Raw genomic sequence first — 67,500 nt, 5'->3', positions numbered from 1 at the left:
CTTTGGGCACTTTGCTCTCTTTCTCCCTCTTCTTTGAGCCAACCCTTCCATGTTGTTGTCAGCTGGACAAGACTGAAAGTGCTTCATTTTTCAGGGCATTGTACGTTAAAGCTCGCTTACCCTCCTCCTGCTGGTCACCCTGGTCTTCTTTGTCTTCTTGTGTGTCCTCTGTCGGTGGGGGGGCACTTATCTCATCATCCTCATCCTCATCTGTAGAACCCACAAGCCTGTCACTCCCAGATCACACCCTCAAGTGTCACTCTCTGTCTGCTTACCAGCTTTTTGTTCCGTGTGAGCTTCAGTGGGGGTCTGGGTTTCTTTGGAGTAAGACACCATTTCTTTAGGGACAATGTCCACTTGAGTCACTTTGGACATGGTGAGCTTCACTGTCCCACGCCTGCATATAGGCATCACAGCGGAAATAAACACCGGGAGGAAGGTTGCAGCACAGGAGAGAAGGTGAGATGAGCGGGAAAACACTGAAAATGGCTTCCAGTACAAAGATAGGACTAAGACTGAAACATGTTTCAGATGAAAGCAGAGAAGCTAAAGGAGGAGCAGTACCCCATCAGCTCAGAGTCGGAGTGGAGTTGCAGAGTGGAGGGGTCAGGGTCCCAGTGCAATGTCCTTAAAGGGGCCAAACCACCAGAGGATGGAGTTAGCAGTTAGAGACAGGACGGGACAAGAAAGGGAGATGGAAGAGAGTTGAAGATGACAGGGAGAGAGCATGTTAATTTGAGTAAACATCAGCATGCTGCTTCATTCAAACAGCTCATGGACACAACATTAGGTACACCACTGGTATTACACCATCATAGAGGTATTACAGTAACATTGTGTATTATTGCACTTTGTTATCTATGGCTACAGGAAATACTACCGTAGTTTTCAGAGTATAAGTCACTCTGGAGTATAAGTCACACCGGACGAAAATGCACAATAAAGAAGGAAAAAAAAACATACATAAGTCGCACTGGAGTATAAGCCGCATTTTTTGGGGAAATGTATTTGATAAAAGCCAACACCAAGAATAGACATTTGAAAGGCAATTTAAAATGTCTAAAGAATAGTGAACAACAGGCTGAATAAGTGTACGTTATATGAGGCATAAATAACCAACTAGTATGTTAACGTAACATATTATGGTAAGAGTCATTCAAATAACTATAACATATAGAACATGCTATACGTTTACCAAACAATCTGTCACTCCTAATCGCTAAATCCCATGAAATCTTCCTCCCTGGTGTCGCCTCTGGTATGTCCTTTCTTTCTGCTGCTCCATCGCCGTTTTCTGCTGCATTTTTCACTACGTCCAGCTTGTGATCTGCAGTACATGATCTCCTCTTCGCTGCCATTTTAGTTCAGTCCTTCTCAGTTTTTATAAGTTACTGCCAATGTTGATGTGATCCATTTTAATAGCTACAGATGTAGCAGCAGTTAGCATCCCATGACCCACAATGCACTTCTGCCATGACCCGCCCCCGCCGAATTCTTATTGGTTGACATGTGTGTGACGATTGTTGACGTGTGTGTGACGATTGCGGATATTTGCTTCGTCTCTTACGCGAATGAGAGAGATATCCATCCATCCATTTTCTACTGCTTATTCCCTTCGGGGTCGTGGGGGGTGCTGGAGCCTATCTCAGCTACAATCGGGCAGAAGGCGGGGTACACCCTGGACAAGTCGCCACCTCATCGCAGGGCCAACACAGATAGACAGACAACATTCACACTCACATTCACACACTAGGGCCAATTTAGTGTTGCCAATCAACCTATCCCCAGGTGCATGTCTTTGGAGGTGGGAGGGGCCTATCCCCAGGTGCATGTTTTGGAGGTGGGAGGGGCCTATCCCCAGGTGCATGTATTTGGAGGTGGGAGGAAGCCGGAGTACCCGGAGTAGAACCCACGCAATCATGGGGAGAACATGCAAACTCCACACAGAAAGATCCCGAGCCTGGGATTGAACTCAGGACTACTCAGGACTTTCGTATTGTGAGACACATGCACTAACCCCTCTTCCACCGTGCTGCCCGCGAATGAGATAAATAATATTATTTGATATTTTACGCTAATGTGTTAATAATTTCACACATAAATGGCTCCGGAGTATAAGTCGCACCCCCGGCAAAACTATGAAAAAAACTGCGATTTATAATCCGAAAAATACGGTACAACAATTCTATACTTTTTGGTAGTGTCAATCAAATCTTAATGTATTTGTAAAGACATTATTTTGATTAGATGTGTACCTAATGAAGTGTGTGTTCACTCCTTCCGTGCAAAGGTGCACATGCAAAAAGCTCATCTCACAAATACAAACACACACCTTGGTCCGGCGTTTCCGTCCCCAGAATCCTGGCTTCCTGCGTCGCTGCCCACTGATTTGTTGGAGGGAGACATGGGGGCGGGGACTAGGTAGTGAAACAGACAGGTATCTTCTGTTACTACCCTGAGGGGCTGAGCTGTGAGCAGCAGGTGTGTGTGCATGCAGCAAAGGGGTGACGATACACACACAGGAGAGAGAAGACAGAATGAGAAGGTAAATGACATGCACATAATAATGGTGAGAAGTGAGAGGGGTGGAAGGAGTTTACAGTTAGAGGGAGACTTTGTTGAAGTTACAGTTAGAGGGAGACTTTGTTGAAGTTACAGTTAGAGGGAGACTTTGTTGAAGTTACAGTTAGAGGGAGACTTTGTTGAAGTTACAGTTAGAGGGAGACTTTGTTCAAGTTACAGTTAGAGGGAGACTTTGTTCAAATTACAGTTAGAGGGACTTTGTTCAAGTTACAGTTAGAGGGAGACTTTGTTCAAGTTACAGTTAGAGGAAAACTGTTCAAGTTACAGTTAGAGGGAGACTTTGTTCAAGTTACAGTTAGAAGGAGACGTTGTTCAAGTTACAGTTAGAAGGAGACGTTGTTCAAGTTACAGTTAGAGGGAGACTTTGTTCAAGTTACAGTTAGAGGGAGACTTTGTTCAAGTTACAGTTAGAGGGAGACTTTGTTCAAGTTACAGTTAGAGGGAGACTTTGTTCAAGTTACAGTTAGAGGGAGACTTTGTTCAAGTTACAGTTAGAGGGAGACATTGTTCAAGTTACAGTTAGAGGGAGACTTTGTTCAAGTTACAGTTAGAGGGAGACTTTGTTCAAGTTACAGTTAGAGGGAGACATTGTTCAAGTTACAGTTAGAGGGAGACTTTGTTCACGTTACAGTTAGAGGGAGACTTTGTTCATGTTACAGTTAGAGGGACACTTTGTTCAAGTTACAGTTAGAGGGAGACTTTGTTCAAGTTACAGTTAGAGGGAGACTTTGTTCACGTTACAGTTAGAGGGAGACTTTGTTCATGTTACAGTTAGAGGGAGACTTTGTTCAAGTTACAGTTAGAGGGAGACTTTGTTCAAGTTACAGTTAGAGGGAGACTTTGTTCAAGTTACAGTTAGAGGGAGACTTTGTTCAAGTTACAGTTAGAGGGAGACTTTGTTCAAGTTACAGTTAGAGGGAGACTTTGTTCAAGTTACAGTTAGAGGGAGACTTTGTTCAAGTTACAGTTAGAGGGAGACTTTGTTCAAGTTACAGTTAGAGGGAGACTTTGTTCAAGTTACAGTTAGAGGGAGACTTTGTTCAAGTTACAGTTAGAGGGAGACTTTGTTCAAGTTACAGTTAGAGGGAGACTTTGTTCAAGTTACAGTTAGAGGGAGACTTTGTTCAAGTTACAGTTAGAGGGAGACTTTGTTCAAGTTACAGTTAGAATGAGACTTTGTTCAAGTTACAGTTAGAGGGAGACTTTGTTCAAGTTACAGTTAGAGGGAGACTTTGTTCAAATTACAGTTAGAAGGAGACTTTGTTCAAGTTACAGTTAGAGGGAGACTTTGTTCAAGTTACAGTTAGAGGGAGACTTTGTTCAAGTTACAGTTAGAGGGAGACTTTGTTCAAGTTACAGTTAGAGGGAGACTTTGTTCAAGTTACAGTTAGAGGGAGACTTTGTTCAAGTTACAGTTAGAGGGAGACTTTGTTCAAGTTACAGTTAGAGGGAGACTTTGTTCAAGTTACAGTTAGAGGGAGACTTTGTTCAAGTTACAGTTAGAGGGAGACTTTGTTCAAGTTACAGTTAGAGGGAGACTTTGTTCAAGTTACAGTTAGAGGGAGACTTTGTTCAAGTTACAGTTAGAGGGAGACTTTGTTCAAGTTACAGTTAGAGGGAGACTTTGTTCAAGGTACAGTTAGAGGGAGACTTTGTTCAAATTACAGTTAGAGGGAGACTGTGTTCAAGTTACAGTTAGAGGGAGACTTTGTTCAAGTTACAGTTAGAGGGAGACTTTGTTCAATTTACAGTTAGAGGGAGACTTTGTTCAAGTTACAGTTAGAGGGAGACTTTGTTCAAGTTACAGTTAGAGGGAGACTTTGTTCAAGTTACAGTTAGAGGGAGACTTTGTTCAATTTACAGTTAGAGGGAGACTTTGTTCAAGTTACAGTTAGAGGGAGACTTTGTTCAAGTTACAGTTAGAGGGAGACTTTGTTCAAGGTAGTTAGAGGGAGACTTTGTTCAATTTACAGTTAGAGGGAGACTTTGTTCAAGTTACAGTTAGAGGGAGACTTTGTTCAATTTACAGTTAGAGGGAGACTTTGTTCAAGTTACAGTTAGAGGGAGACTGTTCAAGTTACAGTTAGAGGGAGACTTTGTTCAAGTTACAGTTAGAGGGAGACTTTGTTCAAGTTACAGTTAGAGGGAGACTTTGTTCAATTTACAGTTAGAGGGAGACTTTGTTCAAGTTACAGTTAGAGGGAGACTGTTCAAGTTACAGTTAGAGGGAGACTTTGTTCAAGTTACAGTTAGAGGGAGACTTTGTTCAAGTTACAGTTAGAGGGAGACTTTGTTCAAGTTACAGTTAGAGGGAGACTTTGTTAAAGGCATCAAAGCAGACCTCATGTGTGTTACAGTGCTGATAAAACAACAGCATGCAGGTGTGTGTGTGTGTGTGTGTGTACCGTGTGTTATGTCTGAGGTGATGCCAACACTACACATGCTGGTGTGTGTGTGTGTGTGTGTACCGTGTGTTATGTCTGAGGTGATGCCAACACTACACATGCTGGTGTGTGTGTGTACCGTGTGTTATGTCTGAGGTGATGCCAACACTACACATGCTGGTGTGTGTGTGTACCGTGTGTTATGTCTGAGGTGATGCCAACACTACACATGCTGGTGTGTGTGTGTGTACCGTGTGTTATGTCTGAGGGGATGCCAACACTACACATGCTGGTGTGTGTGTGTGTGTGTGTGTACCGTGTGTTATGTCTGAGGTGATGCCAACACTCTGCAGCATGGCCTCTGCCTCCTTCCTCTTCCTCTCCAGGTCAGAGTCTTCATGGTCCACACCACGCTTGGAGTCTCCCTGTACACAACAAGGACAAGATGAGTTCCTCTTGTTTGGAGTGTTAGACCTCGGGCCACTCACATCTTTCTTCTTTTTCTCCTCTTCTTTTCTCTTCTTCTCTTCTCGAATCTGGGCGATCCGCTGTTTCTTCCTCTCCAGCTCAGCCTTCAGCTCACTCTTGTCAGACATCCTGCAGGAAGAGATCAATAATGTTGAGAGCAGATATATGTCCAGTTGCACCACTAACCTTCTCAACAACAACAGTCTTCAATGCACTCAAATTGAAACCAAATCTTCTGGAAAAATATGCCTATAAAATATATGCATAAAAGTGCATAATATTTTTTACTAATTATTCTCATAAAAGGGTTGTTTGCGACCTTTACCACACCTGTGTTGTGAGCATTATATCCCACTCTCTTTCAGCAGCTAATGATGTAACACTAGCATGTGCATTAGCTTTGTTGGCTAATAGGAGCGATTTGGCTAGCTAATGTATAATAAATATATATATATATATGTATATGTATATATATATATATATATACTGTATGTATATACAGTAGAGACACACCTTCTCATTTCAATGTGTTTTCTTTATTTTCATGACTATTTACATTGTAGATTGTCACATCAAAACTATGACACCTGTGAAGTGAAAACCATTTCAGGTGACTACCTCTTTAAGCTCATGGAGAGAATGCCAAGAGTGTGCAAAGCATGCAGTAATCAGAGCAAAGGGTGGCTATTTTGAAGAAACTAGAATATAAAACAGTTATTTTGTTGTTAAGTACATAACTCCACATGTGTTCATTCATAGTTTTGATGTGACAATCTACAATGTAAATAGTCATGGAAATAAAGAAAACACATTGAATGAGAAGGTGTGTCCAAACTTTTGGCCTGTGCTGTATATATGTATTATATATCTAATGATATATGTAGACTGTATATATATATATATATATCCCCAAAACATTGATAAGGTTATTTGTTTTCAAATCCAAAGAGTTTGAGGCTTGTGTGGCACATACACGCAGCAGAAGACTCATTTAGGAGAACAAAGTCAGTATTTGTTTCTACAGAGTTTGGTGAATATATGCCTGTTAGTAAAAATACATTTGCTGTTCTATGTCCATTTTTTTCCATTAAATTCGCATTTGATAAACGTTTAAACAAGTGCGCTGTGCTAATTTTCGTTAGCCTGTCTTTGTGCGCTAGTATTAAGCTAGCGCAGGGGTCGGCGAGCCGCATGCGGCTCTTTAGCGCCGCCCTAGTGGCTCTCTGGAGATTTTTCAAAAATATATGAAGAATGGAAAAAGATGAGGGGAAAAAAAAAAATCTATTTTTTTGTTTTAGTATGGTTTCTGTAGGAGGACAAACATGACACAAACCTCCCCAATTGTTATAAATCACACTGTTTATATTAAACATGCTTCACTGATTCGAGTATTTGGCGAGCGCTGTTTTGTCCTACTAATTTTGGTGGTCCATGAACTCACCGTATAGTTTGTTTACATGCATAACTTTCTCCGACTTTCTAGGACGTGTTTTATGCCACTTCTTTTTCTGTCTCATTTTGTCCACCACACTTTTAACGTTGTGCGTGAATGCACAAAGGTGAGTTTTGTTGATGTTATTGACTTGTGTGGAGTGCTAATCAGACATATTTGGTCACTGCAAGACTGCAAGCTAATCGATGCTAACATGCTATTTAGGCTAGCGATATGTACATATTGCATCATTATGCCTCATTTGTAGCTATATTTGAGCTAATTTAGTTTCCTTTAAGTCCTCCTAATTAAATTTATATCTCATGACACATGTAATATGGCTTTTAATTTTTTGCGGCTCCAGACAGATTTGTTTTTGTATTTTTGGTCCAATATGGCTCTTTCAACATTTTGGGTTGCCGACCCCTGAGCTAGCGGCATTAAAACCTACCTTCATCCTGTATAATTGCATTTCTTTTTACCAGTTTAAATAACAAACTGATTTAACAAGTATATGCACTTTATATGTATATCAATGGATTTTCCTTTGTGTGTTTATTGTTCTTAGTTTTACAATAAACGATCTCAAGTTGTTGTTTGCAGCTCTAATTTCAAAGACTGTTTACATATTTGGCAAACTAAATTCCAACATTTCGGGAGGGCAGAATAATATGTGTCATTAAACCAGGGTGCAGCCTGTGTAACATTGTAGTCATAAAATAAGCAGCAACAATTGAAAAATAGAGCAAAACTGTATAAGAACAAAATATACTGTATAATTACTAATAACACAGATTTGTTTTTAAATATATGTACACATTTTTTAAATCCTTTTTAAATGTAAATAAATGTTAGATGTATGCATTATCGCTGATTATGCAAATGATCATATAATGACGGCATGGTATATTGCCAATATGTGGTAAACTCTGATTACTTTTACACAACACTATTACCAAAGGTCTTTAAGCGTTACTAACAACTTAGTTTCTTACCAGATAGCTATTTACACTTTTTGGTCAGAACATTAGCTAATACAGCACATTTGTCCAACACAAAAACAATTTACACAGATCATGACTTGTCAGAGAAGTATTCATTTAACATTAAGCTTCTTCATAATTGTGGTTGTATTGCAGATTACAGCACTTAGATTTGATCGATTATGCATGGAAGGAGACTATTCTTTCTACTGTCACTTTGAAAATTCACAGGCTCAACAATCTATTGCAAATTTGTTTTTTGTAAAGCATATCTTGGACTTGATCTGAGCATTTTCAGACAAAGAAATGTCTAAACTAACTAAAACTATCAATTAGAGGTTAAATAATCGATTTTTAGATGCATCGCAATTCGGACATGGACGATTATAAAATCAATGAGCAAACATCAATAATTGATAATCGATGTATTTATTGTAAATAAAGTCATGCAGTCAGTTATAAAATGTGTCTGACTGCAGCGAGAGATCAGACCAGCTCCTTTATTTTAGGGCACTTATGTTGCAGTTTTGCACACATTTTCATTAATTTAATGAAAATGATGGGAATTAATTAACTGTTTCTTATTACAAATGCACTGTTTTTTTTTTTAAATTTGCAAGTAATAAACACTTATTTAGTGAAACCAAAATAAATGTAAAACTGCATCAATGTAAATAAATTTAAGATGCATCTAATGTGTCTAAGTTTAACAATAATCGATTTTTAATCGATAATTGGCTCCTGAATCGTAATGGAATCGTGAGGTGGCCAAGGATTCCCACTAGGGATGTCCGATAATGGCTTTTTTGCCGATATCCGATATTGTCCAACTCTTAATTACCGATACCGATATCAACCGATACCGATATATACAGTGATGGAATTAACACATTATTATGCCTAATATGGAAAACCAGGTATGGTGAAGATAAGGTCCTTTTTAAAAAAATTAATACAATAAAATAAGATAAATAAATTTAAAAAAAATTCTTGAATAAAAAAGAAAGTAAAACAATTACTTAGAAACTAGTAATTAATGAAAATGAGTCAAATTAAGTGTTAAAGGTTAGTACTATTAGTGGAGCAGCAGCACGCACAATCATGTGTGCTTACGGACTGTATCCCTTGCAGACTGTATTGATATATATTGATATACAATGTAGGAAGCAGAATATTAATAACAGAAAGAAACAACCCTGAATGAGTGTGAATGGGGGAGGTAGGTTTTTTGGGTTGGTGCATTAATTGTAAGTCTATCTTGGGTTTTTTATGTTGATTTAATAAAAAATTAAAATTGAAATAAAAAATTAAAACTGATACCGATAATTTCTGATATTACATTTTAAAGCATTTATCAGCCGATAATATTGGCAGGCCGATATTATCGGACATCTCTAATTCCCACCTCTACTATCAACACTTTAGTAGCATTGTTCACTAAATAACTGCATTCAGTCGAGCATATGTCTTATTTTAAATGATGTACACTACGACGACTGTACTATATTTAAAAAAAAAAATCAACATTTTATTGTCAGTTAAGAGTGGGTTTAGCTGGATTTCTTCAACACATTAGTCATAAAGAAAGTCAGCATGTATGTTTGTATAATCCTCCCAAAGAAATGGCCAAGGGCTTAAGTTGTCACACTGCTAACATCTGATCATTACAATGTTCTCTTTATCTGTGTACAACCTCATGACTTCAGATAGGGCGTAGTCTTAAACCATCTCAATTGAATACATGCAGCACAATTACAAGATATAATTCATCACTGTGTCCAAAATCTGTGTTTTCCATCTCTGACGTCATTGTGAGGGCGTGACCCCGCCCCTCCCGCTGGCAACTGTACATAACAATAGCTAGTGGGACAAATGCAGCATTCATTAAACTGCACTTTATTTGAGTCACTTGTGAATGTCATGCCCGAAGTTTTCCGCCAGCAAGTGATCTTGTCCAACAATCTTATTTGTCTCATTAGCAGCTCGGACGGGCCGCTAGCTAGCTAGGTTAGCATGCTAATCCGTGTCATTAAAAGCGGACGGGCCGCTAGCTAGCTAGGTTAGCATGCTAATCCGGCGGGCCTATGCTGTCACAAGCATCCCAACAAGCCGGCGGGAAAAACGCGTACATGTCAAATGTGCGTGAAGAGATAATCACCTGACGTCAGATTTGAAGCAGCCAGTGACGACAATGTCGTTGTTGTCGTTGTTGGTGAAGAGCAGTAAGTCAGTAAGTGATGGCGGTGATGATGCTGGAAGGAGGCTGGGAGACGCCGCGGCCTTTCTTCCTCGGCACTCGCCACCACAACAGGGAACAACTACCGCCCCACGCAGGCGGAAAATATACTGCATGCAGCAAGTAGTCATACACTACATTGAAATGTTGTTGTCATAAATACTTTACATCCAAATGATGCTTCATTAATGCAACCTCAGTTTGACATTATTTTTGATCAATTTATCCTGGAATAATACTATTATTACAACAATTATTATATATATCAATCAATCAATGTTTACTTATATAGCCCTAAATCATCCATCCATCCATTTTCTACCGCTTATTCCCTTCGGGGTCGCGGGGGGCGCTGGAGCCTATCTCAGCTACAATCGGGCGGAAGGCGGTGTACACCCTGGACAAGTCGCCACCTCATCACAGGGCCCTAAATCATGTGTGTCTCAAAGGGCTGCACAAGCCACAACGACATCCTGGGCTCAGATCCCACATCAGGGCAAGAAAAAACTCAACCCAATGGGATGACAATAAGAAACCTTGGAGGGGACCGCAGATGTGGGGACCCCCGCCCCCTGGGCGACGGGATGCAATTGACGTCGAGTGGATCTAGCATAATATTGTGAGAGTCCAGTCCATAGTGGATCTAACGTAATAGTGTGAGAGTCCAGTCCATAGTGGATCTAACATAATAGTGTGAGAGTCCAGTCCATAGAGGATCTAACATAATAGTGAGAGTCCAGTCCATAGTGGATCTAACATAATAGTGTGAGAGTTCAGTCCATAGTGGATCTAACATAATAGTGAGAGTCCAGTCCATAGTGGATCTAACATAATAGTGTGAGAGTTCAGTCCATAGTGGATCTAACATAATAGTGAGAGTCCAGTCCATAGTGGATCTAACATAATAGTGTGAGAGTCCAGTCCATAGTGGATCTAACATAATAGTGTGAGAGTCCAGTCCATAGAGAATCTAACATAATAGTGAGAGTCCAGTCCATAGTGGATCTAACATAATAGTGTGAGAGTTCAGTCCATAGTGGATCTAACATAATAGTGTGAGAGTTCAGTCCATAGTGGATCTAACATAATAGTGTGAGAGTTCAGTCCATAGTGGATCTAACATAATAGTGTGAGAGTCCAGTCCATAGTGGATCTAACATAATAGTGTGAGAGTCCAGTCCATAGTGGATCTAACATAATAGTGTGAGAGTCCAGTCCATAGTGGATCTAACATAATAGTGAGAGTCCAGTCCATAGTGGATCTAACATAATAGTGTGAGAGTTCACTCCATAGTGGATCTAACATAATAGTGTGAGAGTCCAGTCCATAGTGGATCTAACATAATAGTGTGAGAGTCCAGTCCATAGTGGATCTAACATAATAGTGAGAGTCCAGTCCATAGTGGATCTAACATAATAGTGTGAGAGTCCAGTCCATAGTGGATCTAACATAATAGTGTGAGAGTCCAGTCCATAGTGGATCTAACATAATAGTGTGAGAGTCCAGTCCATAGTGGATCTAACATAATAGTGAGAGTCCAGTCCATAGTGGATCTAACATAATAGTGTGAGAGTCCAGTCCATAGTGGATCTAACATAATAGTGTGAGAGTCCAGTCCATAGTGGATCTAACATAATAGTGTGAGAGTCCAGTCCATAGAGAATCTAACATAATAGTGAGAGTCCAGTCCATAGTGGATCTAACATAATAGTGTGAGAGTTCAGTCCATAGTGGATCTAACATAATAGTGTGAGAGTTCAGTCCATAGTGGATCTAACATAATAGTGTGAGAGTCCAGTCCATAGTGGATCTAACATAATAGTGTGAGAGTCCAGTCCATAGTGGATCTAACATAATAGTGTGAGAGTTCAGCCCCAGCAGGAGATCATCTTGAGTAGAGACAGGTCAGCAGCACAGAGATGTCCCCAACTGATTTACAGATGAGTGGTCCACCCTGGGTCCCGACTTTGGACAGCGAATCTGTGCCCCCCCCCCCCCCCCCCAACACCCCCTCTCCACGAGAGGAGAGGGGGGCAGAGAAGAAAAGCGACGGCAGATCAACTTGTCTAAAGAGGGGTCTATTTAAAGGCTAGAGTATACAAATGAGTTTTAAGATGAGACTTAAATGCTTCTACTGAGGTAGCATCTCTAACTGTTACTGTTATTGGAGCCCCAATAGAAAACGCTCTATAGCCCGCAGACTTTTTTTGGGCTCTGGGAATCACTAATAAGCCAGAGTTCTTTGAAGGCAGATTTCTTGCCGGGACATATGGTACAATACAATCAGCAAGATAGGATGGAGCTAGACCGTGTAGTATTTTATACCTAAGTAGTAAAACCTTAAAGTCGCATCTTAAGTGCACAGGAAAACAGTGCAGGTGAGCCAGTATAGGTATATATATATATATAGGTATATATAAATATATATATGTATATAAAGGTATATACAGTATAGGCGTAATATGATCAAACTTTCTTGTTCTTGTCAAAAGTCTAGCAGTCGCATTTTGTACCAACTGTAATATTTGAATGCTAGACATAGGGAGACATGAAAATGATAGGTTACAGTAATGGAGACGAGACGTAACGAACGCATGAATAATGATATATATATATATATATATATATATATATATATATATATATATATATATATATATATATATATATATATATAGCCTAATATATAATTAGACAATAATTACATTGATAAAAAGTGATGACAATTCTCTTATTAAACATGATGTGTTTAAAGTGATGAAACAGCCAACACACAGGACCACTTTTAAAAATGTATTGTTGTTATTCCGCTTAATATCGCATGTAATTAATGATAACAACACAGGTTTTGATTTAGACTTGACAGGTTTGTTGGTGGTCTGGTTTAGGGTTTTTACTGCTCCTCAGGGTCTGGATTGGCAAAGTGGGAGGGGTCATAGAGGTCACGTTTAAAATCATAGGGGTCAAAGTAAGGGTTGTTGTCTTCTTTCTTGGTGCTTCCTGCAGGCACGCTTTCCTCAGCGTTTGCGTCGTCCTCGTTCACCGCCTTCTCTTCAACAGGCTCCGTGGTGTCCTGCACGGGACTGAGGGGGTAGTCCATGAGGCAATCGGGATCCCAGTAAGGGTCGCAGTGGTAGTCCATTTGTTTCACAGTGATGGGAGGAGGTGGAGCAGACTTTTTGGGAGGAGCTGGAGGCTGTTGAGGAGGATGAGGAGCAGCGGATTTGATCTCTTCCTCCGTTCTGGGCCTGCAGGCCGGGTTGTGCCGTGGGTCGCACAGCACCACCACGGCCCCGGTGGGCATGTAGACAATCTGAGGTTTGCAAAGAGGGTCTTTGGGGTGGCACAGGTAGATCCTCTGAGCATGCTCCAGAGGGTCAGATGTAGGAGCTGGGGTGGTGGGAGGCTGGGTGGCGGTAGTAGGAGCTGCAGTGGTGGTCTGTACACCTAAGACACTTTGGTAGCTGGAGGCATCCGGGCCATAGGTGAGCTCCAAGTGGCGCATCTGCTGGTACAGCATCCGGATTCTGTCTATCTCATAGATCTGACAGAGAAACACATGAGACTTACAGTGCAACGTAATCATTCTGAAGACAATAAACGTACTCCTTCAATATGTCCGATGCTGGTGTAGAAGCGGTAGTAGGACTGGAAGTCAGGTGTGCCTCTGTACCACTTGGGGTCCATGTTCCTCTTGGCTCGAGAATGAGTCAAGAACCCGTGCGCCTTGGCCGACTCAATGCTGACTGCATTTCATGTGAAGGAGGAAGAGAGCAGGAAGTTGATATACATTGAGGGCCACATTGCAGTTATGGCTGCCCTCAGAGGGGCGCTTCTGGGAACATCATATTTTAATACAAATTAATTAATTAATTAATACATACAATTATTACTAATATAATAACACATATTAAAAAGTATGTATTATTTGTGTATATGATTTAAAATAGTACAAAAATCATTTCACGTAAATAGAAAAGTGTGAAATTTTTTTGTAATTGGGGTTCTCCAAATAAAATTCTGCTTTGGGCCCAAATGTATCTATGGTATGATCTAATAATAATAATAACAATAATAATAATAATAATAATAATAATAATAATAATAATAATAATAATAATAATAATAATAATATTGGTCTTGGAAGTGCGCACATAAACGATCTAATAATAATTATAATAATAATAATAATATTGGTCTTGGCAGTGCTGACATAAACAATCTAATAATAATAATAATAATAATAATATTAATAATAATAATATTGGTCTTGGCAGTGCTAACATAAACAAGTTGTATGCTTTCATGAAAACACCCACCATCATTTTAATAAAATTAGACCCACAAAGTTCTCTTACAATAATAAAATTCCTTCTTTTAAAAAAAATCATTTCACGCGAATAGAAAAGTGTGAAAAAAATGTGTAATTAGGGTTCTCCAAATAAAATTCTGCTTTGGGCCCAAATGTATCTACGGTATGATCTAATAATAATAATAATAATAATAATAATAATAATAATAATAATAATAATAATAATAATATTGGTCTTGGCAGTGCTCACATAAACGATCTAATAATAATAATAATAATAATAATAATATTGGTCTTGGCAGTGCTGACATAAATAATCTAATAATAATAATAATAATAATAATAATAATAATAATAATAATAATAATATTGGTCTTGGCAGTGCTGACATAAACAAGTTGTATGCTTTCATGAAAACACCCACCATCATTTTAATAAAATTAGACCCACAAAGTTTTCTTACAATAATAAAATTCCTTCTTTTAAAAAAAATAATTTCACGCGAATAGAAAAGTGTGAAAAAAATGTGTAATTGGGGTTCTCCAAATAAAATTCTGCTTTGGGCCCAAATGTATCCATGGTATGATCTAATAATAATAATAACAATAATAATAATAATAATAATAATATTGGTCTTGGCAGTGCTGACATAAACAATCTAATAATAATAATAATAATAATAATAATAATAATATTGGTCTTGGCAGTTCTGACATAAACAAGTTGTATGCTTTCATGAAAACACCCACCATCATTTTAATAAAATTAGACCCACAAAGTTTTCTTACAATAATAAAATTCCTTCTTTTAATAAAAAAAATCAAATATATTTCCGATATATCTGTCTCTGTAGCACTGAGGTGCATAGCACCTTGCGCATTTATTCTATTTTATTTACATTTTTTAAATATTTTTTTGTTTTTTGAAATGTTGATGGTGCAATGTGAACCTGACAATGAAAGTTTTCTTTTTTGTTTCAAATAACTTTTTAAAAGTATCATATTACTTTGTTATGCCCCACGATGTTACTTTCTAAGACACCTAGTGGTGGAAATTAGTATTGCAGTTTGAGTTGTGTTTTGACCCTCCTGTCTTGCCGTCCATCCATCCATCCATTTTCTACCGCTTATTCCCTTCGGGGTCGCGGGGGCGCTGGAGCCTATCTCAGCTACAATCGGGCAGAAGGCGGGCTACACCCTGGACAAGTCGCCACCTCATCGCAGGGCCAACACAGATAGACAGACAACATTCACACTCACATTCACACACTAGGGACCATTTAGTGTTGCCAATCAACCTATCCCCAGGTGCATGTCTTTGGAGGTGGGAGGGGCCTATCCCCAGGTGCATGTCTTTGGAGGTGGGAGGAAGCCGGAGTACCCGGAGTAGAACCCACGCAATCACGGGGAGAACATGCAAACTCCACACAGAAAGATCCCGAGCCCGGGATTAAACTCACGACTACTCAGGACCTTCGTATTGTGAGGCAAACGCACTAACCCCTCCGCCACCGTGCTACCCCCTGTCGTGCCGAAGTTAACTTAAATTAATTTGGACTTTTTTGTGTATAATGACCTTTGTAAAAGCCCAGTGTTGGATACAGCTCTTGTAAGAAGTGTGTGTGGTCATATTGTTCACTTCCTGCGGTATGCTTACCAATGACACCCCTATAGAAAGAAAATGCACCAACGTTCTACTCAAGATGTTAGACTACAAGGCTGCTTCATAAAAGACCAAATACCTGCATCTTTGTTGAGTCGCATCAGAGACGAGGCTTGCAGCAAGGCTGTAGGGAGGTGGAGAAGTCATACTTCAACTAAAAAAGACATACTTCAACTAAAAAAGTCATACTTCAACTAAAACTCTAAGATGATCTAAATAGCACACACACCTGGCATGATCAGCAGGCAGCATAGCACCCCCAGCAGGCACACTCCACAACTCATCCTTGGCATCTGCAACATGAACATCTTCACCTGCCATACTTCACCACTTATGAGCTAATAATAGGAGAAGGAGGAGGGTTGCACTCTTTATATCTCGCACTGTCTCTCAATTTGTAGTATGGAAGTTTGCAGAATCCCAGTTAAAAAAGGTTGGTTGTCACATATACCCTTATATTCTACCGATTGTCCCTCTCGGTATTGCGGGGGGGCTGGAGCCTATCCCAGCTGCGGAAGGCCGGGTCCACCTCATCACAGGGCCAACACACGCGAATGTGAGCCCCACCTAAAAGAGTTCAGTTTTTACCAAAGGCAGCAATCATAAATGAATCTTTCAGCACATACACAATGTTGACATCTATAGTTATATTTTGATAAACAATCATAAATGAATCTTTCAGCACGTACACAATGTTGACATCTATAGTTATATTTTGATAAACAATCATAAATGAATCTTTCAGCACGTACACAATGTTGACATCTATAGTTATATTTTGATAAACAATCATAAATGAATCTTTCAGCATGTACACAATGTTGACATCTATAGTTATATTTTGATAAACAATCATAAATGAATCTTTCAGCACGTACACAATGTTGACATCTATAGTTATATTTTGATAAACAATCATAAATGAATCTTTCAGCACGTACACAATGTTGACATCTATAGTTATATTTTGATAAACAATCATAAATGAATCTTTCAGCACATACACAATGTTGACATCTATAGTTATATTTTGATAAACAATCATAAATGAATCTTTCAGCACGTACACAATGTTGACATCTATAGTTATATTTTGATAAACAATCATAAATGAATCTTTCAGCACGTACACAATGTTGACATCTATAGTTATATTTTGATAAACAATCATAAATGAATCTTTCAGCACATACACAATGTTGACATCTATAGTTATATTTTGATAAACAATCATAAATGAATCTTTCAGCACGTACACAATGTTGACATCTATAGTTATATTTTGATAAACAATCATAAATGAATCTTTCAGCACGTACACAATGTTGACATCTATAGTTATATTTTGATAAACAATCATAAATGAATCTTTCAGCATGTACACAATGTTGACATCTATAGTTATATTTTGATAAACAATCATAAATGAATCTTTCAGCACGTACACAATGTTGACATCTATAGTTATATTTTGATAAACAATCATAAATGAATCTTTCAGCACGTACACAATGTTGACATCTATAGTTATATTTTGATAAACAATCATAAATGAATCTTTCAGCACGTACACAATGTTGACATCTATAGTTATATTTTGATAAACAATCATAAATGAATCTTTCAGCACGTACACAATGTTGACATCTATAGTTATATTTTGATAAACAATCATAAATGAATCTTTCAGCACGTACACAATGTTGACATCTATAGTTATATTTTGATAAACAATCATAAATGAATCTTTCAGCACGTACACAATGTTGACATCTATAGTTATATTTTGATAAACAATAATAAATGAATCTTTCAGCACGTACACAATGTTGACATCTATAGTTATATTTTGATAAACAATCATAAATGAATCTTTCAGCACGTACACAATGTTGACATCTATAGTTATATTTTGATAAACAATCATAAATGAATCCTTCAGCACGTACACAATGTTGACATCTATAGTTATATTTTGATAAACAATCATAAATGAATCTTTCAGCACGTACACAATGTTGACATCTATAGTTATATTTTGATAAACAATAATAAATGAATCTTTCAGCACGTACACAATGTTGACATCTATAGTTATATTTTGATAAACAATCATAAATGAATCTTTCAGCACGTACACAATGTTGACATCTATAGTTATATTTTGATAAACAATCATAAATGAATCTTTCAGCACGTACACAATGTTGACATCTATAGTTATATTTTGATAAACAATCATAAATGAATCTTTCAGCACATACACAATGTTGACATCTATAGTTATATTTTGATAAACAATCATAAATGAATCTTTCAGCACGTACACAATGTTGACATCTATAGTTATATTTTGATAAACAATCATAAATGAATCTTTCAGCACGTACACAATGTTGACATCTATAGTTATATTTTGATAAACAATCATAAATGAATCTTTCAGCACGTACACAATGTTGACATCTATAGTTATATTTTGATAAAAAATCATAAATGAATCTTTCAGCACGTACACAATGTTGACATCTGTAGTTATATTTTGATAAACAATCATAAATGAATCTTTCAGCACGTACACAATGTTGACATCTATAGTTATATTTTGATAAACAATCATAAATGAATCTTTCAGCACGTACACAATGTTGACATCTACAGTTATATTTTGATAAACAATCATAAATTAATCTTTCAGCACGTACACAATGTTGACATCCATAGTTATATTTTTATAAACAATCATAAATGAATCTTTCAGCACGTACACAATGTTGACATCCATAGTTATATTTTGATAAACAATCATAAATGAATCTTTCAGCACGTACACAATGTTGACATCTATAGTTATATTTTGATAAACAATCACAAATGAATCTTTCAGCACGTACACAATGTTGACATCTATAGTTATATTTTGATAAACAATCATAAATTAATCTTTCAGCACGTACACAATGTTGACATCCATAGTTATATTTTGATAAACAATCATAAATTAATCTTTCAGCACGTACACAATGTTGACATCCATAGTTATACTTTGATAAACAATCATAAATGAATCTTTCAGCACGTACACAATGTTGACATCCATAGTTATATTTTGATAAACAATCACAAATGAATCTTTCAGCACGTACACAATGTTGACATCTACAGTTATATTTTGATAAACAATCATAAATGAATCTTTCAGCACGTACACAATGTTGACATCTATAGTTATATTTTGATAAACAATCATAAATGAATCTTTCAGCACGTACACAATGTTGACATCTATAGTTATATTTTGATAAACAATCATAAATGAATCTTTCAGCACGTACACAATGTTGACATCTATAGTTATATTTTGATAAACAATCATAAATGAATCTTTCAGCACGTACACAATGTTGACATCTATAGTTATATTTTGATAAACAATCACAAATGAATCTTTCAGCACGTACACAATGTTGACATCTATAGTTATATTTTGATAAACAATCACAAATGAATCTTTCAGCACGTACACAATGTTGACATCCATAGTTATATTTTGATAAACAATCATAAATGAATCTTTCAGCACATACACAATGTTGACATCTATAGTTATATTTTGATAAACAATCATACATTAATCTTTTAGCACGTACACAATGTTGACATGTGTAGTTATATTTTGATAAACAATAATAAATGAATCTTTCAGGACATACACAATGTTGACATCTATAGTTATATTTTGATAAACAATCATAAATGAATCTTTCAGCACGTACACAATGTTGACATCTATAGTTATATTTTGATAAACAATAATAAATGAATCTTTCAGCACGTACACAATGTTGACATCTATAGTTATATTTTGATAAACAATCATAAATGAATCTTTCAGCACGTACACAATGTTGACATCTATAGTTATATTTTGATAAACAATCATAAATGAATCTTTCAGCACGTACACAATGTTGACATCTATAGTTATATTTTGATAAACAATCATAAATGAATCTTTCAGCACATACACAATGTTGACATCTATAGTTATATTTTGATAAACAATCATAAATGAATCTTTCAGCACGTACACAATGTTGATATCTATAGTTATATTTTGATAAACAATCACAAATGAATCTTTCAGCACGTACACAATGTTGACATCTGTAGTTATATTTTGATAAACAATCATAAATGAATCTTTCAGCACGTACACAATGTTGACATCTATAGTTATATTTTGATAAACAATCATAAATGAATCCTTCAGCACGTACACAATGTTGACATCTATAGTTATATTTTGATAAACAATCATAAATGAATCTTTCAGCACGTACACAATGTTGACATGTATAGTTATATTTTGATAAACAATAATAAATGAATCTTTCAGCACGTACACAATGTTGACATCTATAGTTATATTTTGATAAACAATCATAAATGAATCTTTCAGCACGTACACAATGTTGACATCTATAGTTATATTTTGATAAACAATCATAAATGAATCTTTCAGCACGTACACAATGTTGACATCTATAGTTATATTTTGATAAACAATCATAAATGAATCTTTCAGCACATACACAATGTTGACATCTATAGTTATATTTTGATAAACAATCATAAATGAATCTTTCAGCACGTACACAATGTTGACATCTATAGTTATATTTTGATAAACAATCATAAATGAATCTTTCAGCACGTACACAATGTTGACATCTATAGTTATATTTTGATAAACAATCATAAATGAATCTTTCAGCACGTACACAATGTTGACATCTATAGTTATATTTTGATAAACAATCATAAATGAATCTTTCAGCACGTACACAATGTTGACATCTGTAGTTATATTTTGATAAACAATCATAAATGAATCTTTCAGCACGTACACAATGTTGACATCTATAGTTATATTTTGATAAACAATCATAAATGAATCTTTCAGCACGTACACAATGTTGACATCTACAGTTATATTTTGATAAACAATCATAAATTAATCTTTCAGCACGTACACAATGTTGACATCCATAGTTATATTTTTATAAACAATCATAAATGAATCTTTCAGCACGTACACAATGTTGACATCCATAGTTATATTTTGATAAACAATCATAAATGAATCTTTCAGCACGTACACAATGTTGACATCTATAGTTATATTTTGATAAACAATCATAAATGAATCTTTCAGCACGTACACAATGTTGACATCTATAGTTATATTTTGATAAACAATCATAAATGAATCTTTCAGCACGTACACAATGTTGACATCTATAGTTATATTTTGATAAACAATCATAAATGAATCTTTCAGCACATACACAATGTTGACATCTATAGTTATATTTTGATAAACAATCATAAATGAATCTTTCAGCACGTACACAATGTTGACATCTATAGTTATATTTTGATAAACAATCATAAATGAATCTTTCAGCACGTACACAATGTTGACATCTATAGTTATATTTTGATAAACAATCATAAATGAATCTTTCAGCACGTACACAATGTTGACATCTATAGTTATATTTTGATAAACAATCATAAATGAATCTTTCAGCACGTACACAATGTTGACATCTGTAGTTATATTTTGATAAACAATCATAAATGAATCTTTCAGCACGTACACAATGTTGACATCTATAGTTATATTTTGATAAACAATCATAAATGAATCTTTCAGCACGTACACAATGTTGACATCTACAGTTATATTTTGATAAACAATCATAAATTAATCTTTCAGCACGTACACAATGTTGACATCCATAGTTATATTTTTATAAACAATCATAAATGAATCTTTCAGCACGTACACAATGTTGACATCCATAGTTATATTTTGATAAACAATCATAAATGAATCTTTCAGCACGTACACAATGTTGACATCTATAGTTATATTTTGATAAACAATCACAAATGAATGTTTCAGCACGTACACAATGTTGACATCTATAGTTATATTTTGATAAACAATCATAAATTAATCTTTCAGCACGTACACAATGTTGACATCCATAGTTATATTTTGATAAACAATCATAAATGAATCTTTCAGCACGTACACAATGTTGACATCCATAGTTATACTTTGATAAACAATCATAAATGAATCTTTCAGCACGTACACAATGTTGACATCTATAGTTATATTTTGATAAACAATCACAAATGAATCTTTCAGCACGTACACAATGTTGACATCTACAGTTATATTTTGATAAACAATCATAAATGAATCTTTCAGCACGTACACAATGTTGACATCTATAGTTATATTTTGATAAACAATCATAAATGAATCTTTCAGCACGTACACAATGTTGACATCTATAGTTATATTTTGATAAACAATCATAAATGAATCTTTCAGCACGTACACAATGTTGACATCTATAGTTATATTTTGATAAACAATCATAAATGAATCTTTCAGCACGTACACAATGTTGACATCTATAGTTATATTTTGATAAACAATCACAAATGAATCTTTCAGCACGTACACAATGTTGACATCTATAGTTATATTTTGATAAACAATCACAAATGAATCTTTCAGCACGTACACAATGTTGACATCCATAGTTATATTTTGATAAACAATCATAAATGAATCTTTCAGCACATACACAATGTTGACATCTATAGTTATATTTTGATAAACAATCATACATTAATCTTTTAGCACGTACACAATGTTGACATGTGTAGTTATATTTTGATAAACGATAATAAATGAATCTTTCAGGACATACACAATGTTGACATCTATAGTTATATTTTGATAAACAATCATAAATGAATCTTTCAGCACGTACACAATGTTGACATCTATAGTTATATTTTGATAAACAATCACAAATGAATCTTTCAGGACGTACACAATGTTGACATCTACAGTTATATTTTGATAAACAATCATAAATTAATCTTTCAGCACGTACACAATGTTGACATGTGTAGTTATATTTTGATAAACAATCATAAATGAATCTTTCAGCACGTACACAATGTTGACATCTATAGTTATATTTTGATAAAGACAGGGAAAATCACGCGTACATAAACTGGGCGTACAACAACAACAACAAACATGGCAGTAGACGTTAAGTTAATTCCTGAAATGCAAACTTACCCTTACAAAAACGATGCATATTCACCCAGGAGAGTCTTGATAGCAAAGTATTTGACCCAGACACACACAAAGAAGTTGTAGACCTCCATACTTTGACAAGTTTTGTGGTGTAAAATGACGTCAGAGCACACCATTGTTCAACATGTCGGAGAACTCGAGGATGGATAATCCTTGTTATTACTCCACACATCTTTTTTTGATGAAGTATAGGTTCTGTAGTCTAATGCATACTTTGATTTGTGCAGGAAGATCTAGGCCCCTGGATGTCAATGTCAGTCGTCAACGCAATTAAACTTGCCTTTGAAAGAGGTATTTCCCATTTCAATAAGATTGCAACAACCATCCCTGAGATGTGGTTGGTTGTCACAACACGTTATTGATTGTTAATGACATTGTTGTTTTGTTCATGACAGCGAGACACATTGACTTGAGTTATTAAAGATGTTGTCATGATTAGCAGAGTGACAAACAACCACCCTACTTTTTAAAGCAAAAAGAGTCACGCTCACCTGCTGCTGCTGCATCACTCCTGCAGTGCTGCTCTGGTCTCACCTGCCTCACATCATACCTGTTCATAAATACCTGTATGAAGAGTCTCCACTGAGCTCCTCCCCTCATGCATCTGCAGCAGTGACACCTGCAAGCACACATGTCAGTTGTCCTAAAGTCAATAAGATATTGAAGGTGCAGGCATTGGTTACAACTGCTGCATTTTTGCTTCAAATGTGTTCCATTTTGTCTTATGGCTCAAGTATGTCAAATATGCGTGACAAAACATGTCCCAGGAGGTCAAAAATGAACCCCTGTCCCAAAACAGATGGTGAGAAAATAGAGGGGGAGCAGAGCCAACTGATGTTTAGGTCCTGAAGAAGGAATGTTGGTCTGCTCTTAATGTGTGGCTTGGAGGCTGGTGACATGACCACACCATAGTCTCTCATTCCTAGTCATCAATGCATAAGTCCTGTGTTCATTTTCTGCCCATTTTCATGTTTGCTAGTAAGTTCCACTTGAACGCCAGCAAGCAAGGCTGCAATCAAGGAGCAGGAGAAGGAAAGAAGACGTCTCCAGGTGTTCTGCCAGGTGGTCAACATCAGTACCTGTAATTGTGCTGTGCAGAAGACAAACATGGGGTTTCTCACAAATGACAGGCTTGATCTCACGTCTATGCAGACACAAGCCTGACTTATAAGGAAAACATACATTTTTTTATCCATATTTTTTGGGTTCTTTAGCACAGTGTTTTTCAACCACTGAGATACAGTCTGCTGTGCCGTGGGAGATGATCTAATTTCACCTATTTGGGTTAATTTTTTTATTTGCAAAGCAGTAATTATAGTCTGCAAATGATGTGTTGTTGTTGAGTGTCGGTGCTGTCTAGAGCTCGGCAGAGTAACCGTGTAATACTCTTCCATATCAGTAGGTGGCAGCAGGTACTGGCGCTGCCCTTAGAATAGGGGTCACCAACGCGGTGCCCGCGGGCACCAGGTAGCCCGTAAGGACCAGATGAGTAGCCCGCTGGCCTGTTCTAAAAATAGCTCAAATAGCAGCACTTACCAGTGAGCTGCCTCTATTTTTTAAATTGTATTTATTTACTTGCAAGCTGGTCTCGCTTTGCTCAACATTTTTAATTCTCAGAGAGACAAAACTCAAATAGAATTTGAAAATCCAAGAAAATATTTTAAAGACTTGGTCTTCACTTGTTTAAATAAATTCATTCATTTTTTTACTTTGCTTCTTACAACTTTCAGAAAGACAATTTTAGAGAAAAAATACAACTTTAAAAATTATTTTAGGATTTTCAAACACATATACCTTTTTACCTTTTAAATTCCTTCCTCTTCTTTCCTGACAATTTAAATCAATGTTCAAGTAAATTTATTTTTTTTATTGTAAAGAATGATAAATACATTTTAATTTAATTCTTCATTTTAGCTTCTGTTTTTTCGACGAAGAATATTTGTGAAATATTTCTTCAAACTTATTATGATTAAAATTCAAAAAAATTATTCTGGCAAATCTAGAATATCTGTAGAATCAAATTTAAATCTTATTTCAAAGTCTTTTGAATTTCTTTCAAAATTTTTGTTCTGGAAAATCTAGAAGAAATAATGATTTGTCTTTGTTAGAAATATAGCTTGGTCCAATTTCTTATATATTCTAACAAAGTGCAGATTGGATTTTAACCTATTTAAAACATGTCATCAAAATTCTAAAATTAATCTTAATCAGGAAAAATTACTGATGTTCCATAAATTCTTTTTTTTATTTTTTCAAACAGATTCGAATAATTGAATTTTGAATTTTAAAGAGTCGAAAGTGAAGATAAACTATGTTTAAAAATTTAATTTTTTCTCCACTTTTAAACCGTTCAGTTAAGTGTTTTTTTCATCATTTATTCCCTACAAAAAACCTTCCGTAAAAGGAAAAAAAATGTACGACGGACTGACAGACAGAAATACCCATTTTCTTATATATATAGATTTATTTATTTAGCTATTCTTGTTTAAATCACATTACATGTAACTTACAAATGCCAGGCTTCCCACTAACTGACAAAGAAACAGATAACAGATTTGGTGTCCAGTTCAAAGTGTGACATGATTTATTAAAAAAATTGAGAGTTGACTTTTGTATTTTACATGAGTTATTATTTGTACAAACATGGTGCAAAGTAATTCATGATTTGTTAAAAAATGTTAGTGGCTAGCTAGTTAAAATGGGATATTGTGATTTCACAAGACTGTCTTAGAAGTGATCATTTGAAAATGTTCAATTTGAAAAATGTGCACTTAGAGAAAATATAAAAATAAAGTGTTGCATATTGATATTTATCTGTTTCTATATATATTTATTGTGAGGAATCATTAAGAGGATCAGTGTTTCAACAAAAATAAATATCATTAATTATTACTAATAACAGAGTTAAAGGTAAATTGAGCAAATTGGCTATTTCTGGCAATTTATTTAAGTGTGTATCAAACTGGTAGCCCTTCGCATTAATCAGTACCCAAGAAGTAGCCCTTGGTTTCAAAAAGGTTGGTGACCCCTGCCTTAGAAGATGTCTATGGGCATGGCGACATTTAACAACCTTCCCGGGGCTACTGCGCATGCTCGTCACTACTGTTGCATGTTGGGTAGTGTAGTTCTTATATCCTAGCGCATAACATCACATTGACTGCAGCCAATTGTGTTACTCCAGCAGGTGGCAGCACTGCCCACAACAAACCCGGAAATGTAGTTTCTTGCCAATCACTTCCGCATACTGCAATGTTGCACTTGTGTAGTTGAGGAGTGGTTGTAGTTTAATCTGTCACTGCTGACACGTCTCTGCTATGTGCAGCCTTCCACTGCTGACACTTCTCTGCTATGTGCAACCTTCCACGGCGACTTGTTTCACCTTAACTAGCTAGTTAGCTTCAGCAGCTAAGCCAGCTAGCAGCAGTAGACTGGGAGTTAGCTTAGCCAAAGCCGCGCTAGCTCGGCGCTAACAGGCAGGAAGACAACAACCGCTGAGGAAAAGCCGCACATCGGACAAAAGTGAGTAAACAATAAAGTGAGTAAACAATAAGGTGAAGAAGAACAAAGACAAGTTAGCGTCTTGTTGTAAAGCTCAAAGCTGCTCAACCAGTGTCACTTGTTTAATAAGAAGTCACTAACTGCACCTGATAGACTTCTTCTTTTCAATCACTGCGCTTTATAACATGTCTGACATGCCATATAGTTGTGTATAAAAGTGCCATATAGTTGTGTATAAAAGTGCCATATAGATGTGTATAAAAGTGCCATATGGATGTGTATAAAAGTGCCATATAGTTGTGTATAAAAGTGCCATATAGTTGTGTATAAAAGTGCTATATAGTTGAGTGAGTGCCATAAAAGTTGACTTTCCATTCCAGCGGAAGGCAAATGAGGCCTTACGTGTCCTCCAGTGACGTCATAGAAACGTTCTGTATGCTACATTTGATCATGCACTAAATATCACACACTTTCTGTATGCTACATTCCATCATGCACTAAATATCACACACTTTCACAAGATCATCTTCTTCAGTGCATGCATGTTCTCAAGCTGGAAAGTTGTGGAGTATTTCTCTTTTCTCTGTGTCAAATAGGACAATATATGTTTTTAATTCCCAGAATTTGTATGAAGAAGCAGAGTATGTTCAGTCCTACTCCTTCTCCAAGTTACAGATTGACCTAATGATGTGTTGGATTATTTGAATTGCATTACAACTATAGACACTAATACTGGTCTCAAACTGAAGGCCCAGGGGCTGGATATGTCCCGCCACATCTTTTAATGTGGCCCGTGAAAGCCTGGAAATAATCTACCTCATCTTTCCTACTAAATTCATTATTTGCATTTTGACTGGAAAAAAAACAATTAATGTATGAAATTGCATATGTTTTGAACTTTAATATCTGCTCATGCAACAAATATTATATTATTATGCCCATTTTCCACCAAAAGTTTAGGAACTTTTGGTTCCCGTAGAAGTGTGTGGTTTGTGTTTCCACTGCATTTCACAGGTCAGGTAGTTTATAAAAATTTGGCTGATGACGAATGGAGGAGTGGTTTACTATATTTAATCTACACTGATACTATGGTAATAAACAGACATTATTAGGTCACACTTATTTTACTAAAAAGTAAGTAATTGTAATGCAAAGCAATAATATACAAAATGATATGATTTATACAATAAAGTGTACCGAATTGTTCATAAAAAGTCAAGTTTTTGCCCGCAATGTCCAACAGTCAGAAAGTCGTCCTCTCAGTAAATGATGAATTCATGCTGAGTTCCTTTTGGTCCATTTCAGCTGTAAATAACAATATATAAATGCCAGGGTTTATCTGTAAATAACAATATGTCCATAATAAATGTCAGTGTTTATCTGTAAATAACAATATATAAATAATAAATGTCAGTGTTTATCTGTAAATAGCAATATATCAATAATAAATGTCAGTGTTTATCTGTAAATAACAATATATCAATAATAAATGTCACTGTTTATCTCACGCCGACACTACAAACACATTGCCTTTAGCATTAGCTTGTTAGCAGTAGCATTCTGTTTACTCCTATTGAGGCAAATAACGACACAAATGGAGTGTCACTCACTACTTTTACAACATGTAATAAGATAAATATTTAATATTTGATGTTATTTACCTCATGTGCCGCCTCCATTGTTTCCACATTTATCCAATGAAGTCCGAGTAGTAAGCAGCTGAGGTCGCCGTATACACTTTTGAAAGAGTCCTTCCACTTCTCATACATTGGAGTATTGAAATGAAATTTGTACAAATAATAAACCGTATAGAGTTTAAAGACTACGACTGAGTAAAAACAGTGCAAAATAGTTCCACTGATCAGCGCTCTTCAGCACTAAGATGCCACACAAAAGTTCCTGCATTTTGAAACTTTCTTTTGTTCTTCTTTCTCTCCCTTGTCAACTTAGTTGTCCTAGAAAATACACAAGAAATAAACAAGTTGCTGCATATATTTCAATGGCGGTCGTGTGTTTGAAAGGGAAGTTTTAGGAAGGCCCCCCACTGTGTTCAACCAATCACTGATAGACGCCCCCCAAAAGGTTCCTGGTCGCTTGGAAAAGTCCCACCGAGCTAGGAGGAACTCCGAAAGGTTCCTTAAGAACTAAATCTACCCGGGTAGTTTTTGGTGGAAACACGGGGGGAACTTATTTACCCGGGTAAGTTCCTGAGGTGGAAAAGGGTCTATTATTAGAGGTGGGAATCAATACCACCCCATTCCCATTCCTGGGGTGAGGACTCGATTCAGAATCAATTCTCAATTCAACACAATCCTCAATTCAATTTTCAATCCATGTACTTGCCATGTAACATTTGATATAATAATCATAGTAAAACAGGTTATAGGTTACAAAACCTTCTGGTTGCTGACATCCACGCGCAGAGAGTAAGCATGGAGAAGCCCTAAAAATTGATTCTTAAAAAAAACTGTTTTTGAAAATTGTTAATCAATTTAGAATCGACATAAATAAGAATTACAATTTGGATGTGAATTTTTTCCATATTTTTTTTAGAAACCCATAATTATTAATTTGTTGGTAAAAATAAAACAATACTTAAATATCTACTTGTCAACATGACTTATGATTTCAAAGCAAGTTGGACATGAATTTGCAATAATATAATGAGGTGATTCACTGTTTAAAGCGGCCCTCTAAGTGCGATGTGGCCCTCAATGAACAGGAGTCTGACACATCTTCCCTGAAGGTGACTATGACTGGAGAGGAATTGTCCTCAAAAAAGAATGTCTGCACAGATTTGTCACTCTTGTTTACACTAAAGTTATTTCAGAGCTGAGTGTCTTAGCAGGCCCGGCTTGTAATTGTCTGCACTTTTATGACCAGCACAGCTGCAAACTTCTCTCATGAGTGGTGAGTTCAACAAGTCCTAAGTATCCGACCGGTTGGATGTTTAAAAATAACAAGCACACCCTTTAATAACCCTGCTGTATTGTGTGTAGCATGTATGGAATGGAGCCTCCACCTCTGTGGATTCTGTGTTTGTAGTTGACAATGTTTAGAACTCTTTTCTTTCAATTCAGCCAGACAAGCAGGCCAGTTCAAAGACAATTTATTCATTCATTTTTTCTAGTATTTTCACTGTTGTGTTAAGTGGGAGTCTATCCCAGCTGAGCCAACACATTTGGTGCAAATCTATGCCATCTACGGCAAAGAAGTCTGCTATGTGAACCACTATTGATGGACGTGACAACTATGACATGTTTTAAAATCATACTGATAAAGTCAAATAGACATGAAAGGTAACATTACATTACTGCATTGCAAACAACAAATGTTATCAGCTTGTGGTTACAACTCCTCCCAGTAGGTGGTGATACGCTGCTTCTTGCTTGACACCTCTCATACGCACCTGCTCTGCCAGAGAATAACAAGACATTGCAGAAGGGATCAGATTCGGCAACTTAGCAAATGTGACGCTATATTTAACGAGTATTCAGAGGTCTCTAAATCAGGACTGGGTCATATAATTGATGACAGCAGACTTTGGTCGGATCGGATGATGTTTCTTGTGGGATGGGAGAATAATGTTGAATGTAAATATGAACTTCTATGGCTGGACTCTGTTTAAGCACTCTGTACAAACCACTGCAACAACCAAAGATTGTATAGTGAGAGAGGGTGATCTATCACAGTGTTTCCCAAATAGTTCCCTGAGGGGGTCACAAGCAGAAGTGGAGATTTTTCATTATTTGTTTCCACTGTTTGTATACACACGCCTGCAGCTAGGTGGCAGCAGTGCACACATGTCAGAGGAACAGGTGTGTACAGATCTAGCAGAGGTAGAGAAGTTAGTGACAGGAATGCAAATCAAAAGTGAGTTGTTAGTTGCACGGACAGAATGTAAGTCACACAGTGGGAATGACTAAATATCAAGTTGTCAATACAGAGAGGTCATATTCATTTCTCTACCCATGACAGAACATTATTGACAAACACTGATCTAGTGATCAACACTAAGTACATCTGCAGTTAGTTCCAGCAACTTCTTTTTGTCACCTGAAAAACTCCATAGGACATGACCTTTGTGTCTGTAACGGAGTTAATACCGTGCCTGTGGACACTGACATGTACATGACCTTTGTGTCTTTAACGGGAGTTAGGGCCGTGCCTGTGGACACTGACATGTACATGACCTTTGTGTCTTTAACGGGAGTTAATACCGTGCCTGTGGACACTGACATGTACGTGACCTTTGTGTCTTTAACGGGAGTTAGGGCCGTGCCTGTGGACACTGACATGTACATGACCTTTGTGTCTTTAACAGGAGTTAGGACCGTGCCTGTGGACACTGACATGTACATGACCTTTGTGTCTTTAACGGGAGTTAATACCGTGCCTGTGGACACTGACATGTACGTGACCTTTGTGTCTTTAACGGGAGTTAGGGCCGTGCCTGTGGACACTGACATGTACATGACCTTTGTGTCTTTAACGGGAGTTAGGGCCGTGCCTGTGGACACTGACATGTACATGACCTTTGTGTCTTTAACGGGAGTTAGGACCGTGCCTGTGGACACCGACATGTACATGACCTTTGTGTCTTTAACGGGAGTTAGGGCCGTGCCTGTGGACACTGACATGTACATGACCTTTGTGTCTTTAACGGGAGTTAGGGCCGTGTCTGTGGACACTGACATGTACATGACCTTTGTGTCTTTAACGGGAGTTAGGGCCGTGCCTGTGGACACTGACATGTACATGACCTTTGTGTCTTTAACGGGAGTTAGGACCGTGCCTGTGGACACTCTGACATGTGAGCACGCCTCTCAGCAAGCTCAGCTGAAGTCAATCAGCAGCTAATGTGGATGTGTCACATGTCCATGTGACGGCAGCCAGACTTCACTTTCTTTGCAATATCATCCAACTGGGGCCACAAGTGGGCGTTGTTGTGCTGGTGGGGCTTCCTGTTTCTGCAGACTTCTTAACCTCCGTCCAGAGTTTCAAAATAAGATCTCCAGTCCGTAGGGGTCTGAACGTTCGCAAGCTGCCGTAAGTCGTCTAAGAATGTTGGTCCAATTACATCTTAATGACTAATCCATCTCTCAGACAGTCCTAACTTTAAGCATAGGCAAACGTCAGTTAGCGTCAAACTACAGTGAATGGCTAAGGCAGCTTTCGAGCGGCTTGGTCTGGTTTCATTTACTAATATTACAAAAGTATGATTTCAGGGAGGCTCCATGGTAGTTGAAAATAATGAGATGTAAATGTTGTGAACATTTTCATGTTCATTGGACAATTCTCTCTCTGCCCTTGATATATAGTAAGTGTATATGTATGTATATATAGTATATTTGTAATTATATATATATGTAATTATATATATATATATATATATATATATATATATATATATATATATATATATATATATATATATATATATATATATATATATATAGTGTATATATATATATATATATAATGTGTATATATATAATGTATATATATATATATATATATATATATATATATATATATATATATATATAATGTATAAAAAGATAAGTATATATGCATTTTTGTATATATATGTATATGTATATATATATATGTGTGTACATATGCATATATGTTAATATATGTGTTTAACTGCTTATGCATATTTATATGTACATATATCTATATATGTATGTATGCATGCATGCATATACGTAATTATGTATACTGTATTTTCAGGACTATAGAGCGCACTGGGATATAAGCCGCACTCACTAAATTTTTAGAATTAAACAAATATTTTCCATAAGCTGCATATATATATATATATATATATATATATATATATATATATATATATATATATATATATATATATATATATATATATATATATATATATATATATATATATATATATATATATATGAAATATTTTGTAAATGTTTATTTATATACCTTAATTGTTTAAAAAAACTGTGTCTGTAACATGGCAGTAAAACGGCTGATCAAATAAAACAGAAGTCATGGTCATGGACCCACTAACTGCGGAAGCTAGCTCTCCAATCAGCAAAACAGACTCAATAACTCAACGGTGACAGCTTGGTAAATTTACTAAGAAAACAATAGAAAATGAGTTCCACTGTAAGTTAATACTAACACAGAAACTTGTAAACATGCTAGCATATTAGCTCGTTCTAACTTTATGTAATAAGTCATTACATTACAATAGCATGTACAAATATGCATGAAAACACTCCTACAGACATCACACATGGGACACTTTAGTACGTATAAACAGTTTTAGTTACAAAGGTCCTGGGTTCAATCCTGCGCTCGGGATCTTTTTGTGTGGAGTTTGCATGTCCTCCCCGTGACTGTGTGGGTTCCCTCCGGGTACTCCGGCTTCCTCCCACCTCCAAAGACATGCACCTGGGGATAGGTTGATTGGCAACACTAAATTGACCCTAGTGTGTGAATGTGAGTGTGAATGTTGTCTGTCTATCTGTGTTGGCCCTCTGATGAGGTGGCGACTCGTCCAGGGTGTACCCCGCCTTCCGCCCGGTTGTAGTTGAGATAGGCTCCAGCGCCCCCCGCGACCCCGAAGGGAATAAGTGGTAGAAAATGGATGGATGGATGGTAAGAATCCATACGCTATGCACAGCTGGAAGCCAAACGGAACTCCGGTTGAAAAATCCTCAAATCAAATCACTACCTGTAAATGAAGGACACTTGCAGTGAGCAAACTCCTCCATAAGATGGCGACATCGCACAAACAATAAAACACTTTCTCGGTGTATTTGCTTGTTTGTTTGTTTTTTACTATTTTTATTGTGGCTGTTATGGAAGAAGCTGAGGAGGGAGGTGATGGGAAGGTGTCAATGCAGCTTACTTTGCAGCTTACTTAACACTGGTATAAAAGCTACACAGGATTACAAGTCCTGGCATAAATTGTTCATTTCCCTTCATGTGAAAATGGAGTTTGTTAATGTCTCTCATGTGAGACAAATGTTGTTTTGCACTTGTCATTTTGCCACTGTTGAAACAGTCATTTATATATATATACACACATATACTTTATATATATGTGTGTACAGTATATGCTGAAGTTGAATAAACGTTGCCAGCTCAGACTGGCATGAACAGACAAAACTTGGATGTTTTATTTAGATGAATAGAATTACTTAAGTTAGTTGCTTAAAATAAAGCAAATTGCCCAATACAAATGTCCAAGGATGTGCCCGAATTGAATGATAAAAAGATTACAATAACGTAAAAGTGCCAAGGAGCTATGCCTTGTGAAACTATACGCGATCGGTCAATGAAACGCTCTGCAGAAATGGCCATTGGGCATTGTGTCATGAAGGAAAAGGTCCAGGCTGCAGCTGGACCCTTCGCACTCTTTGGAAGTGGTGACTGGATGTTGTATCTCAGGGATGGAGAAGAAAGCAGACACTTGTGTGTGTGACCACGCTGTAGTGTGTGCAGAGATCTCTGTCTCAGTCAGACCAGATGTCTTTGTCCTTTGACCCAGATGCAGAGCTCCAGCGTGCCATCGCTCCCGTCCCGAAAGAGGAAACGAGATGTCTCCAATGTAGACAACGAGGTGGCAGCGAAGATTGGGAAAATCGCCAGATGTACTGTGGTAAGTTGGCACTTTCAAGGTGTGTGTGTCTACTTGTATGCTACACTATCTGTTGATCTACGCATGATCAAAGACTTGATTATTTGCTGGGAACATTTAGCTTGTTGGCCCATTGACTTGTGTGACTTCATAATGACATATTACTGACAATTGTTCTTTCCTCTTGTGCTTTCTGCGTGGCTCCATTAGGGCTTGAAGCACCCTGCACCTTTCGCAGATGAGCTGGTGCCAGCTGATGCTCAGCCATACCAGAGAGTCAACATGGAGGAGGCCAAACGGGGAACACCACGTGAGTCTTTAACTCTTATCATTCATCTCCCTTTTGTCCATGAACACATACTAGGTCTTTGGTGGATGTTTTGTTTTTCAGCTGACCGGCCAGTGCGAGTGTATGCAGATGGAATCTTTGATGTTTTCCACTCAGGACACGCCAGGGCTCTGATGCAGGCAAAATGTCTCTTCCCCAATACACACCTCATAGTTGGAGGTAACTGTACATCTTCCCCAATACACACCTCATAGTTGGAGGTAATTGTACATCTTCCCCAATACACACCTCATAGTTGGAGGTAATTGTACATCTTCCCCAATACACACCTCATAGTTGGAGGTAATTGTACATCTTCCCCAATACACACCTCATAGTTGGAGGTAATTGTACATCTTCCCCAATACACACCTCATAGTTGGAGGTAACTGTACATCTTCCCCAATACACACCTCATAGTTGGAGGTAACTGTACATCTTCCCCAATACACACCTCATAGTTGGAGGTAACTGTACATCTTCCCCAATACACACCTCATAGTTGGAGGTAATTGTACATCTTCCCCAATACACACCTCATAGTTGGAGGTAACTGTACATCTTCCCCAATACACACCTCATAGTTGGAGGTAACTGTACATCTTCCCCAATACACACCTCATAGTTGGAGGTAACTGTACATCTTCCCCAATACACACCTCATAGTTGGAGGTAACTGTACATCTTCCCCAATACACACCTCATAGTTGGAGGTAATTGTACATCTTCCCCAATACACACCTCATAGTTGGAGGTAATTGTACATCTTCCCCAATACACACCTCATAGTTGGAGGTAATTGTACATCTTCCCCAATACACACCTCATAGTTGGAGGTAACTGTACATCTTCCCCAATACACACCTCATAGTTGGAGGTAATTGTACATCTTCCCCAATACACACCTCATAGTTGGAGGTAATTGTACATCTTCCCCAATACACACCTCATAGTTGGAGGTAATTGTACATCTTCCCCAATACACACCTCATAGTTGGAGGTAACTGTACATCTTCCCCAATACACACCTCATAGTTGGAGGTAATTGTACATCTTCCCCAATACACACCTCCTAGTTGGAGGTAATTGTACAGTCTGTGGTTTACTTGGCACACCCATTGGATTGTGTCTGGTGTGTCTGGCTTTGAAAACCTGATCATATCATTTATTGTGTTTATTCTCCCATCTTGTTCCAAGTGTGCAGCGATGACCTGACACACAAGTACAAGGGCTTCACAGTCATGAACGAAGACGAGCGCTACGACGCTGTGTGTCACTGTCGCTACGTGGACGAAGTGGTGCGCAACGCCCCCTGGACGCTGTCGCCAGAGTTTCTGGGCAAACATCGCGTGAGTCAATAAAAGCCCTTTAAAGACCATCATGCACCTTGTTGAAAGAACACATCACTGTGTTGAGCAGATTGACTTTGTGGCCCATGATGACATCCCTTACTCCTCTGCCGGCAGTGACGACGTCTACAAGCACATCAAGGAAGCAGGTAACCAAACACTTTTTGTTTTCTTTGTCTATCTGGGAAAATTAAAAAAGAAAAAACAGCAAAAACGGGGCCATAAAATCTTAAATAAAATATATATATTTTTAAAAGCCTGAATATAATATATAGACAAAACTAGGATCATCTCTGAGTGAGATCGGCCGATACCAATACCGGTATCAATCACATGTAATTAGGGATGGGTACAAAATCCGGTACTTTTTTGGCACCAACTGAATTCCAAATCCAAGGATGCCATGTTTCGGTACTTGGGTTGCGCGTGATGTCATGCCTGGTTGCCGACTTAGCGAGCTCTCTGCACCTGGCAATCACTCCACCTGCCACCTGGCAATCACTCCACCTGCCACCTGGCAATCACTCCACCTGCCACCTGGCAATCACTCCACCTGGCACCTGGCAATCACTCCACCAACTACCTCTAGGCAATGTTGCAATTTTCAATGTCAACAAAGAAATTGACTCAAAACTGCTCCAATGTTAGCAAAGTAAGGTTCCACTTTTACACAAATCATGTGCTAGCTTGATGCTAATATACATTGGCTTTGCTATTGACATGCGACTTATTAGCATTATCAATTCAAAGAACACCTTCAAATGTATTAATGCAAACTACAACTAAGATTGACATTACAGTCAAACAGCTGGTTTGTACTAAGTACAATACTTACAGTAACATAGCAGCAGAAGTGGCCAACAGACCCTAAAACAGGCCTGGGCAATTATTTTGACTGGGGGGCCAAATTTAGAGAAAAACGTGTCTGGGGGCCGGTATATCTATTTTTAGGAACACTAATACAAAACCTCACAAAAATGTCTGATTGAATGCTAAAAACGTTATGACAGACCGCCTTAAAAAACAGAATGGAATTTTAATTTTTTTTTACTGAATGAGACACCCAGAATGTTCAAACTCATAAACTTTATTTTTTTTTGCAAATAATAATTAACTTAGAATTTCATGGCTGCAACACGTGCCAAAGTAGTTGGGAAAGGGCATGTTCACCACTGTGTTACATGGCCTTTCCTTTTAACAACACTCAGTAAAGGTTTGGGAACTGAGGAGACACATTTTTGAAGCTTCTCAGGTGGAATTCTTTCCCATTCTTGCTTGATGTACAGCTTAAGTTGTTCAACAGTCCGGGGGTCTCCCTTGTGCTATTTTAGGTTTCATAATGCGCCACACATTTTCAATGGGAGACAGGTCTGGACTACAGGCAGGCCAGTCTAGTACCCGCACTCTTTTACTATGAAGCCACGTTGATGTAACACGTGGCTTGGCATTGTCTTGGTAACGTTGCTTGGATGGCAACATATGTTGCTCCAAAAGCTGTATGTACCTTTCAGCATTAATGGTGCCTTCACAGATGTGTAAGTTACCCATGTCTTGGGCACTAATACACCCCCATACCATCACACATGCTGCCTTTTACACTTTGCGCCTATAACCATCCGGATGGTTCTTTTCCTCTTTGGTCCGGAGGACACGACGTCCACAGTGTCCAAAAACAATTTGAAATGTGGACTCGTCAGACCACAGAACACTTTTACACTTTGTGTCAGTCCATCTTAGATGAGCTCAGGCCCAGCGAAGCCGAATCCGACGGCGTTTCTGGGTGTTGTTGATAAACGGTTTTCGCCTTTCATAGGAGAGTTTTAACTTGCACTTCCAGATGTAGCGACCAGCTGTAGTACTTTTATACCCAATCATGGCACCCACCTGTTCCCAATTTGCCTGTTCACCTGTGGGATGTTCCAAATAAGTGTTTGATGAGCATTCCTCAACTTTATCAGTATTTATTGCCACCTTTCCCAACTTCTTTGTCATGTGTTGCTGGCATCAAATTCTAAAGTTAATGATTATTTGTAAAAAAATTAAATGTTTATCAGTTTGAACATCAAATATGTTGTCTTTGTAGCATATTGAACTGAATATGGGTTGAAAATGATTTGCAAATCATTGTATTCCGTTTATATTTACATCTAACACAATTTCCCAACTCATATGGAAACGGGGTTTGTACTTCTACCTATCTGCTGTTTGCTATGGTGGGAGTAGTATCTTCTATCTATTCACTTGTATCCTACCTATCTGCTGTCTTCCACAGGCATGTTTGCTATGGTGGGAGTAGTATCTTCTATCTTTTCACTTGTATGCTACCTACCTGCTGTCTTCCACAGGCATGTTTGCTATGTTGGGAGTAGTATCTTCTATCTATTCACTTGTATGCTACCTATCTGCTGTCTTCCACAGGCATGTTTGCTATGTTGGGAGTAGTATCTTCTATCTATTCACTTGTATGCTACCTATCTGCTGTCTTCCACAGGCATGTTTGCTATGTTGGGAGTAGTATCTTCTATCTATTCACTTGTGTGCTACCTATCTGCTGTCTTCCACAGGCATGTTTGCTATGGTGGGAGTAGTATCTTCTATCTTTTCACTTGTATGCTACCTATCTGCTGTCTTCCACAGGCATGTTTGCTATGTTGGGAGTAGTATCTTCTATCTATTCACTTGTACGCTACCTATCTGCTGTCTTCCACAGGCATGTTTGCTATGTTGGGAGTAGTATCTTCTATCTATTCACTTGTGTGCTACCTATCTGCTGTCTTCCACAGGCATGTTTGCTATGGTGGGAGTAGTATCTTCTATCTATTCACTTGTATCCTACCTATCTGCTGTCTTCCACAGGCATGTTTGCTATGGTGGGAGTAGTATCTTCTATCTTTTCACTTGTACGCTACCTACCTGCTGTCTTCCACAGGCATGTTTGCTATGTTGGGAGTAGTATCTTCTATCTATTCACTTGTACGCTACCTATCTGCTGTCTTCCACAGGCATGTTTGCTATGTTGGGAGTAGTATCTTCTATCTATTCACTTGTACGCTACCTATCTGCTGTCTTCCACAGGCATGTTTGCTATGGTGGGAGTAGTATCTTCTATCTATTCACTTGTATGCTACCTATCTGCTGTCTTCCACAGGCATGTTTGCTATGTTGGGAGTAGTATCTTCTATCTATTCACTTGTGTGCTACCTATCTGCTGTCTTCCACAGGAATGTTTGCTATGTTGGGAGTAGTATCTTCTATCTATTCACTTGTATGCTACCTATCTGCTGTCTTCCACAGGCATGTTTGCTCCCACCCAGCGGACAGAAGGCATCTCCACCTCTGACATCATCACACGTATTGTCCGAGACTACGACTTGTACGTCAGGCGCAACCTGCAGAGGGGCTACACAGCCAAGGAGCTCAACGTCAGCTTCATCAATGTGAGAAAACACAAGTGACATATATATTTTGATTCTGAAGAAACAGTGATTGTTGAAAGACAGGAATTGACGCTGTGGCACATTTGTTTACATGCCAGTTAAAGAATAAATGTGATGTCCGTGTCTCCTCTACTTAACAGACATAACAATATGACAAATATATGACACTATATACATCCATTCATACTTTAGATTACTTTACTGTCACCTCAAAAACACTAATTTTTAAGACTTTTATTTTATTTTGTAGTAGAAGCCACTTCAACTTCCTTTGTTTTCACTTTATGGAAGTGTGCATGCAAGTGACGTGGGGGCCACATTGGGACCAAATTGGGGCCACATTGGGACCACATTGGGACCACATTGGGGCCACATGGGACCACATTGGGGCCACATTGGGACCACATTGGGGCCACATTGGGACCACATTGGGGCCACATGGGGCCTGTGCGTGTTTACACTGATAAAAATCCAATTTTACTTGCAGTCAGCTGGAAAATATCAGGGGCCGTACTTATCAAGCTTCTTAGAATTACTCCTAAGAAGTCTGCTAAGAGTTGACTTAAGAGTAAATAAATTCTTCGCTGAAAGCTGCACTTAAAAGTTAGTTATCAAGCGTCTTACTCACACTTTCAGCGAAGTGTAGGACTGAATCTTAAGTGTCACACTCAGAGCTGAATTACGACATTACTATGTGCCGTAAACGGAATTTTAGGTGACGTCATTTCTGTGTCCATAGAAATGACCAATCACGGAAGGGAATCCGTTGTCTAAGAATAAAGAAATATCTTGGAAATATTTAAGTGGACAATGGGAGTGTATATTTTGACAATAAACTACAAAATAATACAAAACAAACTAGTCCCCGCCGGCACTCACGCTACCGCTCCCTCTCTTCTATCGCCCACACACTCACTGACGTCACTCACCTCACGGCCACACACATACGCTACTGTCATAACATTTTCTTTCCAATTCATTAATTAGGCAACTAATTTGAAACTGGTGTGGGTGGCTCTATATATACTAGCCCACTGCAGACACATACAGAAATCAACAAGGAATCGAAAAGTATTAAATCTGTGACAAAAATAATATCCGCTCCGTCTAAACGATACCGTTTGATCAGCTGCTCGTCATCAAAAAAAAAAAAACATTGTTCCGTTCCCTGAACGTTCGCGCACGTCTCTCTCGCCTCAGTGCCATCCCCTGCTGGCAACTCCTAACTACTTAAGACACCCCTGAAGGTCTCTTGAATATCGTGGAGAGTAGGAGTGATTCTTAGACTTAAGAACGTTGATAAAAAGCTTTTATTCTTAAGTTTGAGAGTAGGACTAAATTTCGCAAATTCTCAGGACTTAAGTGTAAAATGGCACTCTAAGAAGCTCGATAAGTACGGCCCCAGATCTCCAAAAAGTGTGATTTGTGCCACTTTGTCCTGCAGTGTGAACATAGTCTTTGTGTGTTCTATTAGTGGGTGTGTTGTATGTGATCTACTAAGACTGTTGTCCTGCAGTGTGAACGCAGTCTTTGTGTGTTGTATGTGATCTACTAAGACTGTTGTCCTGCAGTGTGAACGCAGTCTTTGTGTGTTGTATGTGATCTACTAAGACTGTTGTCCTGCAGTGTGAAAGTAGTCTTTGTGTGTTACATGTGATCTACTAAGACTGTTGTCCTGCAGTGTGAACATAGTCTTTGTGTGTTCTATTAGTGGGTGTGTTGTATGTGACCTACTAAGACTGTTGTCCTGCAGTGTGAACGTAGTCTTTGTGTGTTACATGTGATCTACTAAGACTGTTGTCCTGCAGTGTGAACATAGTCTTTGTGTGTTCTATTAGTGGGTGTGTTGTATGTGATCTACTAAGACTGTTGTCCTGCAGTGTGAACGCAGTCTTTGTGTGTTACATGTGATCTACTAAGACTGTTGTCCTGCAGCGTGAACACAGTCTTTGTGTGTTCCCAGGAGAAGAAGTACCACCTGCAGGAGCGTGTGGACAAGGTGAAGAGGAAGGTACGAGACGTTGAGGAGAAGAGCAAAGAGTTTGTCCTCAAGGTGGAGGAGAAGAGCATTGACCTCATCCAGAAGTGGGAGGAGAAATCCAGGGAGTTCATTGGCAACTTCCTGCAGATGTTTGGACCTGAGGGAGCGCTGGTGAGGATGGAGACCACCATAGTCTATGTAGGCAGGACTGACCACTGTCTCTGTGTGTGTCTCTCTGTGTGTGTGTGTGTGTGTGTGTGTGTGTGTGTGTGTGTGTGTGTGTGTGTGTGTGTGTGTGTGTGTGTGTGTGTGTGTGTGTGTGTGTGTGTCCACAGAAGCACATGCTGAAGGAGGGCAAAGGTCGCATGCTGCAGGCCATCAGCCCCCGCCAAAGCCCGAGCAGCAGTCCTGCCCGCGAGGAGCGCTCGCCCTCACCCACCTTCCGTCTGCCCTTCTTTAACAAGACCTCCCCGCCCCACTACAGCGGGGCACGGGGCTACCTGGTCAGCGAGGACGATGAAGACGATGACAACTAAAGTAGTACGGCCAGTTCTGAAACTGAGCTGTCAAGTAGCCATGTTTTCCTCCAGAACCTTCTTTTGTCGACATTTAGCACTTGGCGTCACATGACCATCTTTCCTGTTCTTTTTTGGTGCAGCCCCAAGTCCCGTACGTTCTTTGAGTTCATGTTGACTCTCAGGTCCTCGTACACTTTGTAGGGTTGGTTTTTAGGAGCGTCTTTCTTTCCGTGCCGAGGAGAGGGTCTTGCACATGAAACTACAAACTGCGTGTCTATTTTGGGAAATGATAGGAAAGTAAAGGTGAGCGTGTGCAAGAGACTGATCATGCATGATTGATTGTGTCAGCTGCAGCCATCTTTATGTTGCTGGTGCAAATAATGATCTTATTTGTGTGCTTGGGACGTGATGATCAAAGGACATGAACGCCTATTTACAACTCTTAAACTGTGTCTCGCTTTTAAAGAAACAATGTCACACATACACTAATGAACCCCCAGATGATGAGCTCTCACTAATTTGCATCTCGGTGTTTAAAAGTGCGAGCCCTTTAGCTGAGAACTGTATTGAAATGTTCGCTGCATCACTTTGTGTACTAAGATCAATCGTGTTGCATGTGCAGTAAACACTAATGTACATCTGCAGCCTCTCATAAGATCCAATATTGCATTAACATCTTTGTAAGGGCAGCTTTAGCCAATGGGAAAAAATAAAGATGATAGTCTAAGTCAGGGGTCACCAACCTTTTTGAAAGCAAGAGCTACTTCTTGGGTACTGATTAATGCAAAGGGCTACCAGTTTGATACACACTTAAATAAATTGCCAGAAATAGCCAATTTGCTCAATTTACCTTTAACTCTATGTTATTATTAATAATTAATGATATTTACACTTAATTAATCGGTTTAAAAGAGGAGAAAACACGAAAAAAATGACAATTAATTTTGAAACATAGTTTATCTTCAATTTTGACTCTTTAAAATTCAAAATTCAACTGAAAAAAAGAAGACAAAAACTAGCTAATTCGAATCTTTTTTGAAAAAATTAAAAAAAGAATTTATGGAACATCATTAGTAATTTTTCCTGATTAAGATTAATTTTAGAATTTTGATGACATGTTTTAAATAGGTTAAAATCCAATCTGCACTTTGTTAGAATATATAACAAATTGGACCAAGCTATATTTCTAACAAAGACAAATCATTATCTCTTCTAGATTTTCCAGAACAAATTTTTTTTAAAGAAATTCAAAAGACTTTGAAATAAGATTTAAATTTGATTTTACAGATTTTCTAGATTTGCCAGAATAATTGTTTTGAATTTTAATCATAATAAGTTTGAAGAAATATTTCACAAATATTCTTCGTCGAAAAAACAGAAGCTAAAATGAAGAATTAAATTAAAATGTATTTATTAATCTTTACGATAAAAACAATAAATTTACTTGAACATTGATTTAAATTGTCAGGAAAAAAGAGAAAGGAATTTAAAAGGTAAAAAGGTATATGTGTTTAAAAATCCTAAAATCATTTTTAAGGTTGTATTTTTTCTCTAAAATTGTCTTTCTGAAAGTTATAAGAATCAAAGTAAAACATTAATGAATTTATTTAAACAAGTGAAGACCAAGTCTTTAAAATATTTTCTTGGATTTTCAAATTCTATTTGAGTTTTGTCTCTCTTAGAATTAAAAATGTCAGGCAAAGCGAGACCAGCTTGCTAGTAAATAAATAACATTTAAAAAATAGAGGCAGCTCACTGGTAAGTGCTGTTATTTGAGCTATTTTTAGAACAGGCCAGCGGGCTACTCATCTGGTCCTTACGGGCTACCTGGTGCCCGCGGGCACCGCGTTGGTGACCCCTGGTCTAAGTCACTTCTTTCTGGAAGCCTAAAACATGTCATCTCAGCCTGACTATTAACAACAACAATTGTGTATCAGCCACCAAGTGTAAATGTTTTAATAGCAATTTTAATCATCCTTTATGTCACTCTTTTTGTTTAAAGCCCCACATGTGTAAGTTGGAAATAAGAGGAACGTATTAAATGTGTTGACCAAAGTATGTGTTGTTTGATTAATCATTAAGGCTTTCACTTTGAATGCTCCTGGTCAACATGGCATCTCACAAAGCACTCTTGCTAGTTTCTTTCTTTTGCAAGGTGGATGGAAGTAGACTTTGGTGGTGGGGGAGACCTCCCACCCACACTGCAGCATTTACTTTGACCTCCCACACTGCAGCCAATGTTGAGACATTGACTTGCACAAATGACAAGAACTTTATTCTACATTCAGGCTGCAGACACTTCAAGCGTCATCATTGCTGCCCCCTGGCGTTATTGAACCACAACTACATGTATTCTGTTCAATTGCTGCTTTCTCTTACAATTCTGACAATTTTAAACTTGCAAATCAGCTCCTAAAAACTGACACTCAATTAAATGAACACTAGTAAGCAGTGTTCGTACTTATGCCGTTACTTTTACTTGTAACTACTAATCTAATTACTTTTAGGTCTGATACAACGCCGTTAGCGATATCTTGATGTAACGTGGCAGCTACTTTTGATGTGGTTTATTTATGTCAACAACAAGATGTGGTTTATTTATGTCGACAACAAGACAAGATGTGGTTTATTTATGTCGACAACAAGATGTGGTTTATTTATGTCAACAACAAGATGTGGTTTATTTATGTCGCCAAAAAGACAAGATGTGGTTTATTTATGTTGCCAAAAAGACAAGATGTGGTTTATTTATGTCGCCAACAAGATGTGGTTTATTTATGTCGCCAACAAGACAAGATGTGGTTTATTTATGTCGACAACAAGATGTGGTTTATTTATGTCGACAACAAGATTTGGTTTATTTATGTCGCCAACAAGACAAGATGTGGTTTATTTATGTCGACAACAAGACAAGATGTGGTTTATTTATGTCGACAACAAGATGTGGTTTATTTATGTCGCCAACAAGACAAGATGTGGTTTATATATGTCGCCAACAAGACAAGATGTGGTTTATTTATGTCAACAACAAGATGTGGTTTATTTATGTCAACAACAAGATGTGGTTTATTTATGTCGACAACAAGATGTGGTTTATTTATGTCAACAACAAGATGTGGTTCATTTATGTCGACAACAAGATGTGGTTTATTTATGTCAACAACAAGATGTGGTTTATTTATGTCGCCAACAAGACAACAAGATGTGGTTTATTTATGTCAACAACAAGATGTGGTTTATTTATGTCAACAACAAGATGTGGTTTATTTATGTCGACAACAAGATGTGGTTTATTTATGTCAACAACAAGATGTGGTTCATTTATGTCGACAACAAGATGTGGTTTATTTATGTCAACAACAAGATGTGGTTTATTTATGTCAACAACAAGACAACAAGATGTGGTTTATTTATGTCAACAAGACAACAAGATGTGGTTTATTTATGTCGACAACAAGATGTGGTTTATTTATGTCGCCAACAAGACAAGATGTGGTTTATTTATGTCGCCAACAAGACAAGATGTGGTTTATTTATTTCGCCAACAAGATGTGGTTTATTTATGTCGCCAACAAGACAAGATGTGGTTTATTTATGTCGCCAAGACAACAAGATGTGGTTTATTTATGTCAACAACAAGATGTGGTTTATTTATGTCAACAACAAGATGTGGTTTATTTATGTCGACAACAAGATGTGGTTTATTTATGTCAACAAGACAACAAGATGTGGTTTATTTATGTCGACAACAAGATGTGGTTTATTTATGTCGCCAACAAGACAAGATGTGGTTTATTTATGTCGCCAACAAGACAAGATGTGGTTTATTTATGTCGCCAACAAGATGTGGTTTATTTATGTCGCCAACAAGACAAGATGTGGTTTATTTATGTCGCCAAGACAACAAGATGTGGTTTATTTATGTCAACAACAAGATGTGGTTTATTTATGTCAACAACAAGATGTGGTTTATTTATGTCGACAACAAGATGTGGTTTATTTATGTCAACAACAAGATGTGGTTCATTTATGTCGCCAACAAGATGTGGTTTATTTATGTCAACAACAAGATGTGGTTTTTTTATGTCGCCAACAAGACAAGATGTGGTTTATTTATGTCGACAACAAGATGTGGTTTATTTATGTCAACAACAAGATGTGGTTTATTTATGTCAACAACAAGATGTGGTTTATTTATGTCGCCAACAAGACAAGATGTGGTTTATTTATGTCGACAACAAGATGTGGTTTATTTATGTCAACAAGACAAGATGTGGTTTATTTATGTCGCCAACAAGACAAGATGTGGTTTATTTATGTCGCCAACAAGACAAGATGTGGTTTATTTATGTCGCCAACAAGACAACAAGATGTGGTTTATTTATGTCGACAACAAGACAACAAGATGTGGTTTATTTATTTCGCCAACAAGACAAGATGTGGTTTATTTGTCGCCAACAAGATGTGGTTTATTTATGTCGCCAAAAAGACAAGATGTGGTTTATTTATGTCGCCAACAAGACAAGATGTGCTTTATTTATGTCGCCAACAAGACAAGATGTGGTTTATTTATGTCGCCAACAAGATAACAAGATGTGGTTTATTTATGTTGACGACAAGACAACAAGATGTGGTTTATTTATGTCGACAACAAGACAACAAGATGTGGTTTATTTATGTCGCCAACAAGATGTGGTTTATTTATGTCAACAACAAGATGTGGTTTATTTATGTCGCCAAAAAGACAAGATGTGGTTTATTTATGTCGCCAAAAAGACAAGATGTGGTTTATTTATGTCGCCAACAAGACAAGATGTGGTTTATTTATGTCGCCAAAAAGACAAGATGTGGTTTATTTATGTCGCCAAAAAGACAAGATGTGGTTCATTTATGTCGCCAACAAGATGTGGTTTATTTATGTCGCCAAAAAGACAAGATGTGGTTTATTTATGTCGCCAACAAGACAAGATGTGGTTTATTTATGTCGACGACAAGACAACAAGATGTGGTTTATTTATGTCGACAAGACAACAAGATGTGGTTTATTTATGTCGCCAACAAGATGTGGTTTATTTATGTCAACAACAAGATGTGGTTTATTTATGTCGCCAAAAAGACAAGATGTGGTTTATTTATGTCGCCAAAAAGACAAGATGTGGTTTATTTATGTCGCCAACAAGACAAGATGTGGTTTATTTATGTCGCCAAAAAGACAAGATGTGGTTTATTTATGTCGCCAAAAAGACAAGATGTGGTTCATTTATGTCGACAACAAGATGTGGTTTATTTATGTCGCCAAAAAGACAAGATGTGGTTTATTTATGTCGCCAAAAAGACAAGATGTGGTTTATTTATGTCGCCAAAAAGACAAGATGTGGTTCATTTATGTCGCCAACAAGATGTGGTTTATTTATGTCGCCAAAAAGACAAGATGTGGTTTATTTATGTCGCCAACAAGACAAGATGTGGTTTATTTATGTCGCCAAAAAGACAAGATGTGGTTTATTTATGTCGCCAACAAGACAAGATGTGGTTTATTTATGTCGACAACAAGATGTGGTTTATTTATGTCGCCAACAAGACAAGATGTGGTTTATTTATGTCGCCAACAAGACAAGATGTGGTTTATTTATGTCGACAACAAGACAACAAGATGTGGTTTATTTATGTCAACAACAAGATGTGGTTTATTTATGTCGCCAACAAGACAAGATGTGGTTTATTTATGTCGACAACAAGACAACAAGATGTGGTTTATTTATGTCAACAAGACAAGATGTGGTTTATTTATGTCGCCAAAAAGACAAGATGTGGTTTATTTATGTCGACAACAAGATGTGGTTTATTTATGTTGCCAAAAAGACAAGATGTGGTTTATTTATGTCAACAAGATGTGGTTTATTTATGTCGCCAACAAGACAAGATGTGGTTTATTTATGTCGACAACAAGACAACAAGATGTGGTTTATTTATGTCAACAACAAGACAAGATGTGGTTTATTTATGTCGACAACAAGATGTGGTTTATTTATGTCGCCAACAAGACAAGATGTGGTTTATTTATGTCGACAAGATGTGGTTTATTTATGTCAACAACAAGATGTGGTTTATTTATGTCAACAACAAGATGTGGTTTATTTATGTCGCCAACAAGACAAGATGTGGTTTATTTATGACGACAACAAGATGTGGTTTATTTATGTCGCCAACAAGACAAGATGTGGTTTATTTATGTCGACAACAAGACAACAAGATGTGGTTTATTTATGTCGCCAACAAGACAAGATGTGGTTTATTTATGTCGCCAACAAGACAACAAGATATGGTTTATTTATGTCAACAACAACATGTGGTTCATTTATGTCGACAACAAGATGTGGTTTATTTATGTCAACAACAAGATGTGGTTTTTTTATGTCGACAACAAGACAAGATGTGGTTTATTTATGTCGCCAAGAAGACAAGATGTGGTTTATTTATGTCAACAACAAGATGTGGTTTTTTTATGTCGACAACAAGACAAGATGTGGTTTATTTATGTCAACAACAAGATGTGGTTTATTTATGTCAACAAGATGTGGTTTATTTATGTCGCCAACAAGACAAGATGTGGTTTATTTATGTCGACAACAAGACAACAAGATGTGGTTTATTTATGTCAACAAGACAAGATGTGGTTTATTTATGTCGCCAACAAGACAAGATGTGGTTTATTTATGTCGCCAACAAGACAAGATGTGGTTTATTTATGTCAACAACAAGACAAGATGTGGTTTATTTATGTCGCCAACAAGACAAGATGTGGTTTATTTATGTCGACAAGACAACAAGATGTGGTTTATTTATGTCAACAAGACAAGATGTGGTTTATTTATGTCGCCAACAAGACAAGATGTGGTTTATTTATGTCGCCAACAAGACAAGATGTGGTTTATTTATGTCGACAACAAGATGTGGTTTATTTATGTCAACAACAAGATGTGGTTTATTTATGTCGACAACAAGACAAGATGTGGTTTATTTATGTCGACAACAAGATGTGGTTTATTTATGTCAACAACAAGATGTGGTTTATTTATGTCGACAACAAGACAAGATGTGGTTTATTTATGTCGACAACAAGATGTGGTTTATTTATGTCGCCAACAAGACAAGATGTGGTTTATTTATGTCGACAACAAGATGTGGTTTATTTATGTCGACAACAAGATGTGGTTTATTTATGTCGCCAACAAGACAAGATGTGGTTTATTTATGTCGACAACAAGACAAGATGTGGTTTATTTATGTCGACAACAAGATGTGGTTTATTTATGTCGCCAACAAGACAAGATGTGGTTTATATATGTCGCCAACAAGACAAGATGTGGTTTATTTATGTCAACAACAAGATGTGGTTTATTTATGTCAACAACAAGATGTGGTTTATTTATGTCGACAACAAGATGTGGTTTATTTATGTCAACAACAAGATGTGGTTCATTTATGTCGACAACAAGATGTGGTTTATTTATGTCAACAACAAGATGTGGTTTATTTATGTCGCCAACAAGACAACAAGATGTGGTTTATTTATGTCAACAACAAGATGTGGTTTATTTATGTCAACAACAAGATGTGGTTTATTTATGTCGACAACAAGATGTGGTTTATTTATGTCAACAACAAGATGTGGTTCATTTATGTCGACAACAAGATGTGGTTTATTTATGTCAACAACAAGATGTGGTTTATTTATGTCAACAACAAGACAACAAGATGTGGTTTATTTATGTCAACAAGACAACAAGATGTGGTTTATTTATGTCGACAACAAGATGTGGTTTATTTATGTCGCCAACAAGACAAGATGTGGTTTATTTATGTCGCCAACAAGACAAGATGTGGTTTATTTATTTCGCCAACAAGATGTGGTTTATTTATGTCGCCAACAAGACAAGATGTGGTTTATTTATGTCGCCAAGACAACAAGATGTGGTTTATTTATGTCAACAACAAGATGTGGTTTATTTATGTCAACAACAAGATGTGGTTTATTTATGTCGACAACAAGATGTGGTTTATTTATGTCAACAAGACAACAAGATGTGGTTTATTTATGTCGACAACAAGATGTGGTTTATTTATGTCGCCAACAAGACAAGATGTGGTTTATTTATGTCGCCAACAAGACAAGATGTGGTTTATTTATGTCGCCAACAAGATGTGGTTTATTTATGTCGCCAACAAGACAAGATGTGGTTTATTTATGTCGCCAAGACAACAAGATGTGGTTTATTTATGTCAACAACAAGATGTGGTTTATTTATGTCAACAACAAGATGTGGTTTATTTATGTCGACAACAAGATGTGGTTTATTTATGTCAACAACAAGATGTGGTTCATTTATGTCGCCAACAAGATGTGGTTTATTTATGTCAACAACAAGATGTGGTTTTTTTATGTCGCCAACAAGACAAGATGTGGTTTATTTATGTCGACAACAAGATGTGGTTTATTTATGTCAACAACAAGATGTGGTTTATTTATGTCAACAACAAGATGTGGTTTATTTATGTCGCCAACAAGACAAGATGTGGTTTATTTATGTCGACAACAAGATGTGGTTTATTTATGTCAACAAGACAAGATGTGGTTTATTTATGTCGCCAACAAGACAAGATGTGGTTTATTTATGTCGCCAACAAGACAAGATGTGGTTTATTTATGTCGCCAACAAGACAACAAGATGTGGTTTATTTATGTCGACAACAAGACAACAAGATGTGGTTTATTTATTTCGCCAACAAGACAAGATGTGGTTTATTTGTCGCCAACAAGATGTGGTTTATTTATGTCGCCAAAAAGACAAGATGTGGTTTATTTATGTCGCCAACAAGACAAGATGTGCTTTATTTATGTCGCCAACAAGACAAGATGTGGTTTATTTATGTCGCCAACAAGATAACAAGATGTGGTTTATTTATGTTGACGACAAGACAACAAGATGTGGTTTATTTATGTCGACAACAAGACAACAAGATGTGGTTTATTTATGTCGCCAACAAGATGTGGTTTATTTATGTCAACAACAAGATGTGGTTTATTTATGTCGCCAAAAAGACAAGATGTGGTTTATTTATGTCGCCAAAAAGACAAGATGTGGTTTATTTATGTCGCCAACAAGACAAGATGTGGTTTATTTATGTCGCCAAAAAGACAAGATGTGGTTTATTTATGTCGCCAAAAAGACAAGATGTGGTTCATTTATGTCGCCAACAAGATGTGGTTTATTTATGTCGCCAAAAAGACAAGATGTGGTTTATTTATGTCGCCAACAAGACAAGATGTGGTTTATTTATGTCGACGACAAGACAACAAGATGTGGTTTATTTATGTCGACAAGACAACAAGATGTGGTTTATTTATGTCGCCAACAAGATGTGGTTTATTTATGTCAACAACAAGATGTGGTTTATTTATGTCGCCAAAAAGACAAGATGTGGTTTATTTATGTCGCCAAAAAGACAAGATGTGGTTTATTTATGTCGCCAACAAGACAAGATGTGGTTTATTTATGTCGCCAAAAAGACAAGATGTGGTTTATTTATGTCGCCAAAAAGACAAGATGTGGTTCATTTATGTCGACAACAAGATGTGGTTTATTTATGTCGCCAAAAAGACAAGATGTGGTTTATTTATGTCGCCAAAAAGACAAGATGTGGTTTATTTATGTCGCCAAAAAGACAAGATGTGGTTCATTTATGTCGCCAACAAGATGTGGTTTATTTATGTCGCCAAAAAGACAAGATGTGGTTTATTTATGTCGCCAACAAGACAAGATGTGGTTTATTTATGTCGCCAAAAAGACAAGATGTGGTTTATTTATGTCGCCAACAAGACAAGATGTGGTTTATTTATGTCGACAACAAGATGTGGTTTATTTATGTCGCCAACAAGACAAGATGTGGTTTATTTATGTCGCCAACAAGACAAGATGTGGTTTATTTATGTCGACAACAAGACAACAAGATGTGGTTTATTTATGTCAACAACAAGATGTGGTTTATTTATGTCGCCAACAAGACAAGATGTGGTTTATTTATGTCGACAACAAGACAACAAGATGTGGTTTATTTATGTCAACAAGACAAGATGTGGTTTATTTATGTCGCCAAAAAGACAAGATGTGGTTTATTTATGTCGACAACAAGATGTGGTTTATTTATGTTGCCAAAAAGACAAGATGTGGTTTATTTATGTCAACAAGATGTGGTTTATTTATGTCGCCAACAAGACAAGATGTGGTTTATTTATGTCGACAACAAGACAACAAGATGTGGTTTATTTATGTCAACAACAAGACAAGATGTGGTTTATTTATGTCGACAACAAGATGTGGTTTATTTATGTCGCCAACAAGACAAGATGTGGTTTATTTATGTCGACAACAAGATGTGGTTTATTTATGTCAACAACAAGATGTGGTTTATTTATGTCAACAACAAGATGTGGTTTATTTATGTCGCCAACAAGACAAGATGTGGTTTATTTATGTCGACAACAAGATGTGGTTTATTTATGTCGCCAACAAGACAAGATGTGGTTTATTTATGTCGACAACAAGACAACAAGATGTGGTTTATTTATGTCGCCAACAAGACAAGATGTGGTTTATTTATGTCGCCAACAAGACAACAAGATATGGTTTATTTATGTCAACAACAACATGTGGTTCATTTATGTCGACAACAAGATGTGGTTTATTTATGTCAACAACAAGATGTGGTTTTTTTATGTCGACAACAAGACAAGATGTGGTTTATTTATGTCGCCAAGAAGACAAGATGTGGTTTATTTATGTCAACAACAAGATGTGGTTTTTTTATGTCGACAACAAGACAAGATGTGGTTTATTTATGTCAACAACAAGATGTGGTTTATTTATGTCAACAAGATGTGGTTTATTTATGTCGCCAACAAGACAAGATGTGGTTTATTTATGTCGACAACAAGACAACAAGATGTGGTTTATTTATGTCAACAAGACAAGATGTGGTTTATTTATGTCGCCAACAAGACAAGATGTGGTTTATTTATGTCGCCAACAAGACAAGATGTGGTTTATTTATGTCAACAACAAGACAAGATGTGGTTTATTTATGTCGCCAACAAGACAAGATGTGGTTTATTTATGTCGACAAGACAACAAGATGTGGTTTATTTATGTCAACAAGACAAGATGTGGTTTATTTATGTCGCCAACAAGACAAGATGTGGTTTATTTATGTCGCCAACAAGACAAGATGTGGTTTATTTATGTCGACAACAAGATGTGGTTTATTTATGTCAACAACAAGATGTGGTTTATTTATGTCGACAACAAGACAAGATGTGGTTTATTTATGTCGACAACAAGATGTGGTTTATTTATGTCAACAACAAGATGTGGTTTATTTATGTCGACAACAAGACAAGATGTGGTTTATTTATGTCGACAACAAGATGTGGTTTATTTATGTCGCCAACAAGACAAGATGTGGTTTATTTATGTCGACAACAAGATGTGGTTTATTTATGTCGACAACAAGATGTGGTTTATTTATGTCGCCAACAAGACAAGATGTGGTTTATTTATGTCGACAACAAGACAAGATGTGGTTTATTTATGTCGACAACAAGATGTGGTTTATTTATGTCGCCAACAAGACAAGATGTGGTTTATATATGTCGCCAACAAGACAAGATGTGGTTTATTTATGTCAACAACAAGATGTGGTTTATTTATGTCAACAACAAGATGTGGTTTATTTATGTCGACAACAAGATGTGGTTTATTTATGTCAACAACAAGATGTGGTTCATTTATGTCGACAACAAGATGTGGTTTATTTATGTCAACAACAAGATGTGGTTTATTTATGTCGCCAACAAGACAACAAGATGTGGTTTATTTATGTCAACAACAAGATGTGGTTTATTTATGTCAACAACAAGATGTGGTTTATTTATGTCAACAACAAGACAACAAGATGTGGTTTATTTATGTCAACAAGACAACAAGATGTGGTTTATTTATGTCGACAACAAGATGTGGTTTATTTATGTCGCCAACAAGACAAGATGTGGTTTATTTATGTCGCCAACAAGACAAGATGTGGTTTATTTATTTCGCCAACAAGATGTGGTTTATTTATGTCGCCAACAAGACAAGATGTGGTTTATTTATGTCGCCAAGACAACAAGATGTGGTTTATTTATGTCAACAACAAGATGTGGTTTATTTATGTCAACAACAAGATGTGGTTTATTTATGTCGACAACAAGATGTGGTTTATTTATGTCAACAAGACAACAAGATGTGGTTTATTTATGTCGACAACAAGATGTGGTTTATTTATGTCGCCAACAAGACAAGATGTGGTTTATTTATGTCGCCAACAAGACAAGATGTGGTTTATTTATGTCGCCAACAAGATGTGGTTTATTTATGTCGCCAACAAGACAAGATGTGGTTTATTTATGTCGCCAAGACAACAAGATGTGGTTTATTTATGTCAACAACAAGATGTGGTTTATTTATGTCAACAACAAGATGTGGTTTATTTATGTCGACAACAAGATGTGGTTTATTTATGTCAACAACAAGATGTGGTTCATTTATGTCGCCAACAAGATGTGGTTTATTTATGTCAACAACAAGATGTGGTTTTTTTATGTCGCCAACAAGACAAGATGTGGTTTATTTATGTCGACAACAAGATGTGGTTTATTTATGTCAACAACAAGATGTGGTTTATTTATGTCAACAACAAGATGTGGTTTATTTATGTCGCCAACAAGACAAGATGTGGTTTATTTATGTCGACAACAAGATGTGGTTTATTTATGTCAACAAGACAAGATGTGGTTTATTTATGTCGCCAACAAGACAAGATGTGGTTTATTTATGTCGCCAACAAGACAAGATGTGGTTTATTTATGTCGCCAACAAGACAACAAGATGTGGTTTATTTATGTCGACAACAAGACAACAAGATGTGGTTTATTTATTTCGCCAACAAGACAAGATGTGGTTTATTTGTCGCCAACAAGATGTGGTTTATTTATGTCGCCAAAAAGACAAGATGTGGTTTATTTATGTCGCCAACAAGACAAGATGTGCTTTATTTATGTCGCCAACAAGACAAGATGTGGTTTATTTATGTCGCCAACAAGATAACAAGATGTGGTTTATTTATGTTGACGACAAGACAACAAGATGTGGTTTATTTATGTCGACAACAAGACAACAAGATGTGGTTTATTTATGTCGCCAACAAGATGTGGTTTATTTATGTCAACAACAAGATGTGGTTTATTTATGTCGCCAAAAAGACAAGATGTGGTTTATTTATGTCGCCAAAAAGACAAGATGTGGTTTATTTATGTCGCCAACAAGACAAGATGTGGTTTATTTATGTCGCCAAAAAGACAAGATGTGGTTTATTTATGTCGCCAAAAAGACAAGATGTGGTTCATTTATGTCGCCAACAAGATGTGGTTTATTTATGTCGCCAAAAAGACAAGATGTGGTTTATTTATGTCGCCAACAAGACAAGATGTGGTTTATTTATGTCGACGACAAGACAACAAGATGTGGTTTATTTATGTCGACAAGACAACAAGATGTGGTTTATTTATGTCGCCAACAAGATGTGGTTTATTTATGTCAACAACAAGATGTGGTTTATTTATGTCGCCAAAAAGACAAGATGTGGTTTATTTATGTCGCCAAAAAGACAAGATGTGGTTTATTTATGTCGCCAACAAGACAAGATGTGGTTTATTTATGTCGCCAAAAAGACAAGATGTGGTTTATTTATGTCGCCAAAAAGACAAGATGTGGTTCATTTATGTCGACAACAAGATGTGGTTTATTTATGTCGCCAAAAAGACAAGATGTGGTTTATTTATGTCGCCAAAAAGACAAGATGTGGTTTATTTATGTCGCCAAAAAGACAAGATGTGGTTCATTTATGTCGCCAACAAGATGTGGTTTATTTATGTCGCCAAAAAGACAAGATGTGGTTTATTTATGTCGCCAACAAGACAAGATGTGGTTTATTTATGTCGCCAAAAAGACAAGATGTGGTTTATTTATGTCGCCAACAAGACAAGATGTGGTTTATTTATGTCGACAACAAGATGTGGTTTATTTATGTCGCCAACAAGACAAGATGTGGTTTATTTATGTCGCCAACAAGACAAGATGTGGTTTATTTATGTCGACAACAAGACAACAAGATGTGGTTTATTTATGTCAACAACAAGATGTGGTTTATTTATGTCGCCAACAAGACAAGATGTGGTTTATTTATGTCGACAACAAGACAACAAGATGTGGTTTATTTATGTCAACAAGACAAGATGTGGTTTATTTATGTCGCCAAAAAGACAAGATGTGGTTTATTTATGTCGACAACAAGATGTGGTTTATTTATGTTGCCAAAAAGACAAGATGTGGTTTATTTATGTCAACAAGATGTGGTTTATTTATGTCGCCAACAAGACAAGATGTGGTTTATTTATGTCGACAACAAGACAACAAGATGTGGTTTATTTATGTCAACAACAAGACAAGATGTGGTTTATTTATGTCGACAACAAGATGTGGTTTATTTATGTCGCCAACAAGACAAGATGTGGTTTATTTATGTCGACAACAAGATGTGGTTTATTTATGTCAACAACAAGATGTGGTTTATTTATGTCAACAACAAGATGTGGTTTATTTATGTCGCCAACAAGACAAGATGTGGTTTATTTATGTCGACAACAAGATGTGGTTTATTTATGTCGCCAACAAGACAAGATGTGGTTTATTTATGTCGACAACAAGACAACAAGATGTGGTTTATTTATGTCGCCAACAAGACAAGATGTGGTTTATTTATGTCGCCAACAAGACAACAAGATATGGTTTATTTATGTCAACAACAACATGTGGTTCATTTATGTCGACAACAAGATGTGGTTTATTTATGTCAACAACAAGATGTGGTTTTTTTATGTCGACAACAAGACAAGATGTGGTTTATTTATGTCGCCAAGAAGACAAGATGTGGTTTATTTATGTCAACAACAAGATGTGGTTTTTTTATGTCGACAACAAGACAAGATGTGGTTTATTTATGTCAACAACAAGATGTGGTTTATTTATGTCAACAAGATGTGGTTTATTTATGTCGCCAACAAGACAAGATGTGGTTTATTTATGTCGACAACAAGACAACAAGATGTGGTTTATTTATGTCAACAAGACAAGATGTGGTTTATTTATGTCGCCAACAAGACAAGATGTGGTTTATTTATGTCGCCAACAAGACAAGATGTGGTTTATTTATGTCAACAACAAGACAAGATGTGGTTTATTTATGTCGCCAACAAGACAAGATGTGGTTTATTTATGTCGACAAGACAACAAGATGTGGTTTATTTATGTCAACAAGACAAGATGTGGTTTATTTATGTCGACAACAAGACAAGATGTGGTTTATTTATGTCGCCAACAAGACAAGATGTGGTTTATTTATGTCAACAACAAGACAAGATGTGGTTTATTTATGTCGCCAACAAGACAAGATGTGGTTTATTTATGTCGACAACAAGACAAGAAGATGTGGTTTATTTATGTCAACAACAAGATGTGGTTTATTTATGTCGCCAAAAAGACAAGATGTGGTTTATTTATGTAGACAACAAGACAAGATGTGGTTTATTTATGTCAACAACAAGACAAGATGTGGTTTATTTATGTCGCCAACAAGACAAAATGTGGTTTATTTATATCGCCAAAAAGACAAGATGTGGTTTATTTATGTCGCCAACAAGATGTGGTTTATTTATGTCGCCAAAAAGACAAGATGTGGTTTATTTATGTCGCCAACAAGACAAGATGTGGTTTATTTATGTCGCCAACAAGACAAGATGTGGTTTATTTATGTCGCCAACAAGACAAGATGTGGTTTATTTATGTCGCCAAAAAGACAAGATGTGGTTTATTTATGTCGCCAACAAGATGTGGTTTATTTATGTCGCCAAAAAGACAAGATGTGGTTTATTTATGTCGCCAACAAGACAAGATGTGGTTTATTTATGTCGCCAACAAGATGTGGTTTATTTATGTCGCCAACAAGATGTGGTTTATTTATGTCGCCAACAAGATGTGGTTTATTTATGTCGCCAAAAAGACAAGATGTGGTTTATTTATGTCGCCAACAAGACAAGATGTGGTTTATTTATGTCAACAACAAGATGTGGTTTATTTATGTTGCCAACAAGACAAGATGTGGTTTATTTATGTCGCCAACAAGACAAGATGTGGTTTATTTATGTCGCCAACAAGACAAGATGTGGTTTATTTATGTCAACAACAAGACAACAAGATGTGGTTTATTTATGTCGACAACAAGACAAGATGTGGTTTATTTATGTCGCCAACAAGATGTGGTTTATTTGTCAACAACAAGATGTGGTTTATTTATGTCGCCAAAAAGACAAGATGTGGTTTATTTATGTCGCCAAAAAGACAAGATGTGGTTTATTTAAGTTGCTAAAAAGACAAGATGTGGTTTATTTATGTCAACAACAAGACAAGATGTGGTTTATTTATGTCGCCAACAAGACAAGATGTGGTTTATTTATATCGCCAAAAAGACAAGATGTGGTTTATTTATGTCGCCAACAAGATGTGGTTTATTTATGTCGCCAAAAAGACAAGATGTGGTTTATTTATGTTGACAACAAGACAAGATGTGGTTTATTTATGTCAACAACAAGACAAGATGTGGTTTATTTATGTCGCCAACAAGACAAGATGTGGTTTATTTATATCGCCAAAAAGACCAGATGTGGTTTATTTATGTCGCCAACAAGACAAGATGTGGTTTATTTATGTCGACAACAAGACAACAAGATGTGGTTTATTTATGTCAACAACAAGATGTGGTTTATTTATGTCGCCAACAAGACAAGATGTGGTTTATTTATGTCGCCAACAAGACAACAAGATGTGGTTTATTTATGTCGCCAACAAGACAAGATGTGGTTTATGTCGCCAACAAGACAAGATGTGGTTTATTTATGTCGACAACAAGACAAGATGTGGTTTATTTATGTCAACAAGACAAGATGTGTTTTATTTATGTCGCCAACAAGACAAGATGTGGTTTATGTCGACAACAAGACAACAAGATGTGGTTTATTTATGTCAACAACAACATGTGGTTTATTTATGTCAACAACAAGATGTGGTTTATTTATGTCGCCAACAAGACAAGATGTGGTTTATTTATGTCGACAACAAGACAAGATGTGGTTTATTTATGTCGACAACAAGACAAGATGTGGTTTATTTATGTCGACAACAAGACAAGATGTGGTTTATTTATGTCGCCAACAAGACAAGATGTGGTTTATTTATGTCAACAAGACAAGATGTGGTTTATTTATGTCGCCAACAAGACAAGATGTGGTTTATTTGTCGACAACAAGACGAGATGTGGTTTATTTATGTCGACAACAAGATGTGGTTTATTTATGTCGCCAACAAGACAAGATGTGGTTTATTTATGTCGCCAACAAGATGTGGTTTATTTATGTCAACAACAAAATGTGGTTTATTTATGTCAACAACAAGATGTGGTTCATTTATGTCGACAACAAGATGTGGTTTATTTATGTCAACAAGATGTGTTTTTTTTATGTCGCCAACAAGACAAGATGTGGTTTATTTATGTCGACAACAAGACAACAAGATGTGGTTTATATATGTCAACAACAAGACAAGATGTGGTTTATTTATGTCGACAACAAGATGTGGTTTATTTATGTCGCCAACAAGACAAGATGTGGTTTATTTATGTCGACAACAAGACAAGATGTGGTTTATTTATGTCGACAACAAGACAAGATGTGGTTTATTTATGTCAACAAGACAAGATGTGGTTTATTTATGTCGACAACAAGACAAGATGTGCTTTATTTATGTCGCCAACAAGACAAGATGTGGTTTATTTATGTCGCCAACAAGATAACAAGATGTGGTTTATTTATGTCGACAAGACAACAAGATGTGGTTTATTTATGTCGCCAACAAGACAAGATGTGGTTTATTTATGTCGCCAACAAGATGTGGTTTATTTATGTCGCCAAAAAGACAAGATGTGGTTTATTTATGTCGCCAACAAGACAAGATGTGGTTTATTTATGTCGCCAACAAGACAAGATGTGGTTTACTTATGTCGACAACAAGACAACAAGATGTGGTTTATTTATGTCAACAAGACAAGATGTGGTTTATTTATGTCGACAACAAGACAAGATGTGGTTTATTTATGTCGCCAACAAGACAAGATGTGGTTTATTTATGTCAACAACAAGACAAGTTGTGGTTTATTTATGTCGCCAACAAGACAAGATGTGGTTTATTTATGTCGACAACAAGACAAGATGTGGTTTATTTATGTCGACAACAAGACAAGATGTGGTTTATTTATGTCGCCAACAAGACAAGATGTGGTTTATTTATGTCGACAACAAGACAACAAGATGTGGTTTATTTATGTTGCCAACAAGACAAGATGTGGTTTATTTATGTCGCCAACAAGACAACAAGATGTGGTTTATTTATGTCGACAACAAGACAAGATTTGGTTTATTTATGTCGCCAACAAGACAAGATTTGGTTTATTTATGTCGCCAACAAGACAATATGTGGTTTATTTATGTCGCCAACAAGATGTGGTTTATTTATGTCGCCAAAAAGACAAGATGTGGTTTATTTATGTCGCCAACAAGACAAGATGTGCTTTATTTATGTCGCCAACAAGACAAGATGTGGTTTATTTATGTCGCCAACAAGATAACAAGATGCGGTTTATTTATGTCGACAACAAGATGTGGTTTATTTATGTCGCCAACAAGATGTGGTTTATTTATGTCGCCAACAAGATGTGGTTTATTTATGTCGCCAAAAAGACAAGATGTGGTTTATTTATGTCGCCAACAAGACAAGATGTGGTTTATTTATGTCGCCAAAAAGACAAGATGTGGTTTATTTATGTCGCCAACAAGACAAGATGTGGTTTATTTATGTCGCCAACAAGATGTGGTTTATTTATGTCGCCAACAAGATGTGGTTTATTTATGTCACCAAAAAGATAAGATGTGTTTTTTTTATGTCGCCAACAAGACAAGATGTGGTTTATTTATGTCGACAACAAGACAACAAGATGTGGTTTATTTATGTCAACAACAAGATGTGGTTTATTCATGTCAACAACAAGATGTGGTTTATTTATGTCGCCAACAAGACAAGATGTGGTTTATTTATGTCGACAACAAGACAACAAGATGTGGTTTATTTATGTCAACAAGACAAGATGTGGTTTATTTATGTCGACAACAAGACAAGATGTGCTTTATTTATGTCGCCAACAAGACAAGATGTGCTTTATTTATGTCGCCAACAAGATAACAAGATGTGGTTTATTTATGTCGACAAGACAACAAGATGTGGTTTATTTATGTCGCCAACAAGACAAGATGTGGTTTATTTATGTCGCCAACAAGATGTGGTTTATTTATGTCGCCAACAAGATGTGGTTTATTTATGTCGCCAAAAAGACAAGATGTGGTTTATTTATGTCGCCAACAAGACAAGATGTGGTTTATTTATGTCGCCAACAAGACAAGATGTGGTTTATTTATGTCGACAACAAGACAACAAGATGTGGTTTATTTATGTCAACAAGACAAGATGTGGTTTATTTATGTCGACAACAAGACAAGATGTGGTTTATTTATGTCGCCAACAAGACAAGATGTGGTTTATTTATGTCAACAACAAGACAAGATGTGGTTTATTTATGTCGCCAACAAGACAAGATGTGGTTTATTTATTTCGACAACAAGACAAGATGTGGTTTATTTATGTCGACAACAAGACAAGATGTGGTTTATTTATGTCGCCAACAAGACAAGATGTGGTTTATTTATGTCGACAACAAGACAACAAGATGTGGTTTATTTATGTCAACAACAAGATGTGGTTTATTTATGTTGCCAACAAGACAAGATGTGGTTTATTTATGTCGCCAACAAGACAACAAGATGTGGTTTATTTATGTCGACAACAAGACAACAAGATTTGGTTTATTTATGTCGCCAACAAGACAAGATGTGGTTTATTTATGTCGCCAACAAGATGTGGTTTATTTATGTCGCCAACAAGACAAGATGTGGTTTATTTATGTCGCCAACAAGATAACAAGATGTGGTTTATTTATGTCGACAACAAGACAACAAGATGTGGTTTATTTATGTCGCCAACAAGACAAGATGTGGTTTATTTATGTCGCCAACAAGATGTGGTTTATTTATGTCGCCAACAAGATGTGGTTTATTTATGTCGCCAAAAAGACAAGATGTGGTTTATTTATGTCGCCAACAAGATGTGGTTTATTTATGTCGCCAACAAGACAAGATGTGGTTTATTTATGTCGCCAAAAAGACAAGATGTGGTTTATTTATGTCGCCAACAAGATGTGGTTTATTTATGTCGCCAACAAGATGTGGTTTATTTATGTCACCAAAAAGACAAGATGTGGTTTATTTATGTCGCCAACAAGACAAGATGTGCTTTATTTATGTCGCCAACAAGACAAGATGTGGTTTATTTATGTCGCCAACAAGATAACAAGATGTGGTTTATTTATGTCGACAACAAGACAACAAGATGTGGTTTATTTATGTCGCCAACAAGACAAGATTTGATTTATGTCGCCAACAAGATGTGGTTTATTTATATCGCCAACAAGATGTGGTTTATTTATGTCGCCAAAAAGACAAGATGTGGTTTATTTATGTCGCCAAAAAGACAAGATGTGGTTTATTTATGTCGCCAACAAGATGTGGTTTATTTATGTCGCCAACAAGACAAGATGTGGTTTATTTATGTCGCCAACAAGACAACAAGATGTGGTTTATTTATGTCAACAACAAGACAACAAGATGTGGTTTATTTATGTCAACAACAAGACAACAAGATGTGGTTTATTTATGTCGACAACAAGACAACAAGATGTGGTTTATTTATGTCGCCAACAAGATGTGGTTTATTTATGTCGCCAACAAGATGTGGTTTATTTATGTCGCCAAAAAGACAAGATGTGGTTTATTTATGTCGCCAACAAGATGTGGTTTATTCATGTCAACAACAAGATGTGGTTTATTTATGTCGCCAAAAAGACAAGATGTGGTTTATTTATGTCGCCAACAAGACAAGATGTGGTTTATTTATGTCGCCAAAAAGACAAGATGTGGTTTATTTATGTTGCCAAAAAGACAAGATGTGGTTTATTTATGTCGACAACAAGACAAGATGTGGTTTATTTATGTCGACAACAAGACAAGATGTGGTTTATTTATGTCGCCAACAAGACAAGATGTGGTTTATTTATGTCGACAACAAGACAACAAGATGTGGTTTATTTATGTCAACAACAAGATGTGGTTTATTTATGTTGCCAACAAGACAAGATGTGGTTTATTTATGTCGCCAACAAGACAACAAGATGTGTTTTATTTATGTCGACAACAAGACAACAAGATTTGGTTTATTTATGTCGCCAACAAGACAAGATGTGGTTTATTTATGTCGCCAACAAGATGTGATTTATTTATGTCGCCAACAAGACAAGATGTGGTTTATTTATGTCGCCAACAAGATAACAAGATGTGGTTTATTTATGTCGACAACAAGACAACAAGATGTGGTTTATTTATGTCGCCAACAAGACAAGATGTGGTTTATTTATGTCGCCAACAAGATGTGGTTTATTTATGTCGCCAACAAGATGTGGTTTATTTATGTCGCCAAAAAGACAAGATGTGCTTTATTTATGTCGCCAACAAGACAAGATGTGGTTTATTTATGTCGCCAACAAGATAACAAGATGTGGTTTATTGATGTCGACAACAAGACAACAAGATGTGGTTTATTTATGTCGCCAACAAGACAAGATTTGATTTATGTCGCCAACAAGATGTGGTTTATTTATGTCGCCAACAAGATGTGGTTTATTTATGTCGCCAAAAAGACAAGATGTGGTTCATTTATGTCGCCAAAAAGACAAGATGTGGTTTATTTGTCACCAACAAGATGTGGTTTATTTATGTCGCCAACAAGACAAGATGTGGTTTATTTATGTCGCCAACAAGACAACAAGATGTGGTTTATTTATGTCAACAACAAGACAACAATATGTGGTTTATTTATGTCAACAACAAGACAACAAGATGTGGTTTATTTATGTCGACAACAAGACAACAAGATGTGGTTTATTTATGTCGCCAACAAGATGTGGTTTATTTATGTCGCCAACAAGATGTGGTTTATTTATGTTGCCAAAAAGACAAGATGTGGTTTATTTATGTCGCCAACAAGATGTGGTTTATTCATGTCAACAACAAGATGTGGTTTATTTATGTCGCCAAAAAGACAAGATGTGGTTTATTTATGTCGCCAACAAGACAAGATGTGGTTTATTTATGTCGCCAAAAAGACAAGATGTGGTTTATTTATGTTGCCAAAAAGACAAGATGTGGTTTATTTATGTTGCCAAAAAGACAAGATGTGGTTTATTTATGTTGCCAAAAAGACAAGATGTGGTTTATTTATGTCGCCAAAAAGACAAGATGTGGTTTATTTATGTCGCCAAAAAGACAAGATGTAGTTTATTTATGTCGCCAAAAAGACAAGATGTGGTTTATTTATGTCGCCAAAAAGACAAGATGTGGTTTATTTATGTTGCCAAAAAGACAAAATGTGGTTTATTTATATCGCCAACAAGATGTGGTTTATTTATGTCGCCAAAAAGACAAGATGTGGTTTATTTATGTCGCCAAAAAGACAAGATGTGGTTTATTTATGTCGCCAACAAGACAAGATGTGGTTTATTAATGTCGCCAAAAAGACAAGATGTGGTTCATTTATGTCGACAACAAGATGTGGTTTATTTATGTCAACAACAAGATGTGGTTTATTTATGTCGCCAACAAGACAAGATGTGGTTTATTTATGTCGCCAACAAGACAAGATGTGGTTTATTTATGTCGCCAACAAGATGTGGTTTATTTATGTCGCCAAAAAGACAAGATGTGGTTTATTTATGTCGCCAACAAGACAAGATGTGGTTTATTTATGTCGCCAAAAAGACAAGATGTGGTTTATTTATGTCGCCAACAAGACAAGATGTGGTTTATTTATGTCGCCAACAAGATGTGGTTTATTTATGTCGCCAACAAGATGTGGTTTATTTATGTCGCCAACAAGACAAGATGTGGTTTATTTATGTCGACAACAAGACAACAAGATGTGGTTTATTTATGTCAACAACAAGATGTGGTTTATTTATGTCGCCAACAAGACAAGATGTGGTTTATTTATGTCGACAACAAGACAACAAGATGTGGTTTATTTATGTCAACAACAAGACAAGATGTGGTTTATTTATGTCGCCAACAAGACAAGATGTGGTTTATTTATGTCGCCAAAAAGACAAGATGTGGTTTATTTATGTCGCCAAAAAGACAAGATGTGGTTTATTTATGTCGCCAACAAGATGTGGTTTATTTATGTCGCCAACAAGACAAGATGTGGTTTATTTATGTCGCCAAAAAGACAAGATGTGGTTTATTTATGTCGCCAACAAGACAAGATGTGGTTTATTTATGTCGACAACAAGACAACAAGATGTGGTTTATTTATGTCAACAACAAGACAAGATGTGGTTTATTTATGTCGCCAACAAGACAAGATGTGTTTTATTTATATCGCCAAAAAGACAAGATGTGGTTTATTTATGTCGCCAACAAGATGTGGTTTATTTATGTCGCCAAAAAGACAAGATGTGGTTTATTTATGTCGCCAACAAGACAAGATGTGGTTTATTTATGTCGCCAAAAAGACAAGATGTGGTTTATTTATGTCGCCAACAAGATGTGGTTTATTTATGTCGCCAAAAAGACAAGATGTGGTTTATTTATGTCGCCAACAAGACAAGATGTGGTTTATTTATGTCGACAACAAGACAAGATGTGGTTTATTTATGTCGCCAACAAGACAAGATGTGGTTTATTTATATCGCCAAAAAGACAAGATGTGGTTTATTTATGTCGCCAACAAGATGTGGTTTATTTATGTCGCCAAAAAGACAAGATGTGGTTTATTTATGTCGCCAACAAGACAAGATGTGGTTTATTTATGTCGCCAAAAAGACAAGATGTGGTTTATTTATGTCGCCAACAAGACAAGATGTGGTTTATTTATGTCGCCAAAAAGACAAGATGTGGTTTATTTATGTTGCCAACAAGACAAGATGTGGTTTATTTATGTCGCCAAAAAGACAAGATGTGGTTTATTTATGTCGCCAACATGATGTGGTTTATTTATGTCGCCAAAAAGACAAGATGTGGTTTATTTATGTCACCAACAAGACAAGATGTGGTTTATTTATGTCGCCAAAAAGACAAGATGTGGTTTATTTATGTCGCCAACAAGACAACAAGATGTGGTTTATTTATGTCAACAACAAGACAAGATGTGGTTTATTTATGTCGCCAACAAGACAAGATGTGGTTTATTTATATCGCCAAAAAGACAAGATGTGGTTTATTTATGTCGCCAACAAGACAAGATGTGGTTTATTTATGTCGCCAAAAAGACAAGATGTGGTTTATTTATGTCGCCAACAAGACAAGATGTGGTTTATTTATGTCGCCAAAAAGACAAGATGTGGTTTATTTATGTCGCCAACAAGACAAGATGTGGTTTATTTATGTCGCCAACAAGACAAGATGTGGTTTATTTATGTCGCCAAAAAGACAAGATGTGGTTTATTTATGTTGCCAAAAAGACAAGATGTGGTTTATTTATGTCGCCAACAAGATGTGGTTTATTTATGTCGCCAAAAAGACAAGATGTGGTTTATTTATGTCGCCAACAAGACAAGATGTGGTTTATTTATGTCGCCAAAAAGACAAGATGTGGTTTATTTATGTTGCCAACAAGACAAGATGTGGTTTATTTATGTCGCCAAAAAGACAAGATGTGGTTTATTTATATCGCCAAAAAGACAAGATGTGGTTTATTTATGTCGCCAACAAGATGTGGTTTATTTATGTCGCCAAAAAGACAAGATGTGGTTTATTTATGTCGCCAACAAGACAAGATGTGGTTTATTTATGTCGCCAAAAAGACAAGATGTGGTTTATTTATGTCGCCAACAAGACAAGATGTGGTTTATTTATGTCGCCAAAAAGACAAGATGTGGTTTATTTATGTTGCCAACAAGACAAGATGTGGTTTATTTATGTCGCCAAAAAGACAAGATGTGGTTTATTTGTCGCCAACAAGATGTGGTTTATTTATGTCGCCAAAAAGACAAGATGTGGTTTATTTATGTCGCCAACAAGACAAGATGTGG

The 67,500-nt window shown here is 36.7% G+C and overlaps 3 protein-coding genes across 14 annotated transcripts in view; 1 reads left to right on the top strand and 2 right to left on the bottom strand.

Annotated features, from left to right (window-relative positions):
- LOC133631562 (dynein, cytoplasmic 1, intermediate chain 2a-like) overlaps positions 1–10,147 on the bottom strand; it is a 35,208-nt gene extending 25,061 nt beyond the window's left edge. Inside the window, exons 1-7 of one of the 11 annotated variants that reach the window (XM_062023882.1) lie at positions 10,009–10,147; positions 5,456–5,564; positions 5,284–5,392; positions 2,333–2,468; positions 565–627; positions 276–397; positions 121–210 (exon numbers count right to left, since the gene is read on the bottom strand). In XM_062023882.1, the coding sequence (XP_061879866.1) occupies positions 121–210; positions 276–397; positions 565–627; positions 2,333–2,468; positions 5,284–5,392; positions 5,456–5,563 (628 nt within the window). In that variant the 5' untranslated portion in view covers position 5,564; positions 10,009–10,147. Of the gene's footprint in view, positions 1–120; positions 211–275; positions 398–564; positions 628–2,332; positions 2,469–4,988; positions 5,014–5,283; positions 5,565–10,008 lie in introns of those variants that run through there. The other 10 variants (XM_062023884.1, XM_062023880.1, XM_062023881.1 and 7 more) reach the window with 10 other exon arrangements.
- Positions 10,148–12,980: 2,833 nt separating this feature from the next.
- On the bottom strand, positions 12,981–28,436 carry LOC133631437 (uncharacterized). The gene is made up of 6 exons (XM_062023639.1): positions 28,419–28,436; positions 23,810–23,878; positions 16,291–16,399; positions 16,141–16,185; positions 13,694–13,833; positions 12,981–13,631 (listed from the first exon to the last, which is right to left on the bottom strand). The coding sequence occupies exons 1-6, from the start codon at positions 28,434–28,436 to the stop codon at positions 12,981–12,983; spliced, it is 1,032 nt and encodes a 343-aa protein (XP_061879623.1).
- pcyt1aa (phosphate cytidylyltransferase 1A, choline a) lies at positions 26,436–44,040 on the top strand. Of its 2 annotated transcripts, none has more exons than XM_062023437.1 (9): positions 26,436–26,778; positions 34,289–34,399; positions 34,589–34,688; positions 34,770–34,886; positions 35,904–36,055; positions 36,126–36,204; positions 39,350–39,492; positions 41,456–41,644; positions 41,809–44,040. In XM_062023437.1, the coding sequence occupies exons 2-9, from the start codon at positions 34,289–34,291 to the stop codon at positions 42,007–42,009; spliced, it is 1,092 nt and encodes a 363-aa protein (XP_061879421.1). In that variant the 5' UTR covers positions 26,436–26,778; the 3' UTR covers positions 42,010–44,040. The 2 variants fall into 2 exon arrangements, with proteins under 2 accessions (XP_061879421.1, XP_061879422.1); XM_062023438.1 differs by having other exon boundaries at positions 26,436–26,794.
- The last annotated feature ends 23,460 nt before the right edge of the window (positions 44,041–67,500 follow it).

This window comes from Entelurus aequoreus, linkage group LG16 (genome assembly GCF_033978785.1).
Source record: "Entelurus aequoreus isolate RoL-2023_Sb linkage group LG16, RoL_Eaeq_v1.1, whole genome shotgun sequence".
Lineage (NCBI taxonomy): Eukaryota > Metazoa > Chordata > Actinopteri > Syngnathiformes > Syngnathidae > Entelurus > Entelurus aequoreus.
Note: the sequence above shows the minus strand (reverse complement) of the source record. Positions and strands in the feature narration are given on the sequence as shown.

What these genes read in the sequence shown, in the direction of transcription:
- LOC133631437 (XM_062023639.1), bottom strand. An exon ending in ATACAGGTATTTATGAACAG is followed by an intron (nt 16,400 to 23,809) that starts GTATGATGTGAG and finishes TCCTATTATTAG; the next exon opens with CTCATAAGTGGTGAAGTATG. An exon ending in GCGACTCAACAAAGATGCAG is followed by an intron (nt 13,834 to 16,140) that starts GTATTTGGTCTT and finishes CATGAAATGCAG; the next exon opens with TCAGCATTGAGTCGGCCAAG.
- pcyt1aa (XM_062023437.1), top strand. Translation starts at nt 34,289, where the DNA reads ATGCAGAGCTCCAGCGTGCCATCGCTCCCGTCCCGAAAGAGGAAACGA. An exon ending in TACACACCTCATAGTTGGAG is followed by an intron (nt 34,887 to 35,903) that starts GTAACTGTACAT and finishes TCTTGTTCCAAG; the next exon opens with TGTGCAGCGATGACCTGACA. An exon ending in CAAGCACATCAAGGAAGCAG is followed by an intron (nt 36,205 to 39,349) that starts GTAACCAAACAC and finishes TGTCTTCCACAG; the next exon opens with GCATGTTTGCTCCCACCCAG.